Consider the following 72,089-nt stretch of genomic DNA (forward strand, 5'->3'; position numbering starts at 1 on the left):
GAACATGTGCACTGTCTATGCATAAATCAAAAACACCCTTTTTGAAATTAGTTTGATTATTGACTTAAAAAGAGATTAGGAATTAGTTTGATTATTGACTTAAAAAGAGATTAGGTTTTATCCTTTTGACACCAAAAAAGAGATTAGGCTATGATATGTTTAATAGTCTTTAAGAATAATAATGAGTTTATTTTTTCTATTTGCTTCTTCTCAATTCTCTCAATTGCCTTCATGAAGGAAAAGGAGTGTCCATTATCTCAGGGCTTAGATGCATGAAGCCCTAGCCTTGGGAATGAATAATGTATTGATTGTGGCACTATGTAGCCCTGACACCACTTAAAATAGGTGTGGTGTCCAAAGTCTACACTAGTATTTGTGGTGTCCGAAATCTACACTAATATTTGTGATTATATTAAATTTATTTATTTTTATATTATTATCAGTGTCAACATGTCCGTCGTTTTTCTAGTGTCCTTCGTAGTTATGAGTATGACACTCTAAGTTCAAAATAACCTTCTATTCGCTGATTCAATTATTTGCCAATCATTGAACTTGTACTCTAAAATTTTCAATTTATTCAACTTAACCGTTTTCAATCTATTCAACTTAACCATATTCACCCTTGTCCTAGCTGCTACCAAAATACTCCCTCATATGACCAAAATACTCCCTCATATGTTACAAAGTACTCTAAAATGTGCATATTCACATTTTCACACGGGTTATAAAATGTTTTTTTGTTGCATCTTTCTCATATGACCTAAAACATAACATGAAATCACCACTTTATAGACCAGGTTGAAAAGTAGGTCATGTGATGTGCAATACTATGTATTTTGGATACAACCATTTGTTTTTCAGATCTTCTAACTACAAAGTATCATTTTAGTAGTTAATTATTTGTGATAATCATAATTGAATGGATTGATATGATGATCAGCTTGTAATGAAGGTGGAGATAGGAATGGATCATTGAAGAGACCAAGTTGATCTATACAACAACATGATAGATCCTCAGGCAGAAGACATTACAAATGGCCTTACCCATCTGTGAGCACTACTATCTATAATATTTTTCCTAATCTCTTGCCGAAATATTGCTAATTACATTTTGATTTCTTTCGTTCATATTCAATCATGCATTTTAGATGTTGATAAATTGATTGATGGCGACACATGTTTTGAGTTAGTACATATTTAAAATCATAATAAATTTGACAAATTTATGACCCACCTTGATTTTGTTTTAGTTTTTAAGTGTAGGTTTTTATTAAATATCAAAATTACTGCGAATCCGCGTTTAGAATTTTTGGACCCTTTTTTATAAAGTTAAAATATAAGTTGTTTGATCTTGATTAAACAACTCCGATTGCATTACTACATCTAACATATTATATATGAACTTGAGGAAGGGTGCTGAACGAGCATGCTCCCCATTTACGTCCTTTCTACGGTAACTCAACGATAAGAATGGGATAGAGTGAAACTGACATAGGAGAATGCATTAGCTCAAAACCTTGACTTGCTCCGCCAAAAAGGGCGGGACGATGCATATATAATAGGGGGTGCGGACCTAAACTTTGACTTGATTAGTCAAAAATTGCGGTAGAAAAGGATAAGTTTAGAAGATTGGGCCTATTTTATCACCTCTAGATTTAAGTTGTGTGCATTCACAATCTTGTGCAACCATGTTTGAATCTCATCTCAAAAGTTAAAAGGATAAGGGTGTGTCCAAAACTCTAAAATCTATTGTGATACTCTAATATAATTTCAATACCTCGCGTGGGTTTTCCGTTATCAATTTCAACACCTCAATATCTATTGCATAACTGCACATATAAACGATTAAGAAAGTAATTTTGCCGTCAATTAAGATCCTTTCCGGCTCAAGAGTTTTATATATATATATATATATATATATATATATATATATATATATATATATATATATATATATATATATATATATATGTGTGTGTGTGTATATATATATATATGTATGTGTGTATATATATATATATATGTGTGTGTGTATATATATATATATATATATGTGTGTGTATATATATATATATATATATATGTGTGTGTATATATATATATATATATATATATATATATATATATATATATATATATATATATATATATATATATATATATATATATATATATATATATATATATATATATATATATATATATATATATATATATATATATATATATATAAAAAGGAGGGTTATATTTACTCCAGTAGTAAGTTATTATAATTTATTCCAAATCTAGACCATTTATTATTTTCAATCTAGTGGTTAAAAATAATAACTAATTAAATATGGAGAGAGAAAACTATTACTTATTATTTTTAACCACTAGATTGAAAATAATCAATGGTCTCGATTTGGAGTAAGTTATAATAACTTACTCCTGGAGTAAATATAACCCTCATATATATATATATATATATATATATATATATATATATATATATATATATATATATATATATATATATATATATATATATATATATATATATATATATATATATATATATATATATATATATATATATATATATATATCGAGAGTTAGTCTTTGCGGTTGTATTAACCCGTCTCACAATTTATATGTACCATTATTTATAAATAGCAGGAATCACATAAGCTAGCAATCACATCTCACAGATTAAATCTCCTATACTACCCATCAACTTGAAAGAGACAATGTCACATAATTTTAACTAGTGGGATACCAATGCGTTCGCACGGGTATTGATGTTGTGCGCATATTTGTTTTTCCTTAATGAAATAAAAAAAATTATTTAACTAAAAAAATATAAAGTTTTATTACAAATGATTAAAAATAATTATATTTAAAATAAATAAATTTGTATAGCATTTGTACTCAATATTGTTTTTGTCAAGACAAACTCTATTTTCAACTAAATAATAATTTTTATTTAGAGTCAATCTACACATAAGAGCATCCACATCTATGACATTTATTTTGGTGTCTTAAATGGACCACATCTAATTTTATATATTACTTTACACTTCTCAAAAATTTAAACCATTCAACAACAATTTTTAAATATCCATACCACTCATACAAAAGTTTAAATTGGGCCCACCAACTCCATTATGCAAGTGTAAAACACAAAGAAAAAGTTTAAGACACGGTAGTATTATTTGACCCTTACTATACCATATATTACATATTTAAATATTCATTTTTCTGACACATGTGTCATTGGAGAATGTGAAACCACTCCCAAAATCAACCGATATTGGTGCTCTAATTTTTGGCTTAGAGCCAATATCACTCTGCACTGCATTGAATATTTCCTAGCTCTTAATCTTTTTTGTACTATCAGGTATAATATTCTTATTATGAAGGCTATTTCGTAGATCTTCTTTATCATTGTGAATTTTGATTGCTAATTCATAGTAATCTCGTGGATTCATCGAAGAACAAGTACCATGACGCATCCATTGACCTGTCCAAAATGTTAACTCATCTGCTGTTGTAACCATGTTTAGACATGGCCAATAAGGGTGGGAATAGGCCAGGTCGGCATATAGGACCTATGGCCTAGCCTATATAAGGTCAGATCATGCCAAGTTTATTTAACAAAAAGGCCAGACTTAGGCTTTTTTAAAAGCCTATTTAATAAAATAGGCTAGACTTAGGCTATTAAAATAGTCTATGAAGCCTTATAGGTTGGCCTATATTGTCATTTATATTAAAAATAGACTAAATAGATTGGTCTATATTTACATGTATATTAGAAATAAATAGGCAAGTCTATATATGCATATATATTAGAACAAAGGCTAAATAGGTCGGTATATATATGCATATATATGACGACTTATAAGGTTTCTTAAATAATATGGATTAATTGAAAACCATAATGAAAAATAGCCTTTTAAATAGGCTTTCAAGCCGGGCCACGCTTTTAAAAAGGCCAGGTCAGACCAAAAAAAGAGAGCCTATAATAGGCCACAGGCCAGACTCAGGCATTTCAAGTTTATTGTAGGTCAGACCCAGACCTTATAAAGTCCAGCCTAGCCTAGCCTATTTTCATCCCTAATGGCCAATCCAATCTAAATTTATTGATTGTAACACCTAGCTGTTATAGTAAACAAAGAAAAGATAATTATTTTTCAAAAATATGTAGTAATAATAATTATAAACTCTATAAGAATAACAAATATTTAAATAAACTTGCTTTTGCCCAAACTAAATTCTGATTTGTGGGGGCACTTACGAGGCTGAGGGTTGGCGTAATTCGACGGCCAAAGACCGTGAATGGTAAATTTTGGTGGCGTTGGGTTGGTACATTTTTCAACCATGTAGAATGATTGGCCATGTTTCAACCATTTTAAAATAATCAAGTCACAGTGGGTGGAAGTGGTGGTGAAGGTTTTTTCACTTTCTTAAGAATTGTATCATTGTAATGTGGTGGAGGAGAATGAGAGACAGAAGAAGATGGTTGTGTCGAAGGTTTTGCAAATAAAGACGAAGGGGCTACTACTAGCCCAAACAATAATAGAACCCAAATCACCAAGTTTGTCATAATCAAATTCTTACCTTAACTCGTTTTGTCTAAGTAAAATTGGAACGTAAAATCAAAACGTAAAATCATAGAGTTTATCTCAAGTTAAAATAATATTAAATTTATATACACGACACACGCGCGCGCACACTCGCTCAAACATACACACACACACACACACTCATGTTAAAATAATATAAAATTTATATATAGGACACACAGACGAAATACACGCAAGCGCACACGCACGCGCGCGCATATATTTGTAAATGCATCATTAATTTAAAATTGTAATTTAGTTATAAAGCAAAGATATAGTATATCGCCATAATAAAGAGTTATATTTTTAAATTTGTATCAAACTACATAAATTATCTCCAAAATCATAAAAAGTAACATCCAAATAATTACTTCAAAAAGCAAGAGTTTCATATGTTTTTCAAGTTAAAAAAACAAGTGTTTTCATCTTCATCTTCAATTTAATCAAAAGTTCAATTTTTTTAAAACATCATCTTCGTTAGTATATGTTCAACTTGATTAAATTCATCTTTAGATGATAAAAATTCTTCAATAATATAACAAATATATGAATGTGAATAAAATTAAAAAAGCGTGAAAGTTGTTTTCATGGGCCAAAATATAAAATATGCTTTTTAAAATTTAACCAAAAAAAGGTAAAACGGGTCAAAGAGTAAAATTGAACGATTTTAAACGATTTCATATATTTCAGAGTGATTCAAATCATTAAAATCATCCCAAAATACAATTTTACATAAATTTTTTTTATTGCGATTTAACACAAAATGCTGACCTAAAAACGTGAAATCTATAGAATTTAGGTTTTAGATTGAGAATTTAACAACCTTGGTATTATAGAAATAGTAAATCATAGTTTCGGGGAGTTTCATACTTATACTTCACTTGATAGTAATATACTACAAAACAAAAACAACAATGTAAGGAGATGTGCCAATGGGATATACATTGATAAAGGAGAAGGAAAGTCATAACTCACATTTTTCTACGGCGTGTCATTTTTCACTTCAACAAAACACATTCTCTTAATTTGCCGCAGGTATCAATTAATGATTAAACATTGTCTTTCACATAATATTTGATAATTTGCAACGAGTACAATATTTTACGAAAAGGCTTTACGGAGACACATAGTGATCAGAGAAGAGCATGCGTTTGACAGAGGATTGCGACGTGATTTTCACGTGGCAAAGTTATGAAGTGAAAAACATGTCCTAACATTTTATACAATTAAAAAAAATTTAATTAGAGTTGCGATGTGATATTCACGTGGCAAATTTGTGACGTGAATATCATGTCACAAACAAGTTTTTTCTAAATTATAAAAAATATGAAAATAACACCCTTGTTGTCGTTTTATTTTTAATAAATATATTTGATAATAAATATATTATATAATATTTACTATATTAATAAAATTCATTTTATTTATAATAAACATATTATACTATATAAATAAAAAACGCTAAAAATAATAAAATTGTTAAATAATAATAATTTTATGAAATACTAGAAAATTTTAAAAGTAAAATAAATCTTATGGATTGGGAAATTCGTCAAGGTCAATATCATTATCATTCTCCGCCTCCATCAGTCCTTGACCACTAACTCCTTCATTTCCACCAAACGCTTGATTACCGCTCATTTGGAATTGCATAAATAGTCGCATTTGCTCCTCCATATCAGATTTCCTCTTGGCCATTGCCTCCATTTTTCGTTGTTACTCCTCCATTTGGGCCTTTAGCACAGTCTGACGTTGCGCCGACTCGCGTCTCGCTTTAGTTAGCGCCAGTTGTGTGAGCAGTTTTTGATAATCCTCCGAACGCATCACATTTCATTTTTAGAGGTGTTTTCGGAGATGCATCTCCGAATTCACTTTTTTTTTCAAAATCAAGGGTGTTTCGGATATGCATATCCGAATAAACCCATTTTTTTAACTTTGGTCTTTTTAGCTGAACTAGGCTATAGTGTCAAACTCACGCAAGGGCACCCCCTCAACATCTGTTTGGTCTTCAAACCCAAAACTCAAAACCCCATTCATTATGACTCCCAAATATAGACTCCCAAACTTTATTTCCATCCATTTCCACAAATTTTACTCCATTCATTGCAACTCCTAACAACTCATTGCAACATCATTCAACAAATTTCTACACATTTAGTAAGTTTTTGAAAAATTCCATTTCTATTTGCATGTGCATAAAAAATTGGGTATTTTTTTTATAGATAATAGGTATTGTATAATGTTGATTTTTATATGCAAAATAATCACTGAGTTATTTATTTAGTTTTTCAAACCTGACCTGTTATTGTCATTATTGTTTTTCCAGGAAAAACGTCTGATTACCCGGAAAGAGTGAGACTTGGCTGTCCAACCCAAACTGCTTCTAGGCAGTTTGGTCTTTTTAGCTGAACTAGGCTATAGTGTCAAACTCACGCAAGGGCACCCCCTCAACATCTGTTTGGTCTTCAAACCCAAAACTCAAAACCCCGTTCATTATGACTCCCAAATATAGACTCCCAAACTTTATTTCCATCCATTTCCACAAATTTTACTCCATTCATTGCAACTCCTAACAACTCATTGCAACATCATTCAACAAATTTCTACACATTTAGTAAGTTTTTGAAAAATTCCATTTCTATTTGCATGTGCATAAAAAATTGGGTATTTTTTTATAGATAATAGGTATTGTATAATGTTGATTTTTATATGCAAAATAATCACTGAGTTATTTATTTAGTTTTTCAAACCTGACCTGTTATTGTCATTATTGTTTTTCCAGGAAAAACGTCTGATTACCCGGAAAGAGTGAGACTTGGCTGTCCAACCCAAACTGCTTCTAGGCAGTTTGGTCTTTTTAGCTGAACTAGGCTATAGTGTCAAACTCACGCAAGGGCACCCCCTCAACATCTGTTTGGTCTTCAAACCCAAAACTCAAAACCCCATTCATTATGACTCCCAAATATAGACTCCCAAACTTTATTTCCATCCATTTCCACAAATTTTACTCCATTCATTGCAACTCCTAACAACTCATTGCAACATCATTCAACAAATTTCTACACATTTAGTAAGTTTTTGAAAAATTCCATTTCTATTTGCATGTGCATAAAAAATTGGGTATTTTTTTATAGATAATAGGTATTGTATAATGTTGATTTTTATATGCAAAATAATCACTGAGTTATTTATTTAGTTTTTCAAACCTGACCTGTTATTGTCATTATTGTTTTTCCAGGAAAAACGTCTGATTACCCGGAAAGAGTGAGACTTGGCTGTCCAACCCAAACTGCTTCTGCTCGACTAATGGGGCACATACGAAGTTCTTGTTCTTGAAGAGCCTTTATGATGACCACCTTATATCGTCTGCTTATTCCGAGGCTGAGGGTGACGACTTCTTTGTTTAATATCACCGTCAGTGTGCTTTAAGGTGTTACTTCATGTACTTGGTTGGCATGTCCCTTTTTGTGGAAAAAAGTGCTAACTACATTGATGTTACATACCTCCGGTATTGTATGGATTTGAAACCGGTGAGTGGGTGGAACTGGGGGTTGGTTGTTTGGTATACCTATACCAAAAGTTGAATGAAATCTCTAACTGGAGAATGAGGCAGCTTACAGGATCTTGCACGCTATTGACGGAACATATCATTTCCACTATTAAATTTACTTTACTATTAATAATTTTTTCTTATACAACTCTTATTCATTTTTCAGGGATGGATCATTTCTCACTTCCACCGCATTTAAGGTTTTGATCTTGATCTTACCTATACAGAGGTTATGCCGAGGGATGCCCTGTATCTCCTCCACAGAGGGAATCATACCGTGTTGTCGTTATAGGAGTATCTCGATCGAACTATTCATGATGACATCCTATGGACGCCATTCAAGGATCACATAGAGGTTATCCCCTTCGACTCCATCTCTTTGTACTTTGGGTGGCTGGCATGTGGGACCGACACTATGGTCAAGTATATATCAGAGTGATGCATGCGATAGTTTGGCTATAACCAAATCATATCCAGATCTCCATCTCAGGCTGCTCCAACCACCATTGCCCGTCGGGATCTCGATGAGATCTTTGATGATTGGGAGCTGCATTTGGTGCCACAGGACTATCGGATGATGCAAGCATCCAATAGTTGGCATTGTGTAGATAGATACGTGATATGGTTCTACGTAGTGTCACACCCTATCATGACACCGGATGCTCCTGGACGTCCACCTAGGTCAGCTCATGAGAAGATTTTGGAGAACCAGCAAACCGAGGATGACCATGCCACTGATGTTTTACCGATATGTCAGCGGATACAAGCGATTGGGCAAGAGGCTCTGGACTTAGGGATCGTTGAGAGGGGTGGACCAGAGGCGATGACCATCATGGATAGGGTGGTTAGCGAGACAACGATTGCGGTGGGATACAGGAGGCAGATGAGGGGTTAGGGGTGAGGATTAGGCATACACAGTAGACTATGTTTTTTTATTCCAAAACAATATTTGGATAATATTTTACTATTTTCATAACAACATATTAATGTTGTGCTTATTGTTAATTATCGTTTGAGCTTTTATTCCGTTCGCGTTTTTATTATCCGTATCAAAACTCAACTTTGATAGTTTTCTAAAAACAATCAGTCGATGGTTAACTCGGAGATGCATCTCCGAAACACCTTTAAAACGTATAAATGACGCTTTCTGAGATGCATCTCTAAAAACACCTCTTTTGTGGTGCGTTCGAAGATGTATCTCCAAAGTGCATTTTGAAGTTTTCAAGAGTGATTTTCACCACCACAAAGTGTAATGAAAAATTCCCGGTACGAAGATGAGTTAACTGACCATTTATTGAAAAATGGGACAGGAATTTGAAAACGTAAAAAAATTGGAAAAACGAAAAACAATTAAGAAAATAATTAGTCAACAATTTTATTGTAGAGAGAACAAGTGGACTACATGATATTTTCAATTTAAATAGAGAAAATTACATCAGAATTTTGAATGACAAAATGGAAATATTGGTGTTAAACCCACTACCTAAAAGAGAATAATGCGAGATTTAATCATCTTAAATAATTTAATGATTCTATAAATAAATATAAGTAAGTAAAACTTTATCTTAACAACACACGGTGAGTGTAAACTTGCAACTACTATGGACGAGAGGAACTTAAGTCTTATCCTCACGAGCATAATATTTTACCATTCAAATTTATATTTTCCCTACCACTTGTAAATTAGTTCTTATAATACTCGAACTAAATAGTATCTAAATTATCATAACTGAGATATTAATAAAGGTGGTACTAATACATTAAAGTAGCATACAATTGTCATAAATACATGAAATCATTCCAGGAATATCAAATGTGTATACATAAATAAGATGTCTAAAACATAAAATAGTAAGAACACACATTAGAAAATCAAAATAAAAGGAAAGTCTTGTTGCATCCATTAACTCATCTCACCTTTTCCTTTTTTCTTAAACATAATCATTTGAAAGTGAATACAAATCTTGCTTCAGGTATAGTCGATTTATCAGCGATTTGGTCGTGTACAAACTTTCATGTTTCACCCATAACCCTCATGACGCCGTCTCATTTGATACATGTCGAAGAACCTTATCACCAAGGCTCAACTAAATTGCGTAGTGGGCTTTTTCTATAATGGCCGGCTTTTCTCTTTCCATTAACGTAGCGTCCAAAGCCGTTGTTCCCTTCAACGCTTCCAAACAACCCTGCTGAACCAGTAAGGCTTTAATCTTCAAGTGCCACAGACCGAATCGTTCACTTTGGTGAACTTTTTAATCTCATACTTTATTGAAGGCATCTTCTCCATGCTCACCGCACTAATTTGTTGTGAAAATGACTCATCGAACAGGGTATAATAGGGAACACAAGATGAAGGCAAGAAGAACAACAAAGAATTGGTTATAACTGCTATTCTTTACTTTCTCTTAAATCAAGATTACAAGTGTTACAAGAATAAAAAATAACCCCCTCACCCTAAATTAGGATTTTCCGTATACAATGATGAGAGGCTAGTATGCTATTTATAATAAACAGAACATACTAAACTAATGGGATTTTTCACAAATACCCATTACAAGCCAACTTAGGGTACAAGCTAACTTAAATAATTGGACATAACAAACAGACCCAATTCGAAATACTAACAAGCCTAGCATTTTGACTAATACGTGTTAGAATACCTTCGACTGCAACACGCATTATTGCGAGCATGCTTCGACCTTATGCATAAATCCTGTCAAACTAGAAGCTACTCTTCGATCCAATTCTCAAAATTTTCCACCTTGGATCAAACTCTATAACAACAAAGAACAAACTAGCTTTCGTCATGTAATTTTATCAACTGCACACAGTGGAAAAACTTGCAAGTGGGCAATGTCTTAGTGATCATATCAACAACATTGTGATCTATCGAAACCTTCAGCACTTGCATTACTCCATGCTCGATTACTCCCTTGAAAAAATGCAACCTCACATTGATATGCTTGGTCCACTCATGATATGTTAAGTTCTTCGACAGGTGTATAACACTTTGACTATCACATTTAATAATGATACCTCGACCTTGAAGTTTCAGCTCATTCGCCAAGCCTTCAAGCCCCAATGTTTCTTTCACAGCTTCAATTAGGGAAACATACTTTGCCTCAATGGTTGATAAAGCAACAACCTTCTGAAGTGTTGCTTTCCAACTAATTGTTGTGCCAAACATAGTTAAAACATATCCAAAAATAGATTTTTTGGAATCCATACAACCTGCATAATCAAAGTCGACATATCGTTCGATTACTGCTTTACTATCTTCACCCAAGGCTCCGCCATAAATTAGGACTCTATTTCGAGACCCATTTATGTACCTTATAATCCACTTCAATGCTTACCAATGAGCTTTTCCAGGATTCGCCATGTACCTCCTTGCAAGACTTTATGTAGGGTCTAGTATAGACCATAACATACATCAAAGAACCTACTATATTAGCATATGGAATGCTACTCATATAAGCTCTTTCGGCATCAGTACTAAGACACTGATTAATACTTAGCTTGAATTAAGGGTTTGTCGGAGTCACAACCAGATTTGAATTCGACATACAATCTTGTCGAGAATCTTCTGTAGGTATGCCTCTTGAGATAAGTATAACATCGTCTACTTTCTATCTCTTCGGATGTCAATCCCGAGAATCCAAGATGTTGCTCCCAGATCCTTCATATCGGACTCCTTATTTATTTCAGCCTTCACCCTCATTATATCTTCGACATTGTTGCTTGCTATGAGAATATCATCCATATAAAGCAACAAAATAACAAATGAATTACCAGGTCGAACTGGATTCTGACAAAACTTATGCGTGCCATGAACTTGTCGAATATCCTATTTTACCATCGAGGATATTGTTTCAGTCCATATAAAGATATGTTTAGCTTGCACACATAATCTTTCTTCCCCTTTTCGACATACCCTTTAGGTTGCCTCATCAGGATCATTTCATCTGGATCACCATACAAGAACGTAGTCTTCACATCCATCTGTTCTAGTTCAAGATCAAACTGTGCCACCATGGCAAGCAACATTCAGATGGACTTATGCTTCATAATAGGAGAAAACACATCATTAAATTCGACATCTTCTTTCTGAGTGAAACCCCTTGCGACCAAACTTGCCTTGTATCTTTTTGACGCCACTCCTTCGATTCCTTCCTTAACTTTGAAAATCCATTTACAGCCGACTAACCTTACCCCAGTAAGTTTCTTGATCAGTTCCCAAGTGTGATTATCATGAAGAGATTCATCTCATCATTTATGGCATTCATCCATTCAGTCTTATTTCGACTCCTCATAACTTCCTTATAGTCTCTAGGTTCTTTGTCTATAACCTCACTTGCAAAGATTAAGGCATAAGCTATAAGATCTGCATACCCAAGTCTATGAGGTGGCTGGATGACTCTTCTCAACCTACCTTTTGACAATAGGTAGTCATCGACAATTTCCTCAGGTTCCCCAGCATCTTCTGCTTCTTCTTTGACTTCATCTGGGATAAGAAATTTAGCATCGACGTGCTCCACCTCAACAGAAATCGCTACATGTTCCATCTCTTCGTCAGATATTTCTGCACTAAAGAATAGTGATACTTTTCTTGTTACCTAGCTCTAGGCACCATAGCCTATAAGATTTGACTCCTTTAGGATATCCCATGAACATGCATTTCAGAGCTCTATGTTTGACCTTGTCTTGTCTAATGTGAGCATAGGCTACACAGCCAAATATTCTCTGTTTGTCGAGATATGCTGGATGTCCTGACCAAACTTCTTTAGGTGTCTTCATATCTAACGCAATCGAAGGACATATATTTATTAGATATGTTAATGTAGAAACAGTGTCATCCCAAAACATCTTTAACCCAGCACTAGTCAACATGCATGTAACTCTCTCCAAAATAGTTTTATTAAACTTTTCAGCCAAATCATTTTGCTGTGGAGTACCTACAGTAGTTTTGTGTCTTGCAATACTAGAGGCAACACAAAAATTGTTGAACGCTTCATTGCAAAATTCAAGGACATTATCAGCTCTCAACCTCTTGGCCTTTCTGCCAGTTTGATTTTCGACCAGAGTCTTCTTACTTTTGAAAATCTCAAAAGTTTCATCCTTAGTCTTCTGGATGAATACCCATAATTTTCTAGAATAATCATCTACTATAGATAGAAAATACCTCGCTCTGGAATGGGATGGACACCTTGCAGGCCCCCAAAGATCAGGATGGATGTAATCAAAGGATCCATGTGTTCTTTGTTTGCCTTTGTTGAACTTTATTATGCGAGATTTTGCAAGTACACACGGTTCACAAAACTTTAGCTTTTCGACTTTGTCTCCGCCAAGTAGATTTTGTTTTCCCAATTCGACCAGACCCCTTTCACTGACATGACCCAATCTCATGTGTCAAATTTTTGTTTTCGACAAATGTTTCGTGCATGCAACATTTGTCGAACCACTTACAACTTCAGCCTCAAGGGTATACAAGTCTTGTTTCTTCACGTCTCTCAAGACTTCCTTCGGCCCCTTCACGACTCTTAGGATACTTTTCTCATCTTGGAAAACATATAATTTTCTCATCTTGGAAAGCATACATGACTTCAGTCAACAACCTTATTGACTCATCATGGAGCTTGAATCTCACAGATCCAACACCTGCAATATTGCAAGCTTTGTTGCTTCCCAGCAATACAGATCCACCATCTTGATCACATAATTCCTCGAACAAGTCTTTGTATGATATATATATATATATTTATCGTGGAAAGTTGTTGGAAAAATGTATTTTATGTATTTTGCTGCGGGTTTGGGTGAAAAAACCTAAACCCAACGAGTGTGAGTGTGGGTACTATTTTGCCACCCGAATTAGATTTGAGTTTGGGTTCGAGTTCGGGTGCCGATTTCGGGTGTGGGTTTGAGTAATATGAAATCCGCACCCGATTCGACCCGTTGTCATCCCTATTTAAAATGATTTTTTCAATAGTGATTTTTCCTCCCTCATAAAACAACAAACAAACACTACTCTCATGTGGTTGTTATCATTTTGTAGTCAATTACTATTAGCACCTCCTGAGGCTGTGATATAGCATAGCATAGTGTACTCTACTCGAATCCTTCAAAATGACGATGCAATCGCATCTTCTGGTGGGACCCATCTCCATCACCGCCGCTGATTCTACTTACCTCTCCTCCGCGCCTCGCCGCCGGAGACATCTACTCATCTCAGCTTCCTCATCTTCTTCTTCAGCAGTCAACGGCGGTGGTGATCATTACACCGTACTCGGTGTCGCTCGTTCCGCCGACGTTGTTGATATCAAACGTGCTTATCGCCACCTCGCCCTTAAGGTGTTTGATTAATTGTTTTGATAGAGATTATCATTTAATTTTTGAAAATTTTCTATAATCTCGAGTGTTCTCAACTCTGAATTTGAACTCATTATCATTAAGTTTCTTTTTACTAGCCTAATAAAATAAGTTAGCCTGATTCGATATGAGATCTGTGCATATAGAAGAATATCTTATCTGTTCAGAGATTTTAGCCTCTTAAATGAATACATGTATATTCAAGAATCACCCAAAGACTTATGGTTGTTGTTGTTGGTGAATGAATTTTTGCTTATTTTGGATTTTTACTTTTAATTTTTTAATTCTCTGCTTTTGGAAAACATATTTTTCAGGAAGATAGTATCTTCGAATTTGGTTGTCTGCTTTAAATTTTAAATCTCTAATTTATCCCCGAACATTAATTTTACGACTATTATTTTTCTGCGAATGCAGTATCATCCTGATGTTAGCAAGGATTCACATGCTTCTGAATTGTTCAAGAGTATCCGTCATGCTTATGAAGTAAGCAATCATTATGTATCTTTTATTGTTTCATAGAAATAATTGTCTCGCAATATGGACTGAGTTTCATCTTTCTGGAGTAAGAGAAAAGTTTACATTCTTTTTTGTGTAAACCTTACTGTTATTTTCAGTTTTGCTGGTTCGTTGATTATGTTCTTTAATCTACAGGGTGAAAGAGAAAAATATTTTACCTAACATTGACATTTAATGAGTGCTTTTGAAAATATACTAATAGAGACCCGCGTACTTTTTTAAATACATTCATGATATGAATTTTTATACCCTTAAACAGGTACTTTCCAATGAAACAACTAGAATTCAGTATGATCGGGAACTTCAATCTGGTCACAAGTCTTACCAAAATAAATGGAGTTACAGCACTGAATTTGAAGATGAGGTAAGAAGCTATAGGCAGGCTTACACAAGGAGGGAAATGAATAGAGAAAGATACTGGGAGCATTACAATGTCGATGAGGATTACTACAGCAGCGACGAAGACGAGGAGGAAGATGAAAGAAATTTAAACAAAGAAAGGGGTTCATTTATTGATGTTCTTAGATCAGCATTCTTGTCATTATTATTATTCCAGACATTAGGAGCTCGAATCTCCCTTACATTTAGCAGTGTGACAGCAGTGTTTGATAACAAATTAGATGCTGGATATAAAGTTGGTTATGTAATAGCATGGATTTTGGGTGGAAGGGTTGGCATAATGTTAACATTGTTCTTGTCATTTTTAACTTGGATTTGTGGGAAAACCAGTAGTAGTGTGGTTGCATTGTTTATGGTGGCGATGTGGGTTGGCTCTTCCCTTGCAAGTTATGCACCAGTTCCTCAAGGTGCTCTGTTAACGCTTATCTACATGTCCATTAAGCTGCAATCTAATCAGATATAAAGATCACGCCTTTGCTAGTATTTCTGTCTTATGAATCTGTATGATGTCAATGTTCTGTGTTTGTACATTATTATATAATCCAGTAAATAAATGTATGTAAATTTAAGCCATTTGCCTTATTTGCATTGAAGAAACTGGATCTTGAAAATGAGACATATAAGACATAAAGTTCTGATATTATTTACAATATTTCTGTCACAGCCATTGGTAATGAAAATAAACAAAAGAATTACAAGTTTCTGCAATTTATGAAATCTTAAGAGCTCTGTAGTTGGACATGATCATTTGTGGACCTCAAATTTTTCCAGAGATACCTTCCACTGGCCATGTCAACGAGTACCCATAATCCATTCTTGATAATGTGAAATCAAAGTAACATTTCTAGTCAGCACAAAAAACAAAGTAAACAAGAAAAGAAGGAAAGTGCAAAATATGATGTTGAATTGTATAAAGAAAATGTGGAATTGAGATTAAATTACCTTTATGGTACTGAAGTTATCTTTATCTGAGGAGGATTTATCTTTATGGTCACCAGAAGTGAAATCGATCTCCGTAGTGGTGGAGCTCATGGTGGTCCATGCCAAATAAGCGGCCAGTACGGCAGAGAAGAAGATCAATATAAACCTAAGTGGACACATTTCTTTCAATTGCAAGGCAACAAATTCAAGAATTGTATAGTAAATATAGAATTTATGTATGTTTCTGAGATGATAGAATGTTGAGGTTGAGTTGTTTTTATATGATCTATTAAAGGAATAAGTAAAAACAAGGAAAAGCGCGTTGCGTAATTGCTTTGTCTTCGTTTTGAATTTTCTTTGGGTATAAAAAGTTGACATTGAGAAACATGATGCCAACTACTAATGTACATTGTCAAAGATGACTCTTTCTCTTTGCAAATTGTTTGATTATGTCCGTTGATATCTTGATGAATAGTGAAACTAAATAAGTCAAAAATATCAAAATTGCATGTAGAACAAACCATTGAGTTATATAGATTATGGGTAAATGTAAATATATTTATTAAATCAAAATTATACTCATTTCATAACTAACATCATTTTAACAAAAAAAAAAACTATTTCATTTGAAAACGCTTATTGTTAAAAAAATAAAAAATAAAAAAGACAAGAATAAATATGATCTCTACTACTATCTCATAATCTCTATTATAAAAGAAATTAAATTTAAAATAAATTTAACATTCTACTTTAATTCCTTGTTTGATCATGTAGTTGCAAAGGAGATCTTGAATGTTCCATTGGCTGAGGATGTGGTAGTTAATAGGCTGGTTTGGAATGAAGAGAATAATGGTGAGTATAGTGTCTGTACAGGCTATGGACCTTTGAGGAACTTGCACGGTTATCACTCTAATTGTAAAGTTGTCGGTAATTGGAGAAATTTGTGGAACATTATGGCTCCGCCTAGAGTTAAACACCTTTTGTGGAGAATTTGTAGAGGTTGCTTGCCATCGCGGGTTAGACTTCGACAACACTTTGTTCAATGTCCGCCGGAATGCCCAGTTTGCGAAGTAAATGAAGAAGAGGATTGACATGTGTTTTTCGGGTGTAATTCTATTATTGAGTGTTGGCGGGTAGCAGGTTTGTCTTCTATCATTAAGCCTCGTTTACAAGCTTTTAGTGATGCTAAATCTCTTATTCTCGATATCTGTAGTAGAGAAGATAGGAAGAATACAAGTCGATTTTCTATGATGGTAGAGGTGATTTGGAAGAACCGTAACAATATAGTATGGAATAATGAAAGGGAGGGTCTCTCTAGATTAGGCTTGCAAACCTATTTTAATTGGCAGGACTGGTTCGCAGCCCAGGATAATCATGAAAGAATTAATGGCAATCAAATTTCTTTAGTGGGGTCTCCTCCTGTTGAAGGTTTGGTGAAATGTAATGTCGATGCCGGCTTCAATAGGCCTCACCGTTCTACTAACAGAGGGTTGTGTTTTCGCGATAACATGGGTAGATTCATTACTGCAGGAGTTGCTTGGGATATAGGTAGTATGTCCTCAAGAGAAGCTGACGCTTTAGCATTGAAAGAAGCTGTTCAACATGCTGTTATCTTGAATTTGGATCATGTGATATTCGAAAGCGACTCTCAAGTGATAAATTAAGGCATTCATTCTATAGCTAATGGTAGCTCTTAATTTAACTTTATTCTTCTTACTATTAAGCGTTTGTTAGCTTTTATTCCAAACTTTGAGGTAAAGTTTATTAAACGCGAAGCGAATATGGTTGCCAACTCGTTAGCCAAGGCGGCCAATTCTTGGTTTAGGCGTAGTATTGTTAATGTTGTTTCTCTTTGTATTAAATTTCATTTGATAAATGATATGAGTTAATCTTGTTCTTGTAAAAAAAAATCCTCCCTTTTTTCTAATTTATTTAAAAATAAATAGCACTTCTCTTCAATTTTCAATTTAAAAACACTATCATTATTTTTCTCACACCAACAATCAATTATGATAATATAATAAAATGATTTATTTCTTCAATTTTTTTGATATGTATGTGAAAATTTCAAATAAGATTTATTTAACAACAAAAGATGTAAAAGTGCAATAAATTCAAACAAAACAATGAACTAACTTCCACCTCTAAAATTTGATAGTTGCTTGTAACCTAACAATGAGATGGATGAATTACAACCAAAAAAAATCTTAGAAATATGAAGGGAAATTAATCCATGTTTAAAAGTAAAAAGTATTTTTATATTTTTAGATGCATATCCGGTTGTACCTTTTTATTATAAAATAAGCGTAAATGGATGAATGTCCTTCATTTTGTCAAAATTTAATTCGGAGATGCATTTCTACATATGTTTTAGGGTTTATCCGCAGATGCATCTACAGATTAACCCTTATTTTCAAATTCAGAGAGTTTTTCGAAGATGCATCTCTGAACGTGTTTAATTAATATATAACGCGAGTGACAAACATACCTCTCATCTCCTTCATATTGTGAAAATTTTGAGATACCCTGTGTTGCATAGGTACGGGTGCGTATCCAGTACCCGATACGGAGTACAGCATTTTTAGAAAAACTAAGATACGGGTACATTAGTATAATTTTTAAAAAATATAATTATATAAATAACAAAAAAAATATTATTTAAATAACAACAAAATATTAAAATTAAAAAATAATTTACTTAAAAAAAGTTAATATCTGTGCAGCCAGCAACATAAATAAATCACACTTAAAAAGTATCAATAAATCATGAAATTATGACTGAATATTAATATGTTCATCTCCAATACCATCAAATAGATCTCATTCATCTTCAATAATATCTCACATTTTTGTTGCTCCTTCATTATAAACCTTATTATTTCTCCGAGAGAAGACGGAGATTTGTATAAACAAAAACTAAATTCTCGGCCCTCATTGGATTGAGTCTATTTTTTTTCAATGAGTGAATAAATTCATATGTGCTCCAATTTCTCTTAGGAGAAAATGAAGAACTTGGGCGTGAAAGAAATTTCAATGCAATATATTGACTTTTCTTTCATTTTTTTTATAAATAGAATATATAACCTAATTTTTATCTAGTAAAAAATAGTTTAAATTATACCATCTGGAAAAAAAATAAAAAAATCAAGTACGTGGTACCAAATGTGTACAGGTTGGTGTACCAACTTAAAAATAAAATTAAAAAAATTGGTATGACTTTGGTGCATACCGGGTGAGTACCGTACGCGTATCGATTCCCGGTACCAATACTTTACCTAAAATAGAGTACTCGTGCTTCACATACCCAATGGAACTCGTGAGCAACTTTCTTCCATTCCATTTTCAAGGATCTTCATTACCTCTGCTTCAAGTTTTTCAATCCCAACTCACTCCACTTACTACATTCAACATTTTTCATCCTCAACACTTTTTTGAGTAAGTTTCTCCTTTAACTTTTTTTCAGTTTTGATTAATGTATTAGGTAAAATATGTTATTTTAAATGCATTAGGTAGTATTCACATTCGAAATAGGTAGTTTTTAGAGACACCCACTTTCATATGGCTACATTTTTGTAGGTTAGGGCAAGACTGGTCTGAGTTTTTGTCATTATTAGAAACACGAGTTTATTCGGAGACGCGTCTCCAAATTGTGTCCTAATGGTTTTCGGAGATGCATATATTGAAATATTTTGATTTTGCCCGGATGCAAACTGATGTCATTTCATTGTTTTTTTAATAAAATTGATTGCAGTCAACAATTACTGAATGAGACTCGACAGTGAAAACCCTGCACGCGTTCGTTCGATGTGAGAGGGCCATACTTTAGAATGAGCAAGCTAGAGCTAGGTGGGGAATCATTCCTAGGCCTCTAGATGGGGAAGCATCGATTTATAGGATCCGCCTGTTTCAAGGGTCCTATCCCAGGGGCACATATCCCCTGCTCATGAAGACCGGGATACACCTGAAGCTCCCAATGGTTATGCACAGGAGCTCCGGATGCACATGATGGTGTCCTTGCATAGGGTTATCCGAGAGGGCCCTCTGACACCTCTTTACTGATATACTATAGAGATCATGTTGTTGGACATGTATGGGCTAAAGAGGTATATTTGTTAATGGTTTGTATTTATATATTTTATACAAATTCCTTGCGACTGATATTGTTATATTTCTTATCAGGAGTGCAAATGTTTGAAGTTTGTTAACCACAACAGAACGATTTTGTAGCTTTATCATCCCGAGGATGATTGTTTATAGAGTATCATCTGATACTTTGGTCCTGTCGGCCTGTGTTGCTCTAGGTAAAAGACCATTTGTCATGATATGCAAGGGGCTTTTACTTAGAGATGGCATAAAGAAATGTTATCTTTCCACTTCCCTAGGTGAGATGACGATTACACTATATGACGTCCCTTGCCTTCTACACCTTCCCATCAGGGGGAAGTTACTTGATCATTCCAAGATCAAACGTGATGAATCCAAGGAGATAATGGACATTTATTTAGGAGCTGATCCAGTTGATTCTCTAATGCAGTGTGAGAGCACCAGAGGTGCTCATGCTAAATTTTCATACTTTAATAAGCTATATGAAGATAATTTGGAGTTGGTCGATGATGTCGACGATGATGATCTACATGTTTCCTACCACTGGGAGTGTGCTTTGAGGTGTTACCTTCTATTCTTCGGTGACACGTCCATGTCCGTGGACAAAAGTGCAACCTACACCGATGTGGCATACCTTAAGTACTTTATCGACTTGTTGGTCATTCACAAGTGGAACTGGGGAGCATGTTGGGTGTTCTGGACTGGGCCGACACTTGGCCCAAGTATAGTGCAAGGCGCAATCTAGCCTAAGTCAAGGAAAAGGCACGCTTAGAACCTGCCCGAGCGTGTACACACCTGCCCGACAAATGAGCAGGGTTATTCTTGACTCTAACTGACGAGGCCGTGGTTGTCGCGAGTATACTCATGCATCAAGAAGAACCGTCGTCAATATGGCGGGTAGGAACATCCATTATAGGCTTGGGCATCCAATATGAAGTGGAGAGCTTGGCCCAGCGACGAGGAATATTAATACCCTCTTTCCATAGAGGATCACGTAACTTCATTCATTCTCACTCTTACCTTGTACTTGCACTCTGATTGCTCTCTCTTCTCACTTTAGCATCGGAGTACCTTGCAGGAACACCTCCTTCATACATTCGAAGTCCAGCTGTTGAAGGTCATTGACGATCCAAACTGATCAGGTACGATCAGTGGCGCCGTCTGTGGGAACCCTTTGTTCCTCCATTTTTCCGAACACAAAAAATCAAAGCAAATTCACTCCAACCTCCGATCATCTTAGTGCGACGTTGTGTTGATCGTTGTCTTCTACAATAAGTTAAAATTTATTTTATATATATATATATATATATATATATAATTAAATAAATTTTATTTTATTTATATCATATCTTATCTTTATTATGTTTTATATATTTTACATGTCGCTATTATAAAGTAAGTCCTTGTTTTCTCGAAGAGAAGATGGTGGGGGTAAAAAGGTTGTAATTTTGCTAGGTGGGGTGGGGCTGGGTGATGAAGTAAAAGAAGAAATGGACAGTATATATGACAAGTTCAACGAACGCCATACTTGGAACAATAAATTGTAGTGGTCCAACTTTGGGGTTAGTCATCTAGAACCTTTTTGTACTCTCATTTATTTTCAATGAAGGGCCGTTTATAAACAAAAGTTTAAAGAAACTAAAAATTAAACATATGAAAAATAATTTCAAGTATTACATTGGTTAATTGATTAGAGATAAATATTTTAATGAGATTTTATATTTAGTGACACTTTTATAAATATTTAGTTAGATTTCACCTATATACTCTAATATGATATCAATTCTATGGATTAGACCATTGACCACTCCGCGCGCCTTACATTAATTAGAGATAATTGTGAGGGGATTAGTTTGTTACATTTTCTAGAGAATATGGTGGAACTATTAAGTTGGAAATATCCATCTTCTTGGGAAACCAAACACCATACTAGTAGTAGTTACCATCTGTGACCTTGTTTAGGGACAAGGAAAAACAGAATAGTGTGGTAACATATCTAAGCTAATCTTAGCTGAGTGTGTCATATGCAATTACATTTTTGGAAAAGATAAACAAAAACATGTGAGGACAAACATTGTGATGTGATTTTGATTAATTATGACATGTGGTAATCGCGTTGGATTCACATAATTAAACAAAGAACCAATTTTTTTTATATATATAAGTTTAGTATTGCAATGGTAAGTAACCCATATTTTCTTTTGATAATTTTATGCTATACTCTTTTAGAATAGTACTGAAATGATGCTCATCAAGTGTTTGTTGTAATGCCCAACTCAAGGTATGGCTGAGTTTTTAGAATTCTTATGCTATGCTATATAGTACCTAGTGGGTGTTGTGAAAGGACCCTATAACCATTTAAGTATCATATTCTGTTGCAGAGTGTGATTCTCTGACCAAAGCATGTTTATTTGAGTGACTTGTGTTGCTTCTGTCATATTTGCTAGCAACAAAGATTTTGCTTTTTGAAATTGAATTAGATTCCTTTGTTAGGGAATACAATTCTTATTCTCATTTAGTTTTTTGGGGCTTCTTAAATCCTGGTTTGGTTGTAGGACTTCTACCATTTCAACGTGATTTGCTAAGTTTGGTTCAGCAAAGCATTTCCTTCTACATTTCTTGGTATGTTTTCTCAACTATATTGCATTTTCAATGTTATCAATATTGTTGAACAAATTATGTTGCTTTAATTTAAATTTTCTTTCAAGTTTTGTGTGGTTGGATTCTAAAGATTAGAAGTTTCATGCTGGTAATTTACTACCTAATGTCATATGTGGCTCTTTGCCTCTGATCATGATAGTATCTAATTACGGATCAATTGAGTTTTAAAACCTTATGATTAGAATTTATCCAAAGTTCCTCATCTCAGCATTGCATGGTTTGTTTGAATCTCTTGATGGAAGATGGCTAGATCAGGACATGAATGCATGATGAATTAATTATCTACTACTACCACTTATCTTTTTGTAATTTGCACCTGTATCGCATAATATTGGTTGTCAAAAGATCATAATCTTGACTGCTTCAGAGTCAATTACTAGTCCATTTGTTTTTATTTGATTAGTCTGTGAATGATAAGAAACTGATGTGTACTTGAACTGGTTGGATATGTGCAAGAACTGGATAACATAATTAAGAATCACAGACAATTTGTTATTAAATATAAAATTCTTTGCAAATTTTTACATGTGTATATTTTTCTCAATATATCATTTATTATAATACTGTCAATTTGTCTTATAATTTGTCTTATACAAAGTAATTATACTATTAATTTGTTTTAATATATATAGAAAAAAACTGTCAAAGATTTTATAAACTGGGACAAATTAGGCCTGTTGATGTGGTATTCAAAATGTTCACGATTATGCTATGAGCCAAACTTGTGTAATGTATTCCTATATTAATAAAGCGTGCTTGTGACTTTATTCATTTTATCTTGTATCAATTATTTGAGTAAATAAAGTAGTGAAATGCTATGTTGGCTTAGCATTTTCTTACACAAAAACCAAGTGTGGCTTAAAAGATTTTATTTGGACCAAATGTTGCTAAAAGTTAAAACTATTTCTTAAAATAATATTTTTTTTTTTGGTTGGATACAAGCTTGTCATCAAAATATAAAAGTAGAACAATATGTCAACTGGGGGAGGCTCATATATATTTAAGTATTATGCACAAAAATAGGAGAAAAAAATAAAGGTCATCAGATATTTAGATTAATACTGCCCAATGGGGTACAGTGGAAGGCAGATACTCGACGTAATCGAAAAATGATAATTTTGATCAAGTTTAACATTGCCACATGTTGTACTAAAATACAGTATAGTCTTAATTAACTTTTAAATCCATCGTATTTTATAGTTTATTTTAGAGTTTGTTTAGAAGTTTGTGAGGGGGATAAAAATAATAAAGAATTTTGGGAGATTATTTTTTATATAAGTTTCTTTTTAATTTAGAAAAACTCAAAAATTATGTTAGAGGAGAATTTTCGGAGGCTTAGATCAATTGTCTCAATTAAAAATATATTAATTAAAAATATTTAATTTATTATCATCTACAAATAGACTAAAAAAATAGAAGATTTTTTTTCGCTACTCTCTTCTTCCCCCAAAGACTGTTCGGGAGTCCTAAAGTTTTACTATTAGATTAAGAAATAAAATAAAATAAAATTGAATGGTTGTTGAAGAAAGTCTTATATGGCCAGACAAGACTTAGACACACCATTTAAGAGTACAAGAAAAAATATAGCGAAAGAAAGAATTAAACTATAAATTTTTTATTTTTAAGTAAATTATTTATATTTTTAAATATAAAATAAAATTGTACTCATTTAGTTTTAGAGTTATAATCATTTATAGCTCGATCAGGAAATAAATAAAATCCATTTAAAATTGTTCCATCAAAATTTATTTCACAGAATCAATATCTAAAATTACAGAAAATGAAGAGTGTCACTTGTGTTTGTTCCCAAATTATAATATAACAACATGAAATAATGATCCGCAGAATAAGCCGTGAAACAGGTATATATGTGTGAAAATGAATAATTTATGTGGCCTCTTATCTGACAGTTATGATACAACGGATTTAGTCATTTAGCTTTGCTACAGCTTTGTTGTTCTTTTAGTTCCTATATGGCTCTTCACTTTATTTTGTAGTCATTAGAACCAAATGATTCTCACAATTTCAATAAAGATACAAATTCAAAACCATTTCAACCTTCTTGATGGTTTGTTTGGCTGCACACTTCATGCAAAAGTTGTTAAAAAGCTTTAATTAAGGTTTCTAGAAATTGTGTGACAATTTTTTAGGTGATATTTCAATTACAACTTGTTTTAGGTGATTTAAGCAATTGATACACTTTGATTCTAATCTCTTTATGGTCAATTGGTGACTTTGATACACATGGCATGGCACATTGCTGGCTCTAGCTTATCCATTTATTTTGTGTGAGATGTACCAAACTCTTACTAGTTTATATTTGTTGACATTGACAATGGCTGCTCTTGTGTATTCATATAAATATTGCTATAAATGGATCTGCTTTCATCTACCAGAAACTTCTATTCTATATAGTTTCAATTTTAATAAAAGTAACACTGCAAGATTGTTTTCCGCGTCTCGTGTATATATCTATCTTTTGACAGAAGATTGAATATTGTGTTAGGTCTTTTGTAGTTAGCAAATAGAAAAATGAATGCACTTGCAGCTACCAACAGGAACTTTAAGTTGGCTTCTAGACTCTTGGGATTGGATTCCAAACTTGAGAAAAGTTTACTCATTCCATTCAGAGAGATCAAGGTAATTAAACATGCAAAATTGTTCTTTATTCTTGCAAATTTGTTTATTGCTCTTGTTTTGTATGTTCTGTTTTATGCTTATGTTGTTAAAATAAAACTGTTGTGTGATGAAAAATCAGGTTGAATGTACCATTCCGAAAGACGACGGAACGTTGCAGTCTTACATTGGGTTTCGGGTTCAACATGATAACGCTAGAGGCCCTATGAAAGGAGGGATCAGATACCATCCTGAGGTTATTTATATTCTAACATTACGAAATCTTATAGAAACAAAACTAGAAATAAAAAGTTCTGATTCTGAATGGTTTATTGGACTGATTAGGTTGATCCTGATGAAGTGAATGCTTTAGCACAACTAATGACATGGAAAACAGCTGTAGCGAATATACCTTACGGTGGCGCGAAAGGAGGGATAGGATGTAACCCTTCAGAGCTAAGTATATCTGAGTTAGAGAGGCTTACCAGAGTTTTTACTCAGAAAATTCATGATCTAATTGGAACTCACATGGATGTGCCTGCACCTGATATGGGAACAGGACCACAGGTTAGTAGTGCACAGGCTTAGAAATTTCTGAAACTTTAACTTTTGGAATCCAAATTATCTTATTGTATGGTATGTATGCAGACCATGGCATGGATACTTGATGAATATTCCAAATTTCACGGATACTCGCCTGCAGTTGTGACAGGAAAGCCAATAGTAAGTAGTTGTTTGTTTGTGATTCTAGCTTCATTCCCATGGCAACTGAGCTTAGAGAAAACCATGCTTAATAAACCATTCAATTTTTTAATTTTACTTTCTTTTTCAAACTAGGATCTTGGTGGATCTCTAGGTAGAGATGCAGCTACAGGAAGAGGAGTCCTCTTTGCAACAGAGGCTTTACTGAATGAAAATGGGAAAAGTATATCTGGACAACGATTCGTTATTCAGGTATTTTTTATGCCCATTATTTTATTGTTAGGAATCAAAAGTATTTTTGGATTTAGCATTTTGATCCGAAATTGTGTATTTTTTTTCAGGGTTTTGGAAATGTAGGATCTTGGGCTGCACAATTGATTGATGAGAAAGGTGGAAAAATTGTTGCTGTGAGTGACATAACAGGAGCCATAAAGAACAGCAAAGGTATTGACATTCCAAGCCTACTCAAGCATACTAAAGAGACCAGGGGAGTAAAAGGATTTGATGGTGCTGATTCATTTGATCCAAACTCGATATTACTAGAAGACTGTGATGTTTTAATCCCAGCAGCTCTTGGGGGTGTCATCAACAGGTGGTGCTTTTCTATTGTAAAGTTGAATGATAATGGGAAGATCTAAGGCTAATTCACTTTGTTATTCTTTTGGTATTGTTGAAGGGAAAATGCAAATGAAATCAAGGCAAAATTTATAGTAGAAGCAGCCAATCACCCGACTGATCCAGAAGCTGATGAGGTTAGTTTCATATTCTTTTTTCTCTCCTTCTCTTTCTCAAACAAGTTTAGAATGAAGAAATGAATGCTATGTTGTTAAACTACCTTCTTAACTTGCAGATTCTAAAGAAAAAGGGTGTTGTGATCCTCCCTGACATATATGCAAATTCAGGAGGTGTTACTGTTAGTTACTTTGAGTGGGTTCAGGTAACAGCTATATTTATATAATCAAACTCTAATTTCATATAGAATCGAAGACTTATAATCTATATAGCACAGAGCCACAGACACTTTATATTGAAGACTTAGCGATATAACTTTAAAGATATAACTTTAAAGATATTTCAAATTATTATTAATGGTTATTTGTCATGTCAATGTCATGTCTGGTGTTTGTGTCGGAACGTCAGTGTAAACTCTTTTAATCTAATCTTTTGTTGTGCTTGTGTGGTAATTTTTGTGATGCACAGAACATACAAGGGTTCATGTGGGATGAGGAGAAAGTGAACAATGAGCTAAAAAACTACATGACCAGGGGATTCAAAGATGTGAAAGACATGTGCAAAACTCATGAATGTGATCTTCGAATGGGAGCATTCAGTCTAGGAGTTAACCGTGTGGCAAGGGCTACTGTCCTTAGGGGTTGGGAAGCATGAGAACTTGTTGTTGCTTTAAATAAAAGAGAGCTTTTAGTCTCGGTTAAAAAGTTTTTGTTGCTTTCATGTGTTATGTGAGTTGTATTTTCACCGCAAACTTTGTCACAGATTAAAAATGAGGACTCTGTACTTTTCTTGAGTTAATATTCTATTTGCTAACTGAGTTAGCTACATGCATTTTTACACCTAATGTCTCATACTCCCCTTACAATACTAGGGATTGAGATCCTATTAAGCTCAATATCCACCATATTATTAATATAACTTACCAAGCTAGCAGCTTCTGGGCTACATTATCAACTTCAGCTCAATTGTATTCTTCTAAACTCTGCTTCTTACATTTACTTGTAGTGCGATGAACAGTTCACTTGGCCGACATTATATAAAAGAGCAACCCATTTAAGAGCAATTGTAAGGACCAAAAAGAAAGCGATTGTTGACATCACCCATAAAAAAAAACTCTTAACAATCGTTAGTTTAACACTCTATTGTGAATAGCGGGTGAGGCCGCTTTCGGTGGTGCTGATACAGCGGAAATGGTGAAGCGGCTTGAGCGGCCGTGATATCGGGTCCTGGAGCGGTTCAGACGCGACCTGAAGCGGCCGTTTTTCTATTTTTTGCAAACTGGATCGAGTCAAAAAACTTAAGTTAAAAATGTAAAAATCCTAATTCTGATTGTTCGAAAGCATTTCAGTAGCGATTTGGTTTTGTTTTCTCGTATGACACGACACTTCTCTCCTTCATACATCACCATCGGAGCTGCTATTGCTCTCCATCGCTCATTAAATATGTTTGCTCCATCGTTCTCTTCTCTCCATTCCACATCATCAACTATGCTTCAAGTATTTTGGTTCTGTTCCATCATCATCTTTATTTCTGCTTCTGTTATTTTGTTTCTTGCTTTATTTAATTTCTGCCTCTACCTCTACCAACAACCATGACAACTCCTCCAACTAATTCTACTCAACCATTATCATCCAAGAACAATATCAAAGAATAGCAAACAGGCTAGAATGATGCTTGTGATAAGAAAGCATGAGCAATACATAGCTCTTTTTTATTGGAATGAGATTGATTTCACTGTTGCAAATTCAAACATAAATTTAATAATCAAGAATATATTAGAGGATCAAGAGGATGCTAGTGGCAAAGGAAGTGAAGATGAAGACGACTTAGGTTAACCGCATCACGCCTCTTTCCGAGATTAAGAGCATAACTTTAACATTAATATGCAAAAATAAGCCACCATTGTGAAAATGAAGAACATATATTTTCTTGCACCACTATCAGACTATAACGTTCTATTGAGATATCGGACTGAAATAGGCAAGGATTACTGTGAGTATCATCACACCTAGTAAGTTAACAGACCAAGATCAAATAGAACCCTACAATACATTAGAAAATAGATAGAAATTCAACATCAATTCAAATTGAAACACTGTCCGAACAAAATGATTGAACCAAAAACAAAAATTACATAAAATGGTGATTCTCTTAGTATCTACCCCTTCCCCGGAAAGGAGCACCACGTCCTCTAGGAGGACCTCTTCCCCTTGGTGGACCCCTTCCACGAAAACTTCCACGGCCAGGTCCTCTACCAAAACCACGACCTCCTCCGCCTCTTCCTCCACCTCTACCACCAGATGCTTGTCCCCTACAATACAGTAATCAATAATGTTAATATGAATGCTTCAAACCACTTTATTAAAAATGTAACAATCAATCAGTCATGTTAACCTAAATAGCTTTAAACCACTTTAAACCCTAAAACACCAAAACAACAATTTATTCCACTCAACGACACAACTTCATAACAATATTGACATAGTGAAAGGTGGAATGCTGCAAGACTTGCAACATAATGTCAGGACAGTGTCAGTTATATCTATTTTTTAGCATGTCTGAATATATAGCTGAGACCAAAACTAAATGTCGACATCATTTCTCAGTAAGCATACAACTATAGCATGTCCGAATATATAGCCGAGACCAAAACTAAATGTTTACATCATTTCTCGGTAACCATACATACTCACGTAATCTAAAAGCTTAAAAGAAACTGCTTCATTTTCCCCTCAAAAGACATAAATACGGAGTCTCAAAGATGAGAAGTTTCATTAAAAATTGCTGACAAACACAGACAACTTATATTAAAAACTTCTCAAACAAAACATTTCAATAGAAACTTGGATCTAGAAATCAAACTTTCAAAAACAAAAAGGCATTATTATGCATTATTAGCATAGAAATCCTCACCCACTCACACTCACAATTAGGCATTATTAGCATGGATTAATGTGAGGAATAACATAGATCTCAACAACCATATTACTGAGAACTCTTTAAATAAAAAAATATATAACCATAACAGATAACGTCATACAAAAGGTCGTATACTCATCCATTTTCCATGAAAAAAACTTATAATTAAAACAGAAACACAACATGCTTCGTGTGAAATAAAAACAGCTAATAACAAAAATATATTAAAAGTTGAAGAATAGATGATGCATTTAGATAGCAAACACACCTACAACATATGAAAAATAAAGCACTTTCTGGCAAAGTTAAAACATAGTATAGCAAACATATGTAATACAATATTGTACCAATCAAACTAACAACTTAATTTTAAGAGAGTGAAAGAGAACATACTTAGGTTGAGGAAGAAATCTTGCAAGAGGCAAGAGTTTCATTGGGTCAATATAAAACTTATCACCAGCAGAGTAAGAAGTAGCAACAACCCCATCCATCATCTTGATTGAAAAGTACTACACACAAAATTAAACACAAAAATCACATTAGTGCAGAAAAATAACATTTGAGCAGAAAAATAACATCACAATAGAAATCAACCTCAAATCATGAGATCGAAACTTACAGATTCATTGATAGGACCGAATATTTCATCAACTTTTCCAATCTGAGTCATGTTTTGAAGATAAATGGGAGCATTAAAATACGGAATTTTCTCATGTGTGAGTTTTGTGACAGCCTCTCCTTCGCAAGCATGGATAAAGGTTGAGACCTCTGCATAAACCAAAAACAAAAACAACTCAGATAAACATAAACCATTCTTTGGCTTCAGCACAACAATAGAAAAATATCTATTTTTTCAACAAAAAAAAAAAAGCTCATAGACAAGGGCTTAAAGAAATTTCTCACCTACAACTTCAGAGGGAGGTCCTTCATCACGAAAGCCACGTCCACCACCGCTGAAACGACCACCACCTCTACCACGAAAGCCACCGTCACGGCCTCCCCTAAATCCTCCATCACGACCGCCTCTGAAACCACCACTCCGGCCACCACCTCTTGGAGACCTCATTGTCTGTTTACGATGGTGAAATTGAGAGAGACAGAGCAAATGTTGTGAGAGAGAGAGAGAGAAGAGGAACTTTAGGGGTTTAGGGTTTTGGAATGAATATTAGGGTTGTAACGAGACTTATTTGGGCCGCGTGGTTTTTCTTTTAGACTAAGGCTAAAGGCCCGGTTAAAATTGGTCACTCCCTAAATTTGGAAAATTCTTTTTCCACCCCATTTTTTTTGATGCAACACGCGAAATTTCAAAAGTGTTCCTCAAAATCGAAAGTATATGTTTGGTATGCACCAATTTTGACATTAATATTGGAACAAATCAAAAATATAACTACGGTATGCAATCGGAAATATATTTTTGGTTCGTTGGGCACCTAAAAGACGCGCTACCTCTTCCTCTCCCATTGCAGTTTCAAAAACAAAAACACAACACAACACAACAATTCTCTCAATTTCATTTTCAAAAAATTCACCGCATTTGCAACCGAAGTCGTTCTAAAGCATCAAACATCTCTGAATTAAGCATCCAGCAACAATCAAACAACCAAAAACAACAACAATCAACCAAGTTAGTTGATTTTGAAAATTTTAAAGTTTATGTAAAATCCACTTAAATTTGTGTTTTAGGTTAGAAATTAGGTATTTGTCGCTTGTTGTGAATATAATAAATCAATTATAAGGTGTTATACATGCATTTGCAATGATCAATGACTGTTTAATTGAGTTCTTATGTGAGGGTGAGGTGCCATTAACGCACCTCTGAAGTCGCAGAAGAACCCGAAAGTATTTTTCCGGTTTTTATGAAGAACAAAACCGGAAGTATATTTTCGGTTTTTTAACTTATATTTTTTCAAGCTTGTTTTTCAACATTGGTCCTTGAGTTAACATTTTTTTCGTGCTTCTACAGGAACAATGATTGACAGAGCATCTCGATTGAGAAACGGTAGGGTAGCACAACACGCTTCTGTGCGGAGAGAAAAGATTCAGGCATCCCAGCCTCCTTCTGCATCTGGACAGGACGTATCGGATGCATCAGTTTCATCTTTTGGTGTTCCATCTGCTACTCCCACTGCTTCTGCCACTAGTTCGGCCTCCTACAGCAGACGGGATTCTCCAATCCACCATTCACCTCCCTCGTCCTCGCGTAGACGCACCTCTCCTCCACCTACAGTATTTGAGGCAGGAGAGACCTCAGGTTCACATGCAACACCAAAGGTCCAGTCTCAGCCTTCATCCCAGCCTCCAAAGGTACTTGAGGCGGCTCGTGCACAGCCTGCGGCGTCTGAGGGTTTCGAAGGAGGATCGTATGATTTATCCCTTCTTTCTCTTTACCCTGACCATGTTGCTAGACGTATATGGGACGGACAAGTATACATTTTGAATTTTATTTCTATTATATTTTAAGTTATGATTTTGTTTATGAATTTTAGTGTGTTGATTAAATCCGTCAAAATATTTATGCAAGACCGTGATACGCTCAAGGTCATCAGCCATGGGCGGAAGATCAGTAAACTGACACCCCCTATAGAATGCATATATGCTTGAGTGGGTGATGCGTCAATTCGGGTTCACCAAGACTATTCCACGGGTTCCTGCTATAATTGCTCCTCTGACGGTAAGACGAAGGGATATGGATGAAATTTTTGATGATTTTGAGAATCATCTTGTCCCTGAGGAGGCCAAAGCTACAGTAGCTACATGTGACTAGAACTACGAGTACGGTTACATGTTATGGTTATTCCGAGTGTCCCATCCATACATGATACCACTTGTTCCAAGGAACCCACTGAGGCCAGTTCATCAGGAGATCCCAGAGGAGGAGAATGAGGCTATGGTTGATTATGCCACTGACGTCTTCCCCAGGTGTCGTCGTATCTTGGAGCTTGCACCGGAGGGTGTTGAGCGCGGTTCCTTTCCTGATGCATCCGATGCTAGACGAACTCTAGATGCCATCATGGCGGAGGCCCAAAATGATATGCTTTATAGGAGGCAGCAGAGGAACGCCTCGAGGATCATAGGCTAACTCATCATCCGCCATACCTAGTAGTTTTTGTTACTTTTGTTGTTATTTGGTTATACTTTTTGTTATTTAGTTTGGATTAAATTTTTGTATCTCGTACTACTACAACACTATATATATATATATATATATATATATATATATATATATATATATATATATATATATATATATATACACACACACACACACAGTAGTTATGGTTCAGTAGCGTTTTGTTATTCGATAATTAATGCCTTTTTTTCCTAATTGTACAAGTATTCATATTACGTGCGAATGAACCGTAAATATATAAAAATGGTTCTGTTATGGTTTAGGTTATAGAATAAACTGGAATTATATTTTCGGTTTGAAACCGCAAATATACTTCCAGTTTTCAATCAAATTTAAAAAGAAATCGTGTGCACCGGAAATATATTTCTGGTTTTAAAAGGCATTTTAGGAATTACATAAAGGTACTTCTTTTGGGCATGGGGTAGAATAATAATTTCCCCTAAATTTTAGGGCATTACTCTTTGCAACCTTATCACACTCTTGAAAAACTAAAATTATCTTTCATACGTTTGAAAATGCATCTCTCAAATAATCTACCATTGCAATTAACAAGATTCCAACATCTTTTTAAGGACTTCGAGAAATCCTTATGAATCATTTTAGAGCAACATCATTGTCCCGACATTGTAATTTTTTGCGGCTAACTTATATTGTAGTAAAATCACAATAAAATCGAAGTTAAATGAAGTTACATTAAAGTTAATGAAAATAAAATGTTTTACATTAATCCAAAAATTCAACATCATACCTATTATTTGCAAAAATACAAAAAATTAATACATCCAAACATAAACCAACTACTAGGTATGGTTAACCCTCTGCCGCCTTTATTGCACAATATTATGTAACTCGACAACCATGGTCTGAGGGCCATATGGGAAGTGTCATCCTCAAATAGTCCAACTTATATGGCTCCTCTACCCATCTCCTCGACACGCCAACAAACTGACGTCAAGCTCTCGGCCTGATCACCTTAAACCTAAAGTACCTCCAACTTAGTTGGCCTAGATGGTCTTGTAGGAGCGTCGGATGTCATGATAATGTGTAACACCCTATAGAACCATGTCATGTAGCCCTCATCATAAGATCATTGTACTTGAGTGGGCTTCAGGCGATACTCCTCTAATACCAGATGACTCTCAAAATTATCCAGTAGAGGATCAATCTCTCTGCGGTGGGTGGAGGGAGGAGCAACCTCATATGGAGGTCTTAGAATGATTTTCAAGTAGCCAAATTCGTGCATTGCTCGCTCTAGCAGATAAGGATACATAAAAGATGACTCACATGCCAACCAACCAGAGTATAAGGAGATGACATCAAACGAATGTGTCTGATGATGACCCTCATACAGGAAAAAGAAATGTCATGTGGTATCACACGATCAAGAGAGACTCTGAATGATTTGGCCATACTATTCCCCTTATAGGAATAAATGTGGTTGCGCATGGGCGGACCTCATCATAGTTAGATGCAACTTCCCACCCAGTGATACGAGGGAAGTGAGAAATGATCCATCCTTGAAAATGGTTTGAATATTAGTAACAAGTGTGACAAGTGAATTACGAAAATATTAGTAACAAGAAATTATCGTAAGAAGCTTGCAACTCCCTATCATCAATTTTGTATTCCAATGACAACACTCGCCCAGCTTTGAGTACAGGTAAACCAAGCAGGCACCCCCTAGTTTTACTCGTGAATTAAAGTCATGTTGATGGATCAAAGTCAGGTTGACGGAGTACTTAAGGTAAACCACATCGACATAGGTTGCACTTTTGACCAAGAACAAAAGGTAACACCTAAATATGCAATGTCGATGGTACTCAACCTGCATCTAGCGCCTACTGCATATGTTTTTGATAAAGCTTAACCATAAAATTGAACGTATAATAAGCACCTCTAATGTCATGTGCCTTATGTGCAACCTCAGTTGGGTTAGTCCCCAAATGGTTGGCCATAAACTCTACGTTTTCCTCTCGACTGATCCTCCTATGGTCCAGTAATCTCCCGTAAAATTGAAAGCACGGTAGTGTATGGAATCGCTTATTTGTTTTGTTGTTTTAGTCAATTTAAACATAGTTGTCGATTATAGTGAAAATCTCTTGGAAGTGCAAGGGGACTAAACTATTCGTGATTTGTAGGAACCAAGATAATTGCTTGTGCATTGTCTTGATCTCTTATTTATTTTCGATTAATATTGTCTGTTGTTATCTCTATTAGACTCTAAATGGGATTTTGATCTTGTGACCAGAATCTGATAAGAGATTTTAACAGGAAAAAAAAGCAAAATTCAAAATTATTCAACCTAGGGATGTCAACGGGGCATGGAATGTTCAGAGGATGCTTCCTCACTCCCCCCCCCCACCTAAAATTTATTCTTCATCCCCATCCCTTATCCCTGCCACGGGGAATATTTTCCCTCATCCCCATCCCCAGAGATCCCCACGGAGATCCATAGAGATCGAATCTTAAGAAAAAAATTATACTTCCCGATCAAAACTATGAGTATTACGTTATTTTTTTTCTTTTAAAAAAACACATATATTTTGCATCTTTATTTTTTAAAAACTAAAAATACATCTATGAAAAACACATTTAATATGTGTGAGTGTGGCAAATCCATAACTACTAATTTATTAATTGAATGAAAAACATGTTACTTATGGAAGTAAAGTGAATTTGAGGAGTAATTATCATAAACACAATGAACAAAGGAGAGTGGTTGTTGTGATGATGAGAATAGAGGAGATGATGAATGGAGGAGACAAAGATAATTGAAAAAAAAGAAAAAGAGAAGACAGTGTGTACATTCCATGTATTGAGTGTACTTTTCTAATACATTAATATTTTTATCTAAATTATATAATTATATATTATATAATATATAAAATATAAAAGTTAAATAATATGGTCGGATTCAAGGAATCCACGGGGCGGAGGGTATTTTCCCAATCCCCGCCCCAAAGTGTCATCGGGGGGAAAAATCTCCAACTTTGGTGCTTCGAACAGATAATCCTCACAGATATCTCCATTAACAAATGCAAATTAACATCCCTAATTCAACCCCCCTTCTTGTGTTTTTCAGCTTGGTTGATAAACTCAAGTATGGTTGTAGAGGGTATTAGAAGCTTTTTTACGTAAGTGGATAATAAACAAGCATTTATGTTGAAGAAATACTAAAAGAGCTTACTGAAGGTACTCATAGCTTGAGTGATACAAATGAAACAACAGGAAAATATATAAGATTGTTTTTTGTTTTGAGAGGAAGGATTACTGATGGTGAAGTATCACATCACATGACAAATTTGGTCGCCATATATCCTTATCATTTTATGAAAGAATTCGAGCGTTCAAATACGTGTAAAATTTCTTGTTTTGCTGGTATAAGCTTCTCAAACACTTATATGGCCAACATTGTGTCAATAATAAATTTGTTTTCTGATTCGAATGAATAAGTGATTGTAACTGGTGGGTACCCTGATGAGGCCAAATATTGGGAGGCAAAGAACAACTTAAATAAAATTGTGCAACAATATACATGTTGCCGTGAATATTAATTTGAAGATGAAGATGGAGCTGCATATGAGGATGAATACTAGAGATGTTATTTGTTTTCTCTTAAACCATTGTTTTTTCTGCTTGTTTTATTTTAATTGTACATTGAATTGAATTGTTTCAATATGTTTTTAGTCTCGGTTTCATTTGACTTTCATTGGAGTAAAAAAACACACGTTAAAGCAGGATTAAAACTCTCGACAATAGAATTGTAAAAAAAGTAATAAACTACAGTTATGTTACAATGACAATTTCATAAATGTGGCTTCAAGTGAATACACGACAATTATATTATGTCCTCGGGTTTAAAAGTGTAGCCTTAAGTGTATAAGCAACGCTTTTCAACATATTTCTTGAAATTTGTCAACACATAAAAAAGAGAGGCCAAATACCCTTTAAGCAATAGTTTGCAAACCCTTGTCTATTATTCTATTGTTTAAAGTAAAAAAATCTTGTAATGTGCTCAGGGAAAATTCATATAATATTTTCTAAAACCTTCATAGGGAGATAGTTCCAAATGTGTAAGAAACCATTATATGCTTTTAGTATAACACTATATGAATCAACTTACATTTTTCTTAATACAACATATGTGTTTAGCTTTTTGATCTCCAAAGCAGAATGTATGTGAGCAAACAAAAAATATTATGGTTTTAATGCAACATCGTAGAATATGAAATGTATGTTGCATATCCACTAATCTTTTAATATTAATATTAGAAAGCAACCATGTGTCTAACCCAACCTATTCAGGAATATTTCATATGAAAAAAAGATTTGAAACCTATTAAAGAACAATGTGTCCAACCTAATAGTTCAATGCCAATTAAGCTGGTTATTTGGATATTAAGTTTGTATGAATGGTTTTCAAGTTTATTAGAAAGCAACAGATACCAATTATAAAGTTGTTAGTTTTCAAATGTATAAGAAACAGTCATATGCTTTTAGTAGAACACTATATGGATGAACTTGTGTTTTTTTTCATGTTTGTTAGAATTGTACGAGCCGATAGTTTGTAAGGAAGCCATTTAAGGGATATGTTAGAATTATAATAGACCATGTCCCAGTTTACTCCACTACTACGGAAAAACAATACCACCACAGTTGAAAAAGGGATACCATAATGCTTGACCAACTGTTGTACGGTAAGGTGTGATTGTATGTCTGGTGCTTTTCACCACGATCTTGAGACCGTGATAATAAGGCAGGATGCACACTACATACCACAACAGTTACGCGTGATAATAAGACTGTTGTGATGTATACATTTAGGTAATCGATTCAAAACCCAATAACAACAATTTATTTGGAACATAAATAACATTTCATTACGGTTACAATAGATAACTGTTGTGGAAAGTACCCATAGTTTATTATATATACGTAGATTGCTTATTTTTCCATACACCTCACTAAAGAAATATAACCATTCAAATTGACGAAGAAGTATGTAATTTGAAAATTAAATTATTCTTGAAAACCAACTTTAACAACCCACTGTTTTCTGAATCGCATGCGCTCATCATTCATATCACACTCTTTAGCATTTAAAACGTGATTACAACTTAGTTTTCATACTATACGTTTTTATGTAAATTTAAATGAATATGTTTTCACTGAAAGGTTAATGAAACAAGCAATCTACATAGCATATAATAAACTCAACTTCGTCTACTGTCAACCTGCATAAGAATTTAAAGAACAAAATATTATCAAGTCACAAGAAACCTTTTTATTGTGACTTAGCAATGTTTTGTTCCTGTTCTGAGATCATTTTTCCACAACAACACAACAAATACAAACAACAAAATAAAAAACATACCTTTTAGCAACAAAACACTAACATTATACAACAACACAACAACACAGGATATAATAAAATGTTTCAAGAATACATCTTTTATTGAAACTAATCGTGGAACTGGAAAAAATTATGAAGTTCATCTAATTTACGATGCTATGAAAAATAAATACAAGGTGGATGAAATTTCTAAAATAGCTTCATACTTCTTGTATTTTTTTTCATAACAACATATGCCATATGTACCATAGTCAAAGTATGTGCTTTGTTAAGGTGATGAAGATGAATTTGAAAAAAATGAGAACATTCACCAAATGAAAAAATGAGAACCAATTTTTAACAAGAAAGGTAAACGAAATTGGAGCATAAGTTTAATGAACTAACCTCGAGGTAGAGATTGGTGAAGACAAATCTGAAAAAATAAGAACATTCACCAAATGAAAAAATGAGAACCCATTTTTAACAACAAACGTAAACAAAATCATAACATAAGTTTAATGAACGAACCTCAAGGTAGCGATTGGTGAAGACGAATCCGAAGGTTGCAATATGTGTGAAAAGTGACATGGATGTTATGATTATGTTTTGAGAGAAAATAGTGAAATATGTTAGGGTTTTCTTTAGAGATAAAATGTTGTTATGTACTGGGCGACATAGCACTTTCGCCTATATATTAAAAAATATTATTTTTCATCACAGTTGACAAGAAGAACTGTGATGCAATGATTGGACTTTACACCACAGTTGAAAATAGTAACTGTAATGATATAAAAGGAGCTGGAATAATTAAGGAATTGGGTCTCAAACGCTGTAACTCCTTGTACATTTCACTACATAGTTTAACAAAGGTCGTAGTGAAATACCTTTTAGTAAAAAAAAAAAGCGCCCAAAAATGTGTTTCCACCATGTTTAAAGAAAGGTCATTGTAATATTGTTTGACGAAAGGTGTTTTATGTAGTAGTTTTTGCATTCGTTCATTTTCTTTTTGCCTATTCGCTAACTCTCTGAGTCTTTCTTTTTCTTTTTAGTCACAAAGAATTTTTTTCATCTATTTTTGTTCTTTTTTCAAAGAAAAAATATATCATAAATTTTCCAGCTTCAACCGGGGAAAAAAGGAAACAAAGTCAGTTGTAGATTTTGGAAAAATCTTTTTCTTGAGCATAGAGTTTCAAGAAGTGGCAGTTACATGGATGCTAATAGAGGACAGGGGAACTAGGTTTACATTTCAAAGATCTGGACTCTATAGTCGCAATTCCTCGACGTGACATGGTGAAGCATACTGTAATTCACAACATTGAGTTTTAACCTTATGCTACTCTTTTTCAGAATTTAGTGGTTCATGATATTGGGTATCCAAATGAAATCTATGACTTTGAGGAAGTCCTACGTAGACAAGTTGAAGACTGTGATACACTTATGGGTATGTTTTTTCTTGTATCATATGTCTTTTTATTGTTTTTTGGTGCAGTGAAGAGATGTTCTTTAGTGTTTGTTATATATTTTTCTTATACCATATGCCTTTTTTCTTGTTTTTTGATGCAGTGTAGAGATGTTATTCAGTGTTTGTTATTTCTTTTTCTTGTATCATATGTCTTTTTTCTCATTTTTAGAAGTCGTGTTGAGACGTTCTTCCGTATTTGTTATTTCTTTTTCTTGTACCATGTCTTTTTTCTTGTTTTTCGATGTTGTATAAAGATGTTTTTCATTGTTTGTTATTTCTTTTTTTTTTTGTACCATATGTCTTTTTTTATGCTGACTAAAGATGTTCTTCAACTTTTGTTATTTCTTTTTTTTTTATGCTGTGTAGAGATGTTCTTCAGTGTTTGTTATTTCTTTTTCCTGGCTCGTATGTCTTTTTCTTGTTTTTGTTAGCAACCCATATTAGAGAACTTGCTATAGAATGTTTTATTTTCTTCTTATTTTTGTTAGCAACTCATATAAGAGCACTTGTTGATTAGTATCACACATACCTTAACACGTGTTTGTATAATATGAATATGTGCAGTCTTTTTTTCGTATTTGCTTGATGCAATACTGTTGTTGTTGTTTGCTTTCTATTATATTCAATAATTTATAACTTGCCTTTGTTTCGTATCCTAATGCAAGCTTTCAAATCATAAATACCCTTGGGGAGGATGTTTTGTGAAAGTTTGGGAAAAAAGTAATGCAACGTTTGGATGTCTATTAAACGGAAAAACCAAAATGAATTTGGCTATATTTACAGGTTGTTTGAATCTAGATGTTCAAGAGCTACCTTTAAAGGGTGTGTTGTGTTTGGAAACATTGACTAAGTACATTGATGGAGTGATGTACTTTAGGAGTAATGATGGGTTGTGTGTCTTTTGTTATGCACTGTGTTATGTTCTGTTCGGTTGTTTCTCATTGCTTATTGTATTTTAATATATTTCTTTTAGTATTAACTTTTACAAATGATGATGCCATTTCAAAATTCATCAATGAAACACAAACGAACTCAAGTACACTCAAGTGCGCAGTAAGTTGCGTCATGTCACCCTGCACCTTTTCAGGTCACATGTTAGAGAAAAATAGTAAAAATGCCTCAATGTTGGGACTGCATTCAATGTTCATGTTCTCCATTATGTTGTGGCAAAACCAAAGTCGCACAAACCAGCCAACGCCTGGACAAACATCCTCCAAGATCTACCACGACCACTTGAAAACTCCCTCAACATCAAGCATGCTTGACAAGTTTTGGGGGCAACTCTTCAGTGCCGGCCAAAGGTCAAATAACACGAGACCTGTTATCTAGCCTGCTCCACCAAGTCTAATTTATAAATACCTTCACAAAGGATTTTCAGGTACGCGATCTCTAATCTTCACTTACAGTACCAATATCTTGAACCATAATCTGACTTGGATGTTGAAGTGCAAATCACGCAAGTACCCCCTAGGTCCACCATATTAGAGATAACAAACATATATCCAAGATCGACACTAATCAACGACACCGTTTCAAGATCAATTCTTCTGGTTCAAGAAGCACCACGGTCGTAACCTTCGATCCACGATATTTCCTCGCAAAATCACTTGCAAAGCTTCGCTCCACCATAGTTTCCGCAATCTCATCCGTTTCTGATTCCGCAACAAAACAACACCGATATATGATTCATTATATTCTTGCAAGTTACACCATTTCCGTCCTCCCTGACTATAGCATAAGAGTGTTAACATTATATATATTTCCAATATCTATCATAGACCTTCATCGTTGTATAGGGAGCTTTCACGGCAGGAATCTATCAACACATCACCAATTTTTTATTTCACACCATACAATAATAATTTATATATAAAGATTGAAATTAATGTTTTCTCAAAAAAAAAAAAAAGTTAGAAAAGTCCTAACTCCTATGTGACTGTAGACTAAAAAAGGACCGGACATCATACGAGAGTTCCGCTTCATCCGTGAAGACTTACGAGAAACACAGGAGAGGATCTTGTCTGTGTGTACGTCCAGATTCATTCATTCATTTCCTTCAAACATTACCATAACCGACAATACCTGACCAAACTTTCAAACCCGCTTTCAATGCCCTTGCATTCGCCATTTCCATTTTCATAACATAACATGACATTTGGCATTAAAGTTCTCACTAAAATAGCAAAACCTCATTCATATCTCACCAATTACTTATACCATAATTACCAACCGATTCAGACACCACCAACTTTCTTCCTGGTATGTATGAACTCTCTCTTATTTTCTCCCCTTTTTTGTTCATTAGGTTTCTGATTTTATTTTATTTTTTGATTTGAAATTACTGTGATAAGATTATTATTATTATTTAGATTTGATAATTTGATAATTGCTCTCTCTTTTAATCCTTATTGATTTGACATTGTGATAATGTGATGTTGTTGCTGGAAAGAAAAGAGGGAAAAGGGTTGGTAGATCTTTTAAAACTTCAAAATCAATGCATGCAATTCAATCTGAGTAACAATATTTCAGTTTTCTATAGAAAAGTAAAGATTTTTTAGGGATACAGAATCAAATTTGTCATAAAGTTTGTTCCTTTGCATAATTGAATATCATTTACCGTGTGCTTGTGTAAAAGAGTAAAGGGGTCTCTTAAGCCATCTGGTTATTGCTTGGAATCTTGTTCAATAAAACTGTTTTGAGACTTGAGTATGGATTTTGCCACATACTTGACATGGATGCTCTCTTTTTCTTGAATATTAAGATATGGTTCTGTAGAAAGGCACACTTTTTATCATGAAGGAAGGACCAATCATGTTTAAAACTATGTTTTTCTCTACTCATCATGATCATATTTTATTTTGTATTATTACTAAAAGACAAAGAATATCCAACTCAATATCCTTGATTTTAGTCTTATAAGAGTTCATGCTAATCTTTATGCAAATGCTTTTACAAGTACATTGTATCTAGACGCCGATTATGTCTAACACGTCACATTTGTTAATTGAAACAAACAAGTGAGTGTGATGAGATCATAGTTCCACTAACCATCTATAATTGGTGTATTATGACATGCTTTCAACTGTGCTGTGTACACTGCTGTAATGCTTGCCTTATGAAGCACTTACAAAAGTCCTAGTCTTGGTTTAGTTATGTCGAACAATGTTATTTATTATCATGTTCTTCTATTATAAGATTCTCTCTTCTTATGTCTTTACTATGCAGGAATCGATGAAATGCTATTGATTTGTTGATATCGGTACATAGATAAAACTAGTGAAACTGTTTCAATGGCAACTGTGAGCAATGCTACAAATATATTTTGGCAAGATTGTCAACTAGGAAAGCCTGAACGGCAGAAGCTACTTAACCAAAAGGGATGCGTTGTGTGGATTACTGGACTCAGTGGATCAGGTTCGTGATGTTTATGCTTTTTAATTATGTCTTGGCTGCTCCCAAAATTTATCTATTTCCTTCAAGTTGACTTGATTGACAGGAAATTTTTGTCTGTCATGCATGGTAGTCTTCCATGTGTTTTCAAGTCTATGTTCTGTTTCATTCTGAATGAGAACATGAAATAAACGAACCAAAAAAGCTTTGCAACTGTTCCATTTAGAGCTTAATATAATTGTTTTCTTCACAATGTCCATCTAAGTCAACTCTGCCACAATTTGCAATGTATAACAACTTCTCTTTTTACTCTGGTCACTTCTTGATCAGTTCTACCACCATGGCTGGTCCTATCCAACAAAGTTTTATGATGCACTTCACATTTCTTAGTACAAATGACATTGGTGGCAAATAGCAATTTATCCCAGTCATAGATGAAAGTCGATTGAAGATACACATTATTTTACTATTTTCAACAATACGCAGATTATAGATATAATTAGGATAAACTAGATTTTCTGACACCTTGTAGAAGAAGCAAATTAGTTAGACCAGAAAATTTATATAGAAACTTGTAAGAATGAAAGAAACCTCAGGGCCCAGCCATGCTGGTTGAACAGATAAAGAAGTGACAAACAATTTTTGTTTTCATTTTGTCTATTTTGATTCCTGTAATTGTCCTCTGCATTGATTTCAAAAAGTATAGAAAAACATGGAATACAAGTGTATCTCTATTTTAATTCCTGCTAAAACATCCTGTGTTGATTAAAATGACTTCAATGCACATATGCTATGGTTCATTCAAAATCCGTGTTTGATTTGACTTATCCTTAACTATTATCAGGAGAAAGGTGGCCCAAGGTCCAAACTCTCTACAATATTTGTCATTTATTCAATCCATTGCCTTTCACGTCACTGTTATGACACACTGCATTTTGGTTCTTTTGCTACTGACTTGTGAATTTTAGGAATTTAGAATACCAGTAACTTATGCATAAGCCATAATTTTTGAAATTACTTCGAATGAGTGTATGTGTAATGTGGTTCCCGCATGCTGTGTTGAATTGTTTTATCAAACTGTTCAGGAAAAAGCACATTGGCATGTTCTCTAAGCAGCGAACTGCACTCAAAGGGAAAATTATCTTATATCCTTGATGGAGATAACCTTCGCCATGGACTAAACAAGGATCTTGGTTTTAAACCTGAAGACCGCACTGAAAATATTCGCAGAACTGGTAAGCTTTCTCCATAGGCAAATTGTCAGATTAAAAAATTGCAATATGGCAATTAATATCTATTGTGCCGTATTTAACTCGAGTAGATGTTTTGGTAATAAAGGTGTTTGGCTGTTTTCAATAGGAATCAACGTTAAATAATTGTTTATATTAGAGTGGAAGTATTACGACCAAGTTCAAAACCTATATTTTTGCGAAACATTGATTTCTACCTGCTACCTAAATCTGATCCATATATCATTGAAATTGATGTATATGCAATTTCTGAGTCAACAATACTTTGGTTGTTGCAGTTATATGACTAGCTGGTGTGTATTTTAAAGTCAGATGCATATAAATTTTCCATAGTTTTACTGAAACAAAATATATTTAATTCAGGTGAAGTGGCGAAACTCTTTGCCGATGCTGGTCTAATATGTGTTGCAAGTCTGATATCTCCTTACCGAAGAGACCGGGATACTTGTCGTGCCATGTTGCCTGATGCCAATTTTATTGAGGTAAGGCTCCTTTAAGCATTTATTGTCATTTGTGCAAGTTAGTCTATATGATATTTGATATGGAATAGTAAATACAGGTCTACATGAACATGCCTCTTGCATTGTGCGAGGCACGGGATCCTAAAGGTCTCTATAAGCTTGCTCGTGCTGGAAAGATCAAAGGTTTGTTTCTTTAATGGTGTTTATTTTACTAGTAGAGGCTTCCTTTCACAGTTCGGAGCCTTCATTGCGTTTTAGGTTAAATAGTGCAATATTTGGATAATGTTCCCATAAATTCAAACATGTCTAAAACATTGCTTAGAACAATTTCTATAATTCTAAGTTCTAACTGCTGAAAATCTTTTCTTATTTTGAGTTCTACCATGTGACATTTCTGTATTAATTTTTAAATTGCGCAGGTTTTACCGGCATCGATGATCCTTATGAACCACCCTTGAATTGTGAGGTATGTTTTAACATTTTTCTAAAATATTTTCAAGTTCCTTTTTCTGTTTCATCTGTCGTGTGAAGGATGTGTTTTAACACGATTCTCTCACTTGCAGATAGAAATAAAGGAGGAGGACAACGGAGTTTGTCCCACGCCAAATGTGATGGCAGGACAAGTTGTTTCTTACTTGGAGGAGAAAGGGTTTCTTCATTGTTAGGGAAATGTTCATATATCTATGGACTGATTATGATGTCTCCTAGTATATTCTCTAACTATAATGTTTCTTCCAGTCGAAGTTGAAATCGTATTAAGTGGACTTGTAAAATTCATCAGCTATAGTATATATGAAAACAACCATTCCATTGAATGGTGAAGATTAAGTAAGTTCATGATGTTTTTCAAGGTATGGTATGATTGTCTTCTTTGCAATGTTAATTATTATGGTACTAGGAAATGAAATTACAATGACAATGTCATTCCTTATGATTTTATATTTATGTTTGTTTTTAGATAATTGTGAATTTTTTTTAATAGGCAATTTGTGTCTAATCGGATTTGAACATGAGAATTTGAGGGAAGACACACCCTCAAGACTCAAGTTTTTACCACTAGGCCATACACACGAACACACAGATAATTGTGTGAATTAAGTGCAGCTCAAGAGTAAGGCTCATATTCTATTTAACTTTTACACATTCAAGTATTCAACAACCAAATACAAGGATGTGTTTTGACTATGACACTTAGGGCATGACAACAAAATCCGTACCCGCGGAAATCCACCCGAACCCATCTCGAAGTTGACAGAAAAATTTCACTTTGACTGGTTTTGGGTTCGGGTTTAAATTGTTTTCGATTACAAAATATGGGGATGAGTCGGGTAATGGGGACACTAGTACCCATCACGAACCCGCCTCGTTTTTTCATTGTGTATATTATTATATGTTTTTTATAATTTAGAATATTAAATACGTGACCAAAGTTTTGATATTTTGATATTATTTATTATTTAAAATATTTGAAATGTATGAATAATTTTTTTTGAAATTGTTTCATTTTATTTTTTATAAAGTAATTTAATTTTGGAAAAAAATAAGTATTTCTATTAAAAAAAGATTGATTTCACTAAATGGATGGTGGCGAGGCGGGAATATTCGAACTCAATCCGAACTCGTTTGGGTCGGGTTTGGATTTTAATTCTTCATTCCCGTTTGAATTTGGGGCGGGGGATTGAGATTGTTAGGGGATTTGGATTTGGGTTTGAGGGAGGTAATAACCGTTCCCGACCCGCTCTGTTGTCATCTATTTAGTGAAATCATTTTTTTAAATAGTTTGAAAATAGTTATGGTTTGGTTTTTAAAAATAACCAAACCATGCACACCTCTATACCTCTAATGACATATAGATTAAACTTCTCTTTTTTGTACAGTTTTTTTTTAGTTTTCCTCTCTACAATTTTATTTTTCTTCTTTTTTTAATAGTTAAGCTTTGAATGAAATATCTTGAAAATCTCAAATATTTCATTCAACATATGTCTAATAACAAATTGTTTTTGATTAAAAAAATAGAGCACTAGCTAATCAAAATAACAAACTCTTTGCCCAATAATCACCTCATATTTAGGTATAAAGTTCCAACGTATAACAATCGTATTGGTCATATAGAATTTTAATCTTTTTAAAAGGGATGTTGTAGGTTTGTCTCTATATACTAAAATAACTTTGTTAAAAGATTCACACATGTTATTGGCTAAAGAGTTTGTTATTGTAATTAGCTATTTTAACTAACTAATGGTCTATCTTTTTTGTTGTCAAAATAATTTGCCATTAAGTATATGTTGAATGGAAGAATTAAAATTTTCAAGATATTTCGTTCAATGCTTAACTATTAAAAAAAGAAGAAAAATAGAATTGAAGAGAAAAAAATTAGAAAATTAGAAAAAAGAAAGTAAAATTAAAAAAAAAAAAGAAAAAGGTAACAAAAAAAAAGTTTAGTGTATGTTACTAAAGGACTATTAAATGCAAAAGGGGACAAGTTTGAGGAGTCCAAATCAAGCAATTGACAAATTCCGGGAGCAAAAATTAATCAATTGAAATTTGGAGGGTCAAAATCAAACAATCGAAAAACTTGGAGGACCAAAATAAAGTAATTGAAACATGGGGGACCAAAATCTAGTAATTGAAAATTTTGAAGGATCAAAACTGCATTTAAACCTTTAAATAATAATTCAGTTGAATACAAATTAATTTTATTTATATTTAAAATTATAATTAATTCTATTAATTGATTTATTAGTAAGAAGTAATTTATTATTTTTTTAATAAGATTTCAATGAAACAAAGAAAAAGCTACAATGAGAGCAAGAGGACTATACCAAAACTCTCTAAAAAAGAAATGAATATAAAGAAAGGCAGACCAAGTTTATTCTTTACAAAAATTTCCCTAAAAAAAAAAAGAAATGCAATTATAGAGCAGTGTACCCAACTTCCGCTGTCCACTGTGTCTCGGTAAATTCTCTTTGAGTGTTGAGGTTTATTATAGCCCGACAACATCCACAAATCTAACTCACCTATATTTTTGTTATAACAAAAATAATCAATTGCATAATTAAATTTGTTACAATAAGTAATAGCATTTTAGCATCAATGAGTTATAGGTAGTAGGGTGTCATCTCCTGTGCGCGACCTACATAAGTGTCTCACCTGTGAGATTTTTTTTCTTTTTCAAATGAATATGAGTAGTTAGATTTGTTTGATTCAGTAATACAATTTGCACAATCAGACACAATATCACCACTATTCCTTATTACATTTATCATTTAATTCATTTTTCCATTTTCGGTCTTGATTTCCTCCTTCTGATTTTTCTCTCATTTCTTCCTTTCTGATTTCTTCTTAATTTTTTCAGGTTCGATCCTCATTTCTTCCATTAATGATATGGATCTTAAGCTCCTTTTTATAAATAAAAAAGGTAAATTTTTTGTTTGAGTTAAAAATGGATCTATATTCTTTGTTGTTGTAATTATTATAGTTTGAGTTAAAAATTGATTGAAAATGGTTATATGTGATGGCAATCACAAGGATACTTAAAGTGAAATTTTCAAACAATCTTACTTTGTTGTTATAACCTATTTGATTGTTTTTTTTAATAAGCAATTTGTATCTAGCAAAATTTGAACTTGAGACTTTGAGAGGAGCACACCCTCAAGACCCAAGCGTTTCACCGCTAGACCGCACACACGCACACTGGTTGTTGTTTTATTGATTTAGTTATTTATATTTTTTAAGAAGCACTCGATGAGATTTTAGTTGAGAATGGTGGTTAACTTTGATGGTGAACTGGATATTGTTAGTGATGGATGCTTGGATGTTGTTGAATATGATAACTTAGTTGTTGACGAACATTGTGGGTTTGAAGAATTTGAATACGATGATGAAGATGCGAATGAAGATGGTGAATTTTACGGAAGTGAATACGATGATGAAGATGGTGAATTTGATGGAGGTGAATACGATGATGAGAGCGGTTCTGGTGATGTTGGTGGACACGAATATTGGAATACAGATGCAAAAAACGATGGAAGTGATGGGAAAAGTTTGGAATGAAGTTCAGACAATTTGAATGAATCAATATTTTTAGATCAAATTCCAGAAGAATCACTTGTTGTTGACGATGTTGATGACATTGCAAAGATGAACATATTTAACTTGCAAAATGATGATGTTTTGAAGATGGAATTTGGAAGTCTAGAAATTGCTTACACATTTTACTGTTGGTTTGCAAAGATGAACAATTTTGTGGTCTGTAAAGGTCAAGTTATTAAAAATAAGAATGAAGATGTTATTCAACAAACATTTGTTTGTAACCTTGAAGGATTTAGGCAATATAGAGTAAAGCAACACAAGTGTGGTCTAAAGCACGAAACCGATGTGGATGTGGAGCGAAATTTCGGGTGCATATTAATATAATTTCATATCGTTGGTATGTCACAACTTTTACCTTTGAGCACAATCATGAAATGTTAAAGGAAAAGCATCGCAGGGTGTTAGCAGCTAATAAGAAGCTTAGTAAGCCAGATAAGATACAAATTAATAACTTTGGAAATGCCGAAATCAAAGTAACTCAAATGATTGGTTCATTTACAAATGTTGCCAGGGGGTATGATAAGGTAGGATTTTTGAAGAAAGGACGTACATAATCAAATTGCATGACAAAGAAAAGAGATGTCTTATAATGCTAAAGGTGTTGTTAGGTATCTTATATATTTCCGTGTTAGAGATCCATCGATGTTTGTTGCACAAACGGTGGGTGCGAATGAAACAATGAAGAACCTATTTTGGAGCGATGGTGAAAGTCAAAATAATTATGAATTGTTTGGCGATGTGCTTGCTTTCGATGCTACATACAAGAAAAATAAGTACAGGTTCCCCTTTGTTGTTTTTTCTGGTGCTAATCATCATAACCAGACGATTATATTTGCTACTGTCATAGTTTCAAATGAGATTGAAGGGACATATGTATGGTTGTTGAAATAGTTTTTAGTTGCAATGAAAGGTAAGACACCAATATCTGTAATAATAGACGGTGATGTTGCTATGAGAAGTGCAATCAGAAAAGTATTTCCCAGCAATTATCATAGGTTATGTGCATGGAATCTCCTATGTAATGCAATGTCTAACGTTGGCAATCCCAATTTCATACCTATTTTCAAAAAAATGCATGCTTGGTGATCATGATGTTTAGAAATTTGAGAATCTATGGAATGAAATGGTAGATAGGTCTTGTTTAAAAGAGAATAGTTGGATCAATGAATTGTACCAGAAAAGGAAGATGTGGGCAACAACTCATATTCAGGAAAATTTCTTTGCAAGAATAAGAACGACGTCACAGTGTGAAGCATTTCATAGTAATATGGGTCAGTTTGTACACTCGAAGATGAATAAGACTGATTTTGTTAAGCAGTTTCATAAGTGTGTGGCATAATTTCGCTTTAGAGAGGTTAAAGATGATATTCAATCCCAATATGGACAAACAAATCTTAAGGCATTTGAGAGGTCAGCTTCAAAGCAATATAGAAGAGATATTTGAGATGGTACGATGTGTTATGAAAAAGGAATCCTTAATATTCGTATTAGATGCTTAATATATGAAATCCTTTATAATTTATGCAGTGCAAAAAATATTGAGACGAAGGGCATGAATGGCATGTTTCCCACTGTCCATCTAATAACGATTTCAGATGCTCATATCTTAGAATGGAATTTATTGGGATTCCATGTGAGCACATTATTGATGTAATGGTTTATGTTGATATTGTTGAATTTCCTAAGACTCTTGTGTTGAATCTTTGGTCATTATTTGCGAAGGAGTCTATTAGTGGAAGTTATCAAGATAGTTCACACTATTGGGATTCACATTTGGTTGCTAGACACGTTAATTTGGTGAATCTTAGTAAGAAGGTGGCTGACTTGTAATATATGGATGTTGATGATTACAAAAAATATTTAGAATATCTGACTATTAAACTTAGTAGGATTAAATTGAAGTAAGACAATGAAGATGTTCCAGATAACATACATGTTACAGAGGAGTTGGAAAACATATTTAACCCTTCATGTGGGCCAGGTACTATTGGTACATCGGGAAGACATAGGTGGACATAAACATGTGGGATATGCGGTGCAGTTGGTCACAATATAAGATGTTGTCCTACTCTTGGAGCAGATGGAGAGCCTCCTCCAGATAGTTCTTTACAATCATCATTTTTACGCTTAAGTAAAAACTTAGGATTTTTAGTTTGAAAGTCAGTGAAGTGATGAAGCGATGCCAAAATGATGAAGCAATGCCTCCCAATGTATTTGTGATCTTGTTTATTATTTGCGAGTGTAGTTTATTTAACTTAGTTTGTAGGGCTGGTGTGAGGATTTTGGGACGAGCTGTATTACATGTATGAGATCTTTGTTGTCGTTGTATCAGATTAGGGTTGAACAGTTCACAATGTCCTTGTTGGATTTTTTACATCTTTGTAGTAGAATTGTGATGTTAGGGGTGCTATTGATCTGTCTTGTACTAGTATCGGATAATTTTGGATGTTGCTTTGTAATTGACATTGTGTCTTGTTGATTAGTTTTAATATAATTGGCATTTGTACTGGTTTTGTAATTTTGGATGTTATTAATTGGCATTATTCCTTGTTCATTTGTTTTGTAATTCTATTATTTTTTGTTACACACATCTGTTTGTTTGTTTTAGTAGTGGTTGCAAGGTTGTATAGTTTTCTTATATATTAAATGTATCAATTAAACCGCTAATTTTACCGAGCATTTCAATTAACTTATCAGTTATAAGTCGTCAGTCATCATCAGCTATAAGGTATCAGTCATTAGCCATAAATTATAAGTTATAAAATATCAACTAATTTCTCATTCAACCGTTATTTTTACCAAACAAAGTCATGAACAACTCACAAAATCACCCAAATTTATTAAAAAAGTGAATATGAATCATGAAGAAAAAAGAAAATAACTTTTTGTTAGAACAAGATTTGTTCTTATCAATTATCTTAGTTTTGATGATAACAATAATATGAATTTTGCTTAAGATAATATGGTACTCTAATCCAATGCAATTTCCCTTTCAGGAAATATATATATAAAGAGTACGCATAATTCAGCGCTCAGAAGATGTGTCTCAAATGGTTCAGCATGCAACATCAGAACATGGTCTGGCAAGACATCAGAAGATGGTCGAAGCAGAATCAGAACATGGGTCTATGGAAGCATCAGAAGAACATGAGATCAGAAGCACTGAAGATCAGAAGATGGTATCACGCTCAGAAGCACTTCAAGGTCAGAAGATCAGAAGATGCTGTGCACCAAGCTGTTTGACTCTGATGATATTCAAACGTCGTATTCACAAACATCAGATCAGAAGGAAGTACACGTGGCAGACTACGCTGACTGACAAAAGGAACGTTAAAGCTACTAAAGGCTACGTCAGTAGACACAGCGTGAACAAGGCTCGAGGTAGTTGACAAAAGCGTATAACATTAAATGCAAAGCTGTACGGAACACGCAAAGCATTAAATGCATTCAACGGTCATCTTCTCAACGCCTATAAATATGAAGTTCTGATGAGAAGCAAGGTTAACGATTTCGCACCAATACAATTCAAATTAACTTGCTGAAACGCTGTTCAATTCTAAACTCAGAATCTTCATCTTCATCAAAGCTCACTACATTGCTGTTGTAATATCTTAGTGAGATTAAGCTTAAATTGTAAGAGAAATATCACAGTTGTGATTATCGCTTTTAAGAAGCATTTGTAAACTCTTGAATAGATTACATTAAGTTGTAAGGAACTAGAGTGATCAGTTGATCAGTATACTCTAGGAAGTCTTAGCAGTTAGCTGAGCAGGAAGTCTTGGCAGTTGGCTGAGCAGGAAGTCTTGGCAGTTGGCTGAGCAGGAAGTCTTGGCAGTTGGCTGAGCAGAAAGTCTTAGGAGTGAACTAAGCCTAGAGTGATCGTGTTGATCAGTAGACTCTAGAAAAGTCTTAGGAGTGAACTAAGCAGTTGTTCCTGGAGTGATCAGGTTGTGATCAGAAGACTCTGGAAGACTTAGTTGCGGCTAAGTGGAAAACCATTGTAATCCGTGCGATTAGTGGATTAAATCCTCAGTTGAGGTAAATCATCTCTGCGGGGGTGGACTGGAGTAGCTTCGTTAACAGCGAACCAGGATAAAAATAATTGTGCATTTTATTTTTATCGTCCAAGATTTTAAGTCACACTTATTCAATCCCCCCCTTTCTAAGTGTTTTTCTATCCTTCAATTGGCATCAGAGCGCCGGTTCTAAGGTGCAAGCACTTAACCGTGTTTAGAAAAGATTCAGGAAGAGAAAAACGCTTCATTTAAAAGATGGTTGATGAAAGTGAAAGGACTATACCTACACCTGCATCTACATCTGGCTCTGCTGAGCAATACAACGGTAACAATGGTTATACTAGACCGCCGGTATTTGATGGTGAAAACTTTGAATACTGGAAAGATAAACTGGAGAGTTACTTTCTGGGTCTAGATGGTGATCTATGGGATCTTCTGATGGATGGTTACAAACATCCAGTAAATGCCAGAGGCGTGAAGCTGTCAAGGCAAGAAATGAATGATGACCAAAAGAAGCTTTTCAGGAATCATCATAAATGTAGAACTGTTTTGCTGAATGCTATCTCTCATGCTGAGTATGAGAAGATATCTAACAGGGAAACGGCCTATGACATATATGAGTCCTTGAAAATGACTCATGAAGGAAATGCTCAAGTCAAGGAGACAAAAGCTCTTGCCTTAATCCAGAAGTATGAAGCCTTCAAGATGGAGGATGATGAAGACATTGAAAAGATGTTTTCGAGATTTCAAACTCTAACTGCTGGATTGAGAGTTCTTGACAAAGGATACACCAAGGCTGATCATGTAAAGAAGATCATCAGAAGCTTACCCAGAAGATGGGGTCCGATGGTGACTGCATTCAAGATTGCGAAGAATCTGAATGAAGTTTCTCTGGAAGAGCTTATCAGTGCCTTGAGAAGCCATGAGATTGAGCTGGACGCAAATGAGCCTCAAAAGAAAGGTAAGTCTATTGCATTAAAATCTAATATCAAGAAATGCACTAACGCTTTTCAGGCTAGAGAAGAAGATCCTGAAGAATCAGAATCTGAAGAAGAAGATGAACTGTCCATGATTTCCAGAAGGCTAAATCAACTCTGGAAGACCAAGCAAAGGAAGTTCAGAGGCTTCAGAAGTTCAAGGAAATTTGAACGTGGAGAATCTTCTGATGAAAGAAGATTTGACAAGAAGAAGGTCATGTGCTATGAATGCAATGAGCCTGGACACTACAAGAATGAATGTCCAAATCTTCAGAAGGAAAGTCCCAAGAAAAAGTTTCATAAGAAGAAAGGTCTTATGGCAACCTGGGATGAGTCAGAAGATGATTCAGAAGATGAGCAGGCCAACTGTGCGCTGATGGCGACAGAAGATGACGGATCAGAATCTACATCAGAATCAGAGTCTGAAGAGGTATTTTCTGAACTTACTAGAGATGAGTTAGTTTCCGGTCTAACTGAACTTCTGGAACTCAAGTCTCAGATCAGTCTCAAATACAAAAAGCTGAAAAAGCAATTTGAATTTGAAACAAAGAAGCTTGAGTTGGAGAATTCTGAATTAAAGGAAAAACTTTTAAAACTATCCAATAATGTTGGATCTCCTTCTGATTCAGAAAAATCCACTCCCAGTCTGAACCATATTCTGAAAGAATATGATTTAAGTTTCAGGAAGTTCCTATCTAGAAGTATTGGCAGAAGTCAGCTAGCTTCTATGATATATGCTGTGTCTGGAAACAAAAGAGTTGGCATTGGTTATAAGGGTGAAACCCCATACAAACTTGAACCTGTTGATGAAATGAAAATTACATACAAGCCATTGTATGATCAGTTCAAGTATGGCCACTCACATGATATTAGGCACACTTCACATGCACAAAGTTTTCACAGTACACACACTAAGAAGCATGTGACACAACCTAGGAAATATCATGAAACTCACATTAAGAATTATCATGCTGTTCCTCCTATTGCTTACAATGTTAAACCCAAGTTCAATCAGAACTTGAGAAAATCTAACAAGAAAGGACCCAAAAAGATGTGGGTACCTAAGGATAAGATTATTCCTATTGCAGATATCCTTGGCTGCAAGAAGGACAAAGCACAACATGTCATGGTACCTGGACTCTGGATGCTCGCGACACATGACAGGAAGAAGGTCTATGTTCCAAGACCTGGTGCTTAAGTCTGGAGGAGAAGTCAAGTTCGGAGGAGATCAGAAGGGCAAGATAATTGGCTCTGGAAATATAAAATCTGGTAACTCTCCTTCCATCTCTAATGTACTTCTTGTAGAAGGATTAACACATAACCTTTTATCTATCAGTCAATTAAGTGACAATGGTTATGATATAATCTTTAATCAAGAGTCTTGCAAGGCTGTAAATCAGAAGGATGGCTCAATCCTATTTACAGGCAAGAGGAAGAACAACATTTATAAGACAGATCTGCAAGATCTTATGAGTCAGAAGGTGACTTGTCTTATGTCTGTTTCTGAAGAGCAGTGGGTCTGGCACAGGAGATTAGGTCATGCTAGTTTGAGAAAGATCTCTCAAATTAACAAACTGAATCTTGTCAGAGGACTCCCTAATCTGAAATTCCAATCAGATGCTCTTTGTGAAGCATGTCAGAAGGGCAAGTTCTCCAAACCTGCATTCAAGTCTAAGAATGTTGTTTCTACCTCAAGGCCATTAGAACTCTTGCACATTGATCTGTTTGGACCAGTCAAAACAGCATCTGTCAGAGGAAAGAAATATGGATTAGTCATCGTAGATGATTATAGCCGCTGGACATGGGTAAAATTCTTAAAACACAAGGATGAGACTCATTCAGTGTTCTTTGATTTCTGCATTCAGATTCAATCTGAAAAAGAGTGTAAAATCATAAAGGTCAGAAGTGATCATGGTGGTGAATTTGAGAACAAATCCTTTGAAGAATTCTTCAAAGAAAATGGTATTGCCCATGATTTCTCTTGTCCTAGAACTCCACAGCAAAATGGGGTTGTAGAACGAAAGAATAGGACTCTTCAAGAAATGGCCAGAACCATGATCAATGAAACCAATATGGCTAAGCATTTCTGGGCAGAAGCAATAAACACTGCATGTTATATTCAGAATAGAATCTCTATCAGACCTATTCTAAATAAGACTCCCTATGAATTGTGGAAGAATAGAAAGCCCAACATTTCTTATTTCCATCCTTTTGGATGTGTATGCTTTATTCTGAACACTAAAGATCATCTTGGTAAGTTTGATTCCAAAGCTCAAAAGTGTTTCCTTCTTGGATATTCTGAACGCTCAAAAGGCTACAGGGTATACAATACTGAAACATTGGTTGTAGAAGAATCAATCAATATCAGGTTTGATGATAAGCTTGGTTCTGAAAAACCAAAGCAAGTTGATAATTTTGCAGGTTGTGATATTGACATATCAGAAGTTGTTGAGCCAAGAAGCAACGCATCAGAAGCAGAGCTCCTCAGAAGCAAAGAATCTGAAGATCAAGTAACAGCTTCTCTGGAGGATCTAAGTATTTCTGAAGAACCATCTGTCAGAAGATCATCCAGACTCATCTCTGGTCATTCAGAAGATGTCATTCTTGGAAAGAAGGATGATCCAATCAGAACAAGAGCATTCCTCAGGAACAATGCAGACTGTCAATTAGGTCTTGTATCTTTGATCGAGCCAACTTCTGTTGATCATGCTCTAGAAGATCCAGACTGGATAATTGCTATGCAAGAAGAACTAAATCAGTTTACAAGGAATGATGTTTGGGATCTTGTTCCTAGACCAGATGGATTCAATATAATCGGTACAAAATGGGTCTTCAGAAACAAGCTCAGAATGAGAAGATGAGAAATTCTTACAATCTCTCTTCAAAGCAAAACAGCTGTAACTGACTATCCAGATGGTAAACACGTGTTCACTATTCCTGGACAAGCGTGCGTGCAGTTGAGGGGACGTCTTCTTAGGTAACTGTGCAAATCACGTCTTTTGTCATTATTATCTCTCCTCATGTCACGTAACATTAAATGCTTTTCATCATTTACTCTCTTTTCAGTTTTCTTTTTATACTCTTCAAACGTTTCTTTTCCCTCTCATATTTCTCTCTCTCTGCATTCGGTTTCTTTTTCATCTCTCTCTTTTCATATCATAAACCCTAGCTATTTCCATTATCTGAAAGTTCATCATGAATCCATCGTCAGGCTCTGGAAATCAAGACAATGATAAGAAACAAAAGAGAAAGGCATCTGCTGAACCTGAAACCAAACCTAAAAGAGTTAGGATCTCCTATGACCCTCTCAAAATATATCAACCCCTTGACGATTCTCGTCAATCACCCCCCTCTTCAAAGACCTCCACCACCTCTTCCTCCTCATTCATCCTCTCGGAACCACCTTCTTCACCATCTGATATCTCCTCTCCTTTAACCCTTCCCTCAGATATTTCTTCATCCCTCTCATACCCTTTTCCCACCAGAACACCTAATCCCTATAGTGTTGTTCTTCCCGACTCAAGGATCACTGTCAACCCTCCAACCCCTACCACTCAAACATATCTGGAGCTCTTACATGCTGATGTAAGTGGCTGGTTGGAGATTCTTGGTGCTGCTCACCTTAATCATCTGGATGAGTATGCTACAAACAACCTCTGGAATACCTTTCGTCAGGATTTTCTGGAGAAGGCTACAGACACTCAGAGAAGGATTATGTCTAAAGCTCCTGGTGTTCGTGGTCTCCGGTTGGAAGTTGGTGAGAGCAGCCATCACTGTCTCATCAGGAACAGAAGAGTTCTTGAAGAGAAGATACCTGCAGATGAGTTGGAAGAAGAAAATCTCTGCAGAGATATCGTGGTGTGGAAACCCCGGTCTTCTGTGCTCTGGTTTCCTGTGCTGACTGGAGATTTTCAGTGGCTGTTCAACTGGTTCAGAATGAACCCTTCTGAAAATGCACCTCACATGGTCTTTCCAGTAGTGGTTTATCGTGCTGAAGTTGCTGGTCCTACTCCTCCAACAAACCTTGCAGCTATTCTTCAAGCATTGGAAGATGGAACTTCTGAGCTGCCTGAACCAGAATATACTAAGGCTCTTTCTGAGTCAGACTCAGATGAGGAAATGGGAGATGCACAAGCTGAAGATCTTCCAGAAGATCACTCTGCTGAGATTGCTGTCCCTCTGGGCAGAAATACTGGTGCTTCTTCTTCGGGTGAAACCTCAGCTCTGATGGAGACCTTGGAAACTCTTCATCAGAATCAAGATATGCTGGCTTCTCGTTTGGATGCGCAAGAAGCAGCCAATGCTGAGTTTCGTTCCTTCATGACAAGGCAAGCTGCAAGCACTGACGGGATTCATGCTGTTCTGGCGCGGATTTTGCGTAGGCTAGGATCTTAGTCTTTTAGTCTTTGTAGTCTCCTTTCCTTGTTGCATCTGTTTTCCTGCATTCCGTCTTGTAAAACTTTGATTATTCAATGAAAAAGTTTCTTTGTGTTTTACATTCCAGTTAATGTTTTCTTTTGTCGTTTTATACATCTGAATCTTTTTATATATACTTTTTGATGTTATGACAAAAAGGGGGAGAAAGATAAATGATAAATGATTTGATTAAATCTATCAGTTGCTGGGTAAAGGCTCCCACACATTCACTAACAAGAACTGCAAGTTCTATATGGTTTAAGTGTTTTGCAGGTACAAAGAAGTGAAGTGAATCTTCAAAGCAAACACTAGAAGCAAAACCATTGAAACTGAAGCAAGCTGAGTGCTGTCAAGCTTCAGAGATCAGAAGCAAGAAAGAAGAATGAATCAGAAGCACTGATAATAGAATTTGAACACTCATGTTCTGACAAAATTCTATTTGCCCTGATACACATAATGTTATGGCTCTGATACATTATTTGCTTTGATACATGTTTTTAGCCTAAAATGCTCTGATACATTTGGCTCTGATACATATCATGTATTTGAATATACATTTTATGTTCTAACTCGTTCATGCTGACTTTTGTCGTTTAGTTTTTGTTCTGTAACATTTCAGGATGTAGAGATGCTCAGATGATGCTCTGGTACATTCAACAATGTTCTGATACAAATCTAGCATGAAGTGATGTTAGTAGACATTCAAAGTTCTGAAGCTATCCGAGGGAAGCAGAAATCAGAAGATGTGAATGTTCTAAAAAATCCAGAAATTCAAGTTCTGAAGCTGTCCTGAATGGAAGCAGAAGTCAGAAGCTGTGAATGTTCTGAAGATCAAAGAAATTCAAGTTCTGAAGCTGTCCAATGGAAGCAGAAGTCAGAAGCTATGGATTCTCTGAAGGCAGAAGCTCATATGATCGTCTCTACCGAAATAATCAGGGAAGTCTTTTATTAAAGTTCTTCGAGTATTTATTTCAGGGGGAGATTATTTATCTCAGGGGGAGATTGTTAATCTCAGGGGGAGACATATTCATATGCTTATGCTATAGCTGTGTAATTTGTCTTTTGCCGTCTACTCTTTCTGATCGCAAATTCATATCATTTATATATGTTTTTGTCATCATCAAAAAGGGGGAGATTGTTAGAACAAGATTTGTTCTTATCAATTATCTTAGTTTTGATGATAACAATAATATGAATTTTGCTTAAGATAATATGGTACTCTAATCCAATGCAATTTCCCTTTCAGGAAATATATATATAAAGAGTACGCATAATTCAGCGCTCAGAAGATGTGTCTCAAATGGTTCAGCATGCAACATCAGAACATGGTCTGGCAAGACATCAGAAGATGGTCGAAGCAGAATCAGAACATGGGTCTATGGAAGCATCAGAAGAACATGAGATCAGAAGCACTGAAGATCAGAAGATGGTATCACGCTCAGAAGCACTTCAAGGTCAGAAGATCAGAAGATGCTGTGCACCAAGCTGTTTGACTCTGATGATATTCAAACGTCGTATTCACAAACATCAGATCAGAAGGAAGTACACGTGGCAGACTACGCTGACTGACAAAAGGAACGTTAAAGCTACTAAAGGCTACGTCAGTAGACACAGCGTGAACAAGGCTCGAGGTAGTTGACAAAAGCGTATAACATTAAATGCAAAGCTGTACGGAACACGCAAAGCATTAAATGCATTCAACGGTCATCTTCTCAACGCCTATAAATATGAAGTTCTGATGAGAAGCAAGGTTAACGATTTCGCACCAATACAATTCAAATTAACTTGCTGAAACGCTGTTCAATTCTAAACTCAGAATCTTCATCTTCATCAAAGCTCACTACATTGCTGTTGTAATATCTTAGTGAGATTAAGCTTAAATTGTAAGAGAAATATCACAGTTGTGATTATCGCTTTTAAGAAGCATTTGTAAACTCTTGAATAGATTACATTAAGTTGTAAGGAACTAGAGTGATCAGTTGATCAGTATACTCTAGGAAGTCTTAGCAGTTAGCTGAGCAGGAAGTCTTGGCAGTTGGCTGAGCAGGAAGTCTTGGCAGTTGGCTGAGCAGGAAGTCTTGGCAGTTGGCTGAGCAGAAAGTCTTAGGAGTGAACTAAGCCTAGAGTGATCGTGTTGATCAGTAGACTCTAGAAAAGTCTTAGGAGTGAACTAAGCAGTTGTTCCTGGAGTGATCAGGTTGTGATCAGAAGACTCTGGAAGACTTAGTTGCGGCTAAGTGGAAAACCATTGTAATCCGTGCGATTAGTGGATTAAATCCTCAGTTGAGGTAAATCATCTCTGCGGGGGTGGACTGGAGTAGCTTCGTTAACAGCGAACCAGGATAAAAATAATTGTGCATTTTATTTTTATCGTCCAAGATTTTAAGTCACACTTATTCAATCCCCCCCTTTCTAAGTGTTTTTCTATCCTTCACTTTTAACCTATTTAATGTGTATTACAACTATACCTTTCATTTAACTAGATGTGGACCCGCGCGATGCGCGGAAGACTCTTAAAAAGATAGTGAAAACTATTATCATATATTTTTCAAATATTGTTATCTTAAATATCTTGAAATTAAAATTTATTAAAATTATAATGTTTATAAATTTAAAAATCTTAAATGCATGCTCTTTTTTTATTTCTTTTGTTTTTTGCTCATGATATTTAAAATTTTCTCGAATTTAAAATAATACAATCTAAAATAAAGATGTTGTCATTAATATTACGCGGATATAGAATTTCCTCTTTAATAGAAATATATATTTCATAATAGAAAATTTTAATTGTGGATTAAAAATGCTGAATACAATACTTATTAATCAAATTTTTTATTGATGTGATTTTATATAGTTCACTAATGTATATATATGATCAATATTAGCTATGTGTTCAACATGTGTTATATTAATAAAAAATATGATCATTAATTTTATTAAAATTGAAAAGATAAAAAGAATTGCAAAGATAAGACATGTTTATAATGAATTCTAAAAATTGTTTTAGAATATTGTTGAAATTAAAACCATAAGAATAATTTTGAAATAAATCAATAATACAAAATAAAAAAAAAGTGACATTTAATTCAGATGTGCGATATTTAATTACTATAAATAAATTGATTGATATTATCTTTAAAATAATAATAATAATAATAATAATATAATTTCATTTAATAATAATTTGAATATAAAATTTAAAAAAGTCTAAAATGTGAGAATTCATGTGAATTTAAATTATAATTTTGATAAATATTTTATAGATAATTAATATATTTTTTTATCAATTTTAAAATATCCAATAAACTTTTAATTTTTTATCAAAAAATTTGTTTAATTACTATTATTTTTATTTCCTAACTATTTAATATAAAACTTTAATTAATAATTTGAATAATTTTTTTTATCAAAGATGGTTTTGTAAATGAATACCAATAAGATTAAAATATTTTAAAATATTTTCTTCGGTCTACAAAACAAAATTATTCTCACTTATTTAAACTAAATACAAAAACTCAAATATTATAGGATAAATTAATTATTTGAATAAATTTTGTAACGATCAAATTAAATAACCTAATTAAATTTATTTTATTACTAATAAAACAATACATAAAAGTCATTAAGGTATTAATGACCTATTTAAATAAAAATTAAAAGTGAAAATTAGAGAAAAATGAAAGTATAAAATGTGAGAATTTAAAGGATAAGATTAAATTATAAAATAAAGTAAATAAATGGAGGCCCTAATTTTATTTATTTTAAAATAAGAGCTATTAAGGTTAGAATTAGAGATTTCATAAAAAAAAATTAGAATTAAAAGTTATAAAAGTTCATGAAAAACAAATTTTAAGATTTGATATTTTTTTTATCTCTTTTTAGATAAGATTTTATATTATTATTTTATTCATTTTTATTATAAATATAAATTTATTATTTGAGAAAATTTATAAGCGTTAAGTTAAATTAAATAATTAATTATTATAAGATTACTAATAAAAATACATAAAATACATTAAAATTAATCATAATATACTCCTTAATAATATTGTATTTTGGAAGAAAAATATAAAAACTTACACATTGATCTTGCTATAAGAAAAACTGAACTATTATTGATTGTCCGAAAAAAATTAAGGAGTTAAAAAAGTTAAAATATAAAACATTTATTTTAAATGTGTATAAAATATTATTAATATGTATGTGAAATCTTTGTTTGTTTAGTAGCATGCTCTAAAAAAATTAGGGTAAGAGATTATCAAAATGTTTTTTAAATACCAAAGTAATTAGAGAATATAGAATACATTTTTTTTGAGGATATTATATTTGTAGTGAACTCACCGTTATATAACTTTAGTACAAATAAATATAATAGTAACAATAGTAATATCATAGAAACGGGAAAACATTAGAACTAAAAATAGATTTATTTATGTCAACAACAATTTCATAGACCTCTAAATCAATATTGATGCAACAATTTAAAATATAAAAGTCTCGTATATCTTGTTCTCCTGAATCACCTGAAAAAATAGTCATATTTATGTTAACCAATACAAAAATGAGAAAGAAAGGTAGAATAACAAACTAACAAAACAAATATATCAATAAAAAAAGAATTTTTAAATAATGCAAATAATAAGGCTATAGACATGTACTTGTCTGAATAACATTAACGTAATACAATTTTATCATCATCTTCATCTAATTCACATGAAAAAAAAAGTCATATTCACACCCGTTAATACAAAATTATAAAAATAGTTAAAATAAGAGATTACAAAAAATTATATCAATATAAACGAAAATTTAAATATTTGAAATCGAATAACTCGAGTTTCTATCCTGCCTCAAAACAAATGGCAAGACACATGTATAAAGTTAAACTAAAACAATTATAAAAATGCGAAGAGCATACTACCAGAGCACCACAAATGTTTTTTTTTTTGTTGTAGAAAACAATGATGACTCAATATCACACACACATATATATATATATATATATATATATATATATATATATATATATATATATATATATATATATATATATATATATATATATATATATATATATATATATATATATATATATATATATATATATATATATATATACACATGAATATGAATAGAACAATAATAAATAACAAAAATAATAACCAATCAAGTTAGTAATTAAAAATTATAATAAATACAATAAATGAGTGAATTATTATAATTAAACAATAGGAGTTATAGAATTTAAAAAGAGTGAATTATTATAATTAAACAATAGGAGTTATAGAATTTAAAAAAAGTGAATTATTATAATTAAACAATAGGAGTTATTCTGTCAAAAAAAAAAAAACAATAGGAGTTATAGAATTTAAATGAGTGAATTATGATAATAAATTAATATCACATGTAATGTGATTATGCATAGAGCAATAACAAAAAATAACAAATAAAAACTAATTAAATTATTTATAAATAATTATATTAATATAATAAGTGAGTCATTATTAAACAATAAGAGTTACAAAATACTAAAACAATTCATTTTGATTATGTAATATGAGTTACAAACTAAAAAAATATGTAGTTCAAATATATATTTGAAATATTAATATATATATATATATATATATATATATATATATATATATATATATATATATATATATATATATATATATATATATATATATTTCATCAATTATCTTTCTAAATTATTATTTTTGTGATATTTAATGTACTACTATTTTTTTAATTTTCACTATTTTTACTATTTATTTTCCATGAATTTAAATTAATTGGGTAAATTCAATTAATTGTTATTTTATTCATTATTATTACTATAAAATCTAAAAAAAATTAAATTAAATGATTATAAAAATTAAATATAATAACAAATTAAATTATTACACAAAATTTATATATATATATATATATATATATATATATATATATATATATATATATATATATATATATATATATATTCCATCAATGACATTTTCTTATTATTATTATTATTATTATTATTATTATTATTATTATTATTATTTATTATAGCAACGATGGTTATTTTGATATTACATTTACTATAATTCATTAACCTTTCATTATATTTATTATTCATTTTTTTCACATTATTATGGGGTTTCAAGTTATTTATTAATATTAGTTCATAGTTGTTCTATTCATTATTGCTATCATAAAACATAAAAAAATATATATATTTTTATTAATTTAGTCCTGTATGAAATTATATTAAAAAAATATTTATGTAATTTAGAAGGATTTCTTTTATAGGAATATTATTTTAGCTAAAATTTTATTATTATTATTATTATTATTATTATTATTATATTATACTTACTTTAATTCTTTAACCTTATTATATTTATTATTTAATTTTTTATATTTTTCATGGAGTTTCAAGTTATTCATTAGTTTAAATTCATTACTATATAATAATATACAATAGGAGTTACAAAATAAGTTCAAATATTTATTCTATTAATTATTATTATATAGAGGAGTTACAAAATAGAGAAAAATATAGTTTATTTAAAATAAAAAAAAAAGAAGATAAAATGAATTTAGGGTTGATCAAGAATTGCTCTCAACATGACACGTCAGCATATAGCTAGGGTTGAGGCTAGGGTTGTCATCATGACAACCTTACATTTATAGTAAGTAGATTTTGATTTATTAAATAACACTAGGGATAATATAATATATTTTATTTTAATTTTATATAAGATCTAAAAAATTAATTATACTTACCTAATTTTTTAAATTATCTCGTCATTAATTATTTTGCTTACAATTGTGAATTAAGAAAATATAGCTTAAAGATCTTTAAACTGTTTCGTCGCAGCAAATAAAATAATAATTAGAATTTGTTTTTTAATTAGTTTGAATAATCATGCAAATTGAGACATTAAGGTCCTTATAATATAAATTACATCTTGATGTTTTTTTTCTTTCAGATATAACCTTTACTTCAATAACATCAGAAAATTTCTTTACCCACCTCCCTATGAGGGTCACCCCCAGCGAAAACCACACTTTACCCCTGCTTCGGAAATGCATTTCCGAAGTTTTTTTTTCTTTTAAAATTTTTTCAGACTTCGGAAGTGCATCTCCGAAAACACCAAATGGGGGGTGTTTTCGGAGATGCACTTCCGAAAACACTTTTTTTCAGATTTTGGGGGGTTTCGGAAATGAACTTCTGAATTATGCAGAAACTGTGTTTTTTTTAATGTTTTTGAAAATAGCCTCGTATTTTTAATTAAAAGAAGACGGCAAATAAAATAAGCGATATATAAACAGAAAATACTAATATACTAATATGATAAAAATAGTAATATATACAAGCCGATCCGATCCAAATCCAAATAATAATAGTGTACGAAAGATACAATCCGAAAACAAAAAAAAATAAACTCGACCACTACTGGGTATGCCTAACCCTCTCTCCCTGGGACCTCCTCTGCCGCCTGTATGCCGCCGCACGGCCCGCATCAGTGACGATCATCTCCATCACGGCGACTACCTCTGGACCGCCCTGATGAACGACACCTCGATTCAACACGTCCCGCCCAAGCATCTCTATCCGCTGGCAGATCGGCAGGAGATTAATGGCATGGTCATCCTCGGCCTGCTGGTTCTCCAGAATCTCCTCGTGTGCTGGCCTAGGAGCACCAGGAGCGTCGGGTGTCAGCAGAGGATGTGACACCCGGTAGAACCATGTGACATACCCCTCCATACTGTGCTAGTCCTGGGTGACCCGAATGCGACGATACTCCTCCGATACCACATGATGCTCCCAATCCTCAAATATGGCAGTGAGCTGCACTCTGGTCACTGTGTCGGGAGCAGCCTCAAAAGGTGACCTGGGTATCATTTGCACAAATCCGAACTGCCGCATGCACCGCTCAGGGAGATACCGGACCATGATGTTGGTCCCGCATGCCAACCAGCCAGAATATAAAGATATGCCGTCAAAGGAGACAACCTGAGTGTAGTCGCTGAATGGCCTCCAGGTGACGTCATCGTGCATCGTGCGGTCCAGGTACCCATGGTATAGTCCCACCGCATTGTTCGCCCTCTAGAGAACGTATCTGGCGGCCCTGGGCATGGCGTCAACGTACTCAGGATCAATGTGAAAGCCGTAGATCCGGGAGAAGTAAGAGATGATCCAGCTCTGAAACACAAACACGATAATGTAACGTACCGTAAGTAAATACGAAACATAAATAAATACGAAACATAAGTAAATACGAAACACAAATACGAAACATAAGTAAATACGAAACAATTAAAATGAAACGTACCGTGAGTAGTGTGCAGGATCCGGTCAACTGCCTCATCCTCCAGTTGGAGGCCTCATTCAGCTTCTGGTATAGGTATGCCAGAGTAGCTGCCCCCCAGTTCCACTGGTGAACGGTGGTCAAGTCCATGAAGTAGCGGAGGTAGGTCACGTCGACGTACCTCGCACTCTTGTCCACAAAGATCGCAGCGCATACCACATGCATGTACCAGCACCGGAGAGCGCAGCCACGGTGATAATGTGTAAATAGGTCGTCACCCGTATCCTCGGCATCGACCGCCGCGTCCAGGTGGTGCTCGAAATAGCGGTTCAGTGTGGTAAACCGGATATGAGGCCCAAATGTCGTGATGCACTCGTAGTCAGCAGCTTCGGGCTCCATACCCAAATAGAGCGCCATCCACTCACTGGCTTCGATCCTCTGGATCCGGGAGTGGGTCAACAGCGCCCCCCTGATCGGCAGGTGGAGAAGACACTGCACATCATGCAAGGTGATCGTCATCTCCCCAACCGGCAAGTGGAAAGAAGACGTCTCCTTGTGCCACCGCTCCACAAAGGTCCCCTGCATGCCGTGGCTGATGGTGGAATACCCCGTCATGCAGAGCCCACTAAGCCCTGAACCTCTCACAGCGTCGTTAAACCACTCGGCAGTCGGTTTAAACAGACTGAAAACCTTCCGGGCGTGGTTCACCATTTTCAACGGCTCTCTCTCCTGTTACAAAAAAAAGTATGTTAAATAGACCGTTAAGAAAATATTGAATAAACGTCTAAATTATAAACGGTTAAATAATGTAGTCGGGCAAATTATAAAAAAATACCTCTCCCTCCCAGATACGCCGAGCGACGTGCTCGCGGTAGGTAAGCAGCACGGAAGTGTCACTGAGCCCTCCCGGGAAGCCCTCCTCCTGCTCATCCTCCTCCCCGAGTGGAGGGTCAACATCCGGTACCTCCTCCGCCTCGTGGTATGACACTGCCACCTCGTCCTCCTCCTCCTCTCGCTGGCGGGAAGAAGATACCCGAGCCAGACGACTCCTCGATCCAGATGTAGAGGTACCCTCGTCCATCTCCACGGAAACTTGCACACGTCGTCCCTGGCCCTGCCCCCGTCCCTGTGTCGACGCCAGCTGCGCTGCCGCCCGCTCGCGTCTAGCCGACGTAGTCTGGGTCTCTCTACCCTGTCTGATGTGTGCTTGGTTGCCTGACATGTTCCTGAAAACAATTGAAATCGATTAATATGCGAGACAACATAAAGAACTAAAAAAAATCGGACTTCTGATACAATTCAGAAGTTCATTTCCGAAACTGGGAATGGAGGTGTTTTCGGAAATGAACTTCCGAAACACCCCTGCGAGGAAGTTTTCTGCAACTTCCATGGCAGACCCCAAAAACAAAGTTCAAAACAAGTTTTATTCAATCTAAACAACCTAAATAGCAGTACCAACCTAATCTAATACAGTTTTTGCAATTTCTAAACACCCTAATAGAGATTTTAATAATGGATCTAAAAATTGAAAAAATTGAAAAACTTACCAATTGAAGAGATTGGGATGATTTAGGTTGAGTTTGGGAAGTTTTTGGAATGTCTAAATGTTTGATACACACTTGCTTTTGCAGAAATTTTTGAAGAGAGGAAGTTTGAAGTAGATTTAGGGTAAAGTGAATGGGGGAGGGGGGCTGTTTTGCTAAATCTGCAAAACGCGCAGTATTTCAGAAGTTCATTTCCGAAATGGTGTTTTCGGAAATGCATTTCCTAAATAAGACAAATTTTGAAAGAAAAAAAAGGCGCTTTCGGAGATGCATCTCCGAAAACACCTTTTTCTTGCATTTCGGAGATGCATTTCCGAAATAAAAGGTATTTTGGATTTTTCACCAGAGGTGACCTAGAAGGTTGGGAGGTGGACAAAGAATTTTCCATTATTAACTATTCTAGTCACAATTAATCTACTTCCATGACTTAATCCTTTAGATTGATTTAAACTTTGCAACAATATGATGGTTATGGCAACTTTTAATTTGATAGAGTTGTTTGACAACTCAAAAAAATTTATTAATTTTTTATTAAAATTTTGAGACCATTCAAAAAATTTAATGATAGTTATTTGAATGCACATTAAATCACAACTCAGATATTTCTTTTATTAACTTTTTCTTAATTGAAAGTCTTTTAAAATTATATTATAAAGTTTAATTAACTTTTTCTTTTCTCAACAGACTAAAATAATAATAATAATAATAAAAAGAATTTCTAACCATCTTTTGGGCATTTAAGCTATTTATAAATAAATGCAACGAAAATGAGAACCACTCTTCCATTTTATCAAAGCATCGTCCAATAAAAACACACACGGCCAACCAATTCTTAAAACAGAGTCTTGACTTAGATCTAACAGCAATTGCAGATCGCGAAACGACGACGTAGAAGGATGGTACTCAACAGCGGCGTGGTGATGAGGGTGGCGCACGTGTCAGCTAGGTTGTGTCAATACATAGCGTGCAACCCTGAGATTCTGAGAAGCGACGCCGTTTTGGGCCTCATCTTTTGTCTTCCTTTCCAGCGTTTGTTCTTCTCGCTTTCGTCTTACCTTGGTTATCGTACTCCGCACTCCAATTGAGATCGAAATCGATACTCTTACGGTGAATCATTATTGTATATATTTGTATTGTACATCTTAGGTTTTTTTTTAACTTTGTTGTTGTTGTTGTTGTTTGTTGTTGTTGTTGTGTTTGTGTCTCTTCCTATGTATTTGTTTTTATATTTACATTTGACACTGTTCTGTCTGCATAGTAACTGGATTTAATTTGGTACTAGTTTGGAAGAGGTGATGAAATTAAGGTGAAAAATATTTGTACGATCTAAGGTAGGCCATTTCCAAGTAGTAGGACCGATTCTGGTAGTTTGAAGATTTAAAACCTTACACTCCTCGAGAAATCCCAATAATGAACATATAATATAACTCTAGTGATCATGTTTCGATAGAATTAATTTCTCTCTACAACTCTTTGACTAGATAAGTGTCTCTCTGAGCATACTTGATAGTTTGAGGAGCTTGAAGGCAATGAGAACTCTCATCTTTTGGTTAGAATTAGAAGATCAAACCTATTCTTTAAGAATTAGAATATTAATGGTGTTGTAGTGTGCTGACAAGAATTCAAAGATTCAGGGAGAGACAATCAAGAATGATGTCTCTCGCAACAAGAAATTCAAGAATGTGGATAAGAAATTATTGTTGTCGGAAGTTTGTTCATTATGCAAGATATTGTTGTTTCAATAAAGAAGGCAATGCTAGTGAGACAAAGAAGAAACACAATTTTCACATGTAGACAATAGTGATTCTAATGAGGTCATACTAATGGCCAACACAAATATGACACGAGATCAAGTCAATGTATGGTATGTTGACAGAGGTCATAGTAATCCCATAACAAACAACTAATACTCGTTTATCAAGCTTGATAAATCAATGAGAAAGGCTATTAGATTTGCATATAATACTATAGTTATATAGTTATATATGAAGGTATGTGAAACATTCTCATGAAAAAGAAGGATGGGCAATAAGCAATTATAATTGATGTATTATATGTCTCTTCAATGCCAAGTAACTTTATAAGCTTTGACTAATTGCTCAATAAGAACTATAGTGCGGGATTAGAAGATAAGAAGCTGAAGATGTTTGATGCAAGTTCCAAACTAACTTTAAAAGCACCCATGTCAAACAATAGAACTTCATTATTAACATGTTTGACTATCAATGTCTTGCATTAACCACAATTGAGAGTTAAAATTGGATTTGGCACCAACTATATGGTCATGTGAACTTTAGAAGTCCTAGTCTAATGCACATGAAAAAATGGTGTATAGACTTCCTCAGACCAAAATGACAAAGAAGTTATATGAAGAATGTTGCGCAACCAAGCAGACAAAAAAGTCATTCAAGTATGACTTGTCTATGAAGTCAAATAGAAGTTGGAGATTGTACACTCAAATGTATGTGATTCGTTTGAAGTAAAGTCAACGGGAGGTAACTGCTATTTTCTAACTTTCATAAATGAATTCACCAGTTACATATGGATTTATATGATGGAGAAGAATAGTGAAGTACTCACTTAATTCAAGAAGTTTAAATTGTTAGTTAAGCAAACATGTTGAAATGGCATAAAGAGATTGAAAACTGATGGAGGTGGTGAATACACTTCAATTGAGTTTGCTCAATTTTGTGAGAAATAAGGAATTAAGTATGATACATTAGCTTTCTGCACACCTCGGTCCTATGGCATTGGTGAACATGGCAAGAAGCATGCTCAAAGCAAGACAGTTACCAAAGTATTTATGGGGAGAGGAAATCTCGACTGCAGTACACATCATAGATTCTCAATAAAAAAGTTAATGAACAATACACCATGTGAAGCCTAGACAAGTCTGAAGCCAAATGTTGCTCATTTAAAAACGTTTGGCTCACTTTGTTTCACACGCGTATCTGAACAATTAATAAAGAAGTTGAATGATATAAGTCACACTATGATGTTCATAAGCTATCCTTCACAAATTATTCTCACTTAATAAAAATAATGTGGTAATAAGTAAAGGTGTGCAGTTTAATGAGAGAAAAAGATATAAAAGACTCAAAGTTCTAAACGATCCATTGCAGAATGATGCAAACTCAAACAAATACTCAATGAATTAAATTAATTAACTATGAAAGATTTTCTTACCAACTATTAAATGAAAAGGATCACCTAATTAAACAAGTCATCGAACAAGTCATGAGGGTTGAATCTGAGCCGATTGACCTTAATCTAAAACAATAAATGTCATACTTATTAGTCAAATGTAACCAATTTGTTTATCATCGATTAAGTTTTAATTTAATTTTATAAAAAATATATATTATAAAGTTTAAAGCATTTTTTTTATTTTGTTCACATTTTTTATTTTAAAATTGAATTAAACTTACCTATATCATATATTTTAGACTAAAAGAAAAATGTACTAAATCAATAATAAAAAAAAAAGCTCAATGTAGATAAAACAAAAAATCTATAAAAAAAAATTGAAAAAGAAAAAAAAACAAATAAAATCAGAAGAAAGGGAAAATTCGGTGCAGTTGCTGTAGTGTTCCGCAAGATGAAGACTATGGTGACGCCATTGACAA

At 34.0% G+C, this 72,089-nt stretch overlaps 7 protein-coding genes across 9 annotated transcripts in view; 5 read left to right on the top strand and 2 right to left on the bottom strand.

Moving 5' to 3' along the window:
• Positions 1-14,157: 14,157 nt before the first annotated feature.
• LOC131609926 (uncharacterized) lies at positions 14,158-16,008 on the top strand. Its single transcript, XM_058881755.1, has 3 exons — positions 14,158-14,502; positions 14,935-15,003; positions 15,296-16,008. Exons 1-3 carry the CDS (start codon positions 14,278-14,280, stop codon positions 15,896-15,898), a joined length of 897 nt encoding a protein of 298 aa, XP_058737738.1. The 5' UTR covers positions 14,158-14,277; the 3' UTR covers positions 15,899-16,008.
• A 146-nt stretch (positions 16,009-16,154) lies between these two features.
• On the bottom strand, positions 16,155-16,690 carry LOC131614613 (uncharacterized). Its single transcript, XM_058886177.1, has 2 exons — positions 16,378-16,690; positions 16,155-16,250 (listed from the first exon to the last, which is right to left on the bottom strand). Exons 1-2 carry the CDS (start codon positions 16,534-16,536, stop codon positions 16,155-16,157), a joined length of 255 nt encoding a protein of 84 aa, XP_058742160.1. The 5' UTR covers positions 16,537-16,690.
• A 205-nt stretch (positions 16,691-16,895) lies between these two features.
• Positions 16,896-18,020, top strand: LOC131614614 (uncharacterized). The gene is made up of 3 exons (XM_058886178.1): positions 16,896-16,899; positions 17,131-17,355; positions 17,497-18,020. Exons 1-3 carry the CDS (start codon positions 16,896-16,898, stop codon positions 18,018-18,020), a joined length of 753 nt encoding a protein of 250 aa, XP_058742161.1.
• Positions 18,021-22,653: 4,633 nt separating this feature from the next.
• LOC131609927 (glutamate dehydrogenase 1) lies at positions 22,654-28,010 on the top strand. Of its 3 annotated transcripts, none has more exons than XM_058881757.1 (11): positions 22,654-22,741; positions 23,016-23,082; positions 25,628-25,761; positions 25,880-25,993; positions 26,083-26,304; positions 26,386-26,460; positions 26,575-26,691; positions 26,781-27,031; positions 27,116-27,191; positions 27,290-27,376; positions 27,640-28,010. In XM_058881757.1, exons 3-11 carry the CDS (start codon positions 25,654-25,656, stop codon positions 27,823-27,825), a joined length of 1,236 nt encoding a protein of 411 aa, XP_058737740.1. In that variant the 5' UTR covers positions 22,654-22,741; positions 23,016-23,082; positions 25,628-25,653; the 3' UTR covers positions 27,826-28,010. The 3 variants fall into 3 exon arrangements, with proteins under 3 accessions (XP_058737740.1, XP_058737742.1, XP_058737741.1); XM_058881759.1 differs by having other exon boundaries at positions 22,663-22,741; positions 25,639-25,761; XM_058881758.1 differs by lacking the exons at positions 22,654-22,741; positions 23,016-23,082 and adding an exon at positions 25,297-25,409.
• Positions 28,011-29,143: 1,133 nt separating this feature from the next.
• LOC131609928 (putative H/ACA ribonucleoprotein complex subunit 1-like protein 1) lies at positions 29,144-31,249 on the bottom strand. Its single transcript, XM_058881760.1, has 4 exons — positions 30,994-31,249; positions 30,710-30,858; positions 30,484-30,599; positions 29,144-29,482 (listed from the first exon to the last, which is right to left on the bottom strand). Exons 1-4 carry the CDS (start codon positions 31,154-31,156, stop codon positions 29,323-29,325), a joined length of 588 nt encoding a protein of 195 aa, XP_058737743.1. The 5' UTR covers positions 31,157-31,249; the 3' UTR covers positions 29,144-29,322.
• A 10,676-nt stretch (positions 31,250-41,925) lies between these two features.
• Positions 41,926-45,947, top strand: LOC131609929 (adenylyl-sulfate kinase 3). Its single transcript, XM_058881761.1, has 7 exons — positions 41,926-42,273; positions 43,240-43,428; positions 44,490-44,639; positions 45,018-45,136; positions 45,214-45,298; positions 45,535-45,581; positions 45,679-45,947. Exons 2-7 carry the CDS (start codon positions 43,305-43,307, stop codon positions 45,778-45,780), a joined length of 627 nt encoding a protein of 208 aa, XP_058737744.1. The 5' UTR covers positions 41,926-42,273; positions 43,240-43,304; the 3' UTR covers positions 45,781-45,947.
• A 26,069-nt stretch (positions 45,948-72,016) lies between these two features.
• The window catches only part of LOC131609930 (uncharacterized), a 4,206-nt gene continuing 4,133 nt past the window's right edge, over positions 72,017-72,089 (top strand). Inside the window, exon 1 of the mRNA XM_058881762.1 lies at positions 72,017-72,089. This exon is cut by the window's right edge and continues 158 nt beyond it. Coding sequence (XP_058737745.1) covers positions 72,062-72,089 — 28 coding nt within the window. The 5' untranslated portion in view covers positions 72,017-72,061.

The sequence above is a fragment of the Vicia villosa genome, linkage group LG6 (assembly GCF_029867415.1).
Source record: "Vicia villosa cultivar HV-30 ecotype Madison, WI linkage group LG6, Vvil1.0, whole genome shotgun sequence".
Taxonomy (NCBI): Eukaryota; Viridiplantae; Streptophyta; class Magnoliopsida; order Fabales; family Fabaceae; genus Vicia; species Vicia villosa.

Excerpts from the sequence above, each read along its gene's own strand:
- LOC131609928 (XM_058881760.1), bottom strand. The coding sequence starts at position 31,156 with ATGAGGTCTCCAAGAGGTGGTGGCCGGAGTGGTGGTTTCAGAGGCGGT. Across the intron at positions 30,859-30,993 it reads ACCTCCCTCTGAAGTTGTAG|AGGTCTCAACCTTTATCCAT; the intron begins GTGAGAAATTTC and ends TGGTTTATGCAG. Across the intron at positions 29,483-30,483 it reads AGATTTCTTCCTCAACCTAA|GGGACAAGCATCTGGTGGTA; the intron begins GTATGTTCTCTT and ends ACTGTATTGTAG.
- LOC131609927 (XM_058881757.1), top strand. The coding sequence starts at position 25,654 with ATGAATGCACTTGCAGCTACCAACAGGAACTTTAAGTTGGCTTCTAGA. Across the intron at positions 25,994-26,082 it reads GGATCAGATACCATCCTGAG|GTTGATCCTGATGAAGTGAA; the intron begins GTTATTTATATT and ends TGGACTGATTAG. Across the intron at positions 26,461-26,574 it reads TTGTGACAGGAAAGCCAATA|GATCTTGGTGGATCTCTAGG; the intron begins GTAAGTAGTTGT and ends TTTTCAAACTAG.
- LOC131614614 (XM_058886178.1), top strand. Across the intron at positions 17,356-17,496 it reads TTTGTGGAGAATTTGTAGAG|GTTTGTCTTCTATCATTAAG; the intron begins GTTGCTTGCCAT and ends GGCGGGTAGCAG.
- LOC131609926 (XM_058881755.1), top strand. The coding sequence starts at position 14,278 with ATGACGATGCAATCGCATCTTCTGGTGGGACCCATCTCCATCACCGCC. Across the intron at positions 14,503-14,934 it reads ATCGCCACCTCGCCCTTAAG|TATCATCCTGATGTTAGCAA; the intron begins GTGTTTGATTAA and ends CTGCGAATGCAG. Across the intron at positions 15,004-15,295 it reads GTATCCGTCATGCTTATGAA|GTACTTTCCAATGAAACAAC; the intron begins GTAAGCAATCAT and ends ACCCTTAAACAG.
- LOC131609929 (XM_058881761.1), top strand. The coding sequence starts at position 43,305 with ATGGCAACTGTGAGCAATGCTACAAATATATTTTGGCAAGATTGTCAA. Across the intron at positions 45,299-45,534 it reads TCGTGCTGGAAAGATCAAAG|GTTTTACCGGCATCGATGAT; the intron begins GTTTGTTTCTTT and ends TAAATTGCGCAG. Across the intron at positions 45,582-45,678 it reads AACCACCCTTGAATTGTGAG|ATAGAAATAAAGGAGGAGGA; the intron begins GTATGTTTTAAC and ends TCTCACTTGCAG.
- LOC131614613 (XM_058886177.1), bottom strand. The coding sequence starts at position 16,536 with ATGTGTCCACTTAGGTTTATATTGATCTTCTTCTCTGCCGTACTGGCC. Across the intron at positions 16,251-16,377 it reads ATAACTTCAGTACCATAAAG|AATGGATTATGGGTACTCGT; the intron begins GTAATTTAATCT and ends CACATTATCAAG.